The sequence below is a fragment of the Pseudorasbora parva genome, chromosome 17 (assembly GCF_024679245.1).
Source record: "Pseudorasbora parva isolate DD20220531a chromosome 17, ASM2467924v1, whole genome shotgun sequence".
NCBI classification, from domain to species: domain Eukaryota; kingdom Metazoa; phylum Chordata; class Actinopteri; order Cypriniformes; family Gobionidae; genus Pseudorasbora; species Pseudorasbora parva.
The window spans coordinates 44148890-44220978 of record NC_090188.1 but is presented as its reverse complement, the minus strand read 5'-3'; the positions used below and the strand labels follow the sequence as shown (position 1 = coordinate 44220978).

At 40.6% G+C, this 72089-nt stretch overlaps 1 protein-coding gene across 7 annotated transcripts; it reads right to left on the bottom strand.

Moving 5' to 3' along the window:
* Positions 1 to 29260: 29260 nt before the first annotated feature.
* vit (vitrin) lies at positions 29261 to 58296 on the bottom strand. 7 transcript variants are annotated; one of them, XM_067421463.1, is made up of 22 exons: positions 58167 to 58296; positions 57083 to 57142; positions 55205 to 55361; positions 51523 to 51656; positions 51274 to 51351; positions 49597 to 49770; positions 49343 to 49375; positions 47663 to 47701; positions 47527 to 47580; positions 46669 to 46722; positions 46491 to 46553; positions 44778 to 44852; positions 44523 to 44588; positions 44026 to 44088; positions 41243 to 41293; positions 40524 to 40556; positions 39865 to 39936; positions 39617 to 39764; positions 38788 to 38891; positions 37397 to 37623; positions 33185 to 33698; positions 29261 to 30129 (listed from the first exon to the last, which is right to left on the bottom strand). In XM_067421463.1, exons 1-22 carry the CDS (start codon positions 58198 to 58200, stop codon positions 29951 to 29953), a joined length of 2412 nt encoding a protein of 803 aa, XP_067277564.1. In that variant the 5' UTR covers positions 58201 to 58296; the 3' UTR covers positions 29261 to 29950. The 7 variants fall into 7 exon arrangements, with proteins under 7 accessions (XP_067277564.1, XP_067277565.1, XP_067277566.1 ...); XM_067421464.1 differs by having other exon boundaries at positions 46491 to 46550; XM_067421465.1 differs by lacking the exon at positions 46491 to 46553.
* Positions 58297 to 72089: the final 13793 nt, after the last annotated feature.

Below are 72089 nucleotides of genomic sequence, written 5' to 3'. Positions count from 1 at the left end.
GACCCTAACATAGAGGGGAATATTACAAACCCAATTCCAAACAAGTTGGGACACTGTACAAATTGTAATAAAACCAGAATGCAATGATGTGGAAGTTTCAAATTTCAATATTTTTTATTCAGAATGCAGAATGCACATAGATGACATATCAAATGTTTAAAATGAGAAAATGTATCAGTTTAGAGGAAAAATAAGTTGATTTTAAATTTCATGGCATCAACACATCTCAAAAAAGTTTGGAAAAGGCCATGTTTCCCCCTGTGTGGCATCCCCTCTTCTTTTAATAACACTATGCAAACGTCTGGGGACTGAGGAGACAAGTTGCTCAAGTTTAGGAATAGGAATGTTGTCCCATTCTTGTCTAATACAGGCTTCTAGTTGCTCAACTGTCTTAGGTCTTCTTTGTTGCATCTTCCTGTTTATGATGCGCCAAATGTTTTCTGTGGGTGAAAGATCTGGACTGCAGGCTGGCCATTTCAGTGCCGGATCCTTCTTCTACGCAGCCATGATGTTGTAATTGATGCAGTATGTGGTCTAGCATTGTCATGTTGGTGAATGCAAGGTCTTCCCTGAAAGTATAGAGCATATGTTGTTCTAGAACTTGGATATACCTTTCAGCATTGATGGTGCCTTTCCAGATGTGTAAGCTGCCAATGCCACACACACTCATGAACCCCATACCATCAGAGATGCAGCTTCTGAACTGAGCGCTGAGAACAACTTGGGTTGTCCTTGTCCTCTTTAGTCCGGATGACATGGCGACCCAGTTTTCCGAAAAGAATTTCAAATTTTGATTCGTCTGACAACAGAACAGTTTTCCGCTTTGCCACAGTCCATTTTAAATGAGCCTTGGCCCAAAGGAAATGCCTGCGCTTCTGGATCATGTTTAGATATGGCTTCTTTTTTGACCTATAGAGTTTTAGCCGGCGACGGTGAATGGCACGGTGGATTGTGTTCACCAATGTTTTCTGGAAGTATTCCTGAGCCCATGTTGTGATGTCCATTACAGTATCATTCCTGTATGTGATGCAGTGCCGTCTAAGGCTGAACCTCACAGGCATCCAGTTTGATTTTCCGGCCTTGACCCTTACGCACAGAGATTGTTCCAGATTCTCTGAATCTTTGGATGATATTATGCACTGTAGATGATGATAACTTCAAACTCTTTGCAGTGTTTCTCTGAGAAACTCCTTTCTGATATCGCTCCACTATTGTTCGCCGCAGCATTGGGGGAATTGGTGATCCTCTGCCCATCTTGACTTCTGAGAGACACTGCCACTCTGAGAGGCCTTTTTTATACCCAATCATGTTGTCAATTGACCTAATAAGTTGCAAATTGGTCCTCCAGCTGTTCCTTATGTGTACATTTAACTTTTCCGGCCTCTTATTGCGACCTGTCCCAACTTTTTTGGAATGTGTAGCTCTCATGAAATCCATATTGAGCCAATATTTGGCATGACATTTCAAAATGTCTCACTTTCAACATTTGATATGTTATCTATATTCTATTGTGAATAAAATCTAAGTTTATGAGATTTAATAAATATATTGCCTTCCTCTTTTATTCACAATTTGTACAGTGTCCCAACTTTTTTGGAATCGGGTTTATAGTAGTCCTTTGGGAGATTTGGAAAAAAAAGTTGTTACTGATAAGCTTATAGTGAACTACCTATTCTGCTGAGTGCTATTACTTAAGTTACTAATCATTAGTTAATAGCAGTAAGTGTTAATATAGTGTTATTATGTGGATTAACTATCCTGTGTAGATAATCCTTATTAACAGAGCATTATTCTAAAGTGTTACCAAATAAATGAATAAAAGCTCTCACTAATAATTGATCAAAGTGACGTATCTCCTCCGTTGAGTTCGGATCTCTCCTGTTTTTACCCATATGATACAACTTGATCTCAAAGATGGATTCGCCGAGTTGCACACAAGCACAGATCGCTGCAATGGTTGAGATGATACTCAAAGCAAGGCTGGCTGTGATCTGTGAGCAATAATAGTACACTTTAAATGCATATAGAAAATTGTGTAGTTAGGATGCATGCATTCTCCAAATTATTAATGAGAACAAATAGTGAAACTCAAAGGCTAAGCAGACACTTACAATCTTTTTGGAGGGGTTGCATTCAGACAGGATATATAAAAGGCCACACATACAGAACTGCAAAAAAAGGAATTGTTGTGAGCAAAACTATAATTTTGTCAACTTAAATGATATGCCATTTCAGTTAAATTGTAAAATGGACTAAAATGAATGAATAGGGCATGATATGTACCAACTAAAGGTAAAGGTTTAAAGGGCCCCAAAAAAGTGGTTTGATGCAGATTTGCATTTGGTCAGTTTGAAAAAAAAAATATTACGATTAGAACATTGAGTTGAATAATCTCATATATGTGACCCTGCCTGAGAAAACCCTCCTAAAGTCATTTTTTGTGATTCACTGTTTTCTACATAAAATCATTCTACATAATGTAAAGAACATTCTGTTAAAATATTACCTTGATATCTCTAATATTAACTGAGTATGGCTATGTTAAAGATTTGCTGAATTTCGGGCTCAGAAAATCATGTTTTGAGAAATTCCAATGTAAACACAAGCTTATTTTTAAAACTGCAACACATTTGATACATAATTATCCTGCATATGAGCCATATACCACATTAAAGCTAAGATTCTCCCATTTTCAGTGATATATGACACATTTATGGGAAAATTCTTAAAGGTTTGTAAAACAGGCTTATTTATTATGATGCATGTCCAAAAAGCTCAAAAACATTCAAACGAATTGGGGGTACAAGAGTTTGATTGTAGCAACAATTACCAAGTCAATTAATTGAAATTATTTGTATAACTTTGTTAATAAAATTGGCCTCACTTTATATTAGGTGGCCTTAAGTACTATGTACTTACATCAAAAAATAAGTACAATGTAATTACTGCGTTCAAATTGTATTGCAAAACACTTTTGCTGATATTGAGGTGGGATACGGGTAGAGTTAGGGACAGGTGTGGTGGTGTGGGTCAGTTTAAGGGTAGAGTTAGGGACAGGTGTGGTGGTGTGGGTCAGTTTAAGGGTAGAGTTAGGGACAGTTGTGGTGGTGTGGGTCAGTTTAAGGGTAGAGTTAGAGACAGGTGTGGTGGTGTGGGTCAGTTTAAGGGTAGAGTTAGGGACAAGTGTGGTGGTGTGGGTCAGTTTAAGGGTAGAGTTAGGGTCAGGTGTGGTTGTGTGGGTCAGTTTAAGGGTAGAGTTAGGGTCAGGTGTGGTGGTGTGGGTCAGTTTAAGGGTAGAGTTAGGGTCAGGTGTGGTGGTGTGGGTCAGTTTAAGGGTAGAGTTAGGGTCTGGTGTGGTGGTGTGGGTCAGTTTAAGGGTAGAGTTAGGGTCAGGTGTGGTGGTGTGGGTCAGTTTAAGGGTAGAGTTAGGGTCTGGTGTGGTGCTGTGGGTCAGTTTAAGGGTAGAGTTAGGGACAGGTGTGGTGGTGTGGGTCATTTTAAGGGTAGAGTCAGGGACAGGTGTGGTGGTGTGGGTCAGTTTAAGGGTAGAGTTAGGGACAGGTGTGGTGGTGTGGGTCAGTTTAAGGGTAGAGTTAGGGTCTGGTGTGGTGGTGTGGGTCAGTTTAAGGGTAGAGTTAGGGTCAGGTGTGGTGGTGTGGGTCAGTTTAAGGGTAGAGTTAGGGTCTGGTGTGGTGCTGTGGGTCAGTTTAAGGGTAGAGTTAGGGTCAGGTGTGGTGGTGTGGGTCAGTTTAAGGGTAAAGTTAGGGACAGGTGTGGTGGTGTGGGTCAGTTTAGGGTTGAGTTAGGGACAGGTGTGGTGGTGTGGGTCAGTTTAAGGGTAGAGTTAGGGACAGGTGTGGTGGTGTGGTTCAGTTTAAGGGTAGAGTTAGGGACAGGTGTGGTGGTGTGGGTCAGTTTAAGGGTAGAGTTAGGGACAGGTGTGGTGGTGTGGGTCAGTTTAAGGGTAGAGTTAGGGACAGGTTTGGTGGTGTGGGTCAGTTTAAGGGTAGAGTTAGGGACAGGTGTGGTGGTGTAGGTCAGTGTAGGGTTAGGGGTAAGGGAAGTACAAACTGCCAGACATCTGAACCCGGCTAAAGTCGCAATGACCTGTTTGCAGCTCGTGCCGTTTGAAATTAATGTCTCTCTCTTCCTAATGGTAAAAAAATAAGTTCCTGAACCGATCTATCATACGAATCAGCTGGTGTTGTTGTGATGAAAACCCCCTGAGATGATTAAAATCGATGTTTAGGGAGCCGGTATTTTTTTTATGCAAAAGTATAAAGTGTAGTGTCAATAAAATCACTAATTTCAGTATTTATAATGTTATTAATTAAAAATTTAGTATTGTATCTCAAACCCCTTGGTATAATTGATCATTTACATCAATAAACACAAATTACCTATTTTCGTCATTTTTATGGCTATGGCACTTTGACGATCAAAATCTCATAATTAAATTTTGCGATTTTAGCCGGGGTTTCACAGACGGGGTCATATATAATCTGTAGACCAATGGTTTTCAAATGTGACGATCCAATCCAGTGATTTTGTTGTCAGGAAACATTAGGCTAGTTCTGTAGAGGCGTAGTTCAATAGTGTAGTTTGTTGTGGCTTAGATGTTTCCTCCGAAGTAGTTAAAGATCTTTCAATGCAAAACATGCTAATATCAGTCACAAGAGTAAAAGTCACAAGAGAACATACCAGGGTCCCGAGCCAGAAGGGGGTCAACCTTTCTTCAAAGGTGAGGAGGTTTACTTGCCCGTTTATGGCCATTCCAAACATGACCAGACATACGCCCATCATCACCAGCACAATCTTGGACACATGGAAACAGACAAACACATATGAGACGCGTCTCAGGAGACTAATGTTGCTCATCTTCACCAGTAATGGAAGGGACACATACTTTCGAATGCAGAAGTTTTTTTGTATATGTGAGATGCAATTAAATAGCTGTTAATCTGTTGATTCCTGAATGATCTTGATTAGTTTTGTTAATCTGAAAGGAAGGTGTTGTGTGTCTCACTCCGATGCACTTGGGTTGTCCTTTGAGGAAGTGGTGCAGAGGTTTACTGTCGCCCATCACCATGCTGATCGGCTCTGAAGCATCTGCTGTGGCTGCTCGATCCTCCAACATCACTGCAGAATAATTATATTAACATCTTTACTCAAGGCCTTTTTAAGAAGCTCTTAATGGAGAAAACATTAGGCCGTATCTCAAGATATCGCCAGAGGGGGTGAAAGACTGAACCGACTGAATCTAACAAAATATGAGAAAAAATTATAATTCTGCTGTAAGGTGTTCTGATCCAGCTGGGGATTGGACTCATGTCTCCGCTGTGTGTGTGTGTGTGTGTGTGTGTGTGAGTGAGTGAGTCCTTGATGCTAACCACTCCACCACTGATGGAGGTTGAACCCGAATGCAGAGGAATAAGGAACAGTAAATCCCCAAAAGTCTGAGTTTTATCGTTAGCTCTTTACTTCAGTGGGAAAACAACTAAACATTCGTAACAGTCTTGGTTAGCATTTTAGGTGAATGTGCTACAAGGAAACTCAAACACTCATTGATGGGCATTACAAAAAGGGTAATCCAGACAGAAAAGATCTTCTTAAACTTCAGTCTAGAAAGATACATCCAGAAATTTACAAAAAGGTAACAAAAACACACAATCCATGAACAAAACAGACGGCAGGAAACATCTCAAACCCAAAAAATCCAGAGGAGTGACAACACTTAGGCCAACATCAGGACTGAACAAGAACAAAAGGCAGTGAGGCCTTGAACAGGGTTCTTCATTAGGAGTGAGTCGACACCATAACAACCATTTAACAAAGGAGAATTAATCTGGGGAGAAATAACACCATCTAGTGATGAAATCAATGAGCCTCAGGCAAACCATTACAGTAAGACAGCTCTAAACAGACAATTGTGTCATAATTCAACAGTTCAATAACAGAGTAAAATTAATAAATTATGAAGTTAGGTTAATTCAGAACTCATTAATGTCATCGTCCACCTCAATTCAGCTCAAGAAGTGCTGATGTTTCAAAATTGGTCAATTTTGAAAGAAAGTGTAATTAGTTACAAACCCGATTTCAAGAAAGTTGGAACACTGTACAAACTGTGAATAAAAACAGAATGCAGTGATGTGGAAGTTTCAATTTTCAATAGTTTGAATACAACATAGATGACATATCAAATGTTTAAAACTTATAATTTTCTTATCAAGAAAAAATATCATTTTAAGAGAAAAATAAGTTGATTTTAAATTTCATGGCATCAATACATCTCAGAAAAGTTGTGCCAAGGCCATGTTTCCCCCTGTGTGTCACCCCTCTTCTTTTTATATCAGTCTGCAAACGTCTGGAGACTGAGGAGACGAGCTGCTCAAGTTTAGGAATAGGAATGTTGGCCCATTCTTGTCTAATACAGGCTTCTAGTTGCTCAACTGTCTTAGGTCTTCTTTATCGCATCTTCCTCTTTATGATGTGCCAAATGTTTTCTAATGGTGAAAGATCTGGACTGCAGGCATTTCAGTGCCGGATCCTTCTTCTGCGCAGCCATGATGTTGTAATTGATGCAGTATGGGTAGGGTTGGGAACCGAGAACTGGTTCTTATGCAGAACCGATACTGATTTTTGAAAAATACCGGAACCGCGCAAAATTCCTGAGTGTCAGTTCCGAAAACGGTTCTGATGCAATGTGTATGCGAAGCGCTGGGAGCATAGCCGCGAGCCACGCTCCCGCTCTCTCTCTCTCTCTCTCTCTCTGTCACACACACACACACACACACACACACACACACACACACACACACACACACACACACACACACACACACACACACACTCACACTCACACACTGTCCTAGCGCTGCCGCCTCCTTTCCCCTAATGTCACTTTTTTTAAATCCCCCACAGCGCGAGTCCCGCAGCGCGGCACCGAGGAGCTTGTTTGTAATCCGAGGACAATGGCTCATTAGTTTCGAAATGGTTTGGGTACATGGTGATCGCGTTGAAAATAAAGGCATTTGTCTAGCGTTATGAGCTCATTTGAAACATTGCCGCGGCTCATTTAAGAAAATGACAGCTCTGAAGAGACGCCGCTTTAGTTCGAGGTAAGTTAGTGCTAACAATAATAAAGAAAGACGATCAATACCTTATGTGTTACCACTGAAATGTATATATATATATATATATATATATATATATATATATATTAGGGGTGTAACGATACGCGTATTCGTATTGAACCGTTCGGTACGAGGCTTTCGGTTCGGTACGCGGTACGCATTATGTACCGAACGGTTCTTGGACTAATTAATTAGATTTGGAAAATAAAAAAGTGTGTGAAATATAATAATATGCGTTCAACAAGGTAGCCCAATTACCAAAACGACATAACAGGCAATGCCCCTGACACCGCCGAAGTGAAAGAAAAAAAAAACACCAAATATGTTTTAGACTGCTCAGTCAGGTGCTCGCTTACTCAGTAGGCTACGCGCTGAATGCTCGTGGCAAAATGGCTAATGCGTTTAACAAACCAGAAATAGAAGATCCTCCAATAACCAACAGGTCTGGTGTTTGGGTGAACTTTGGATTCTTGGTAAGCTATGATGGTGTTGGCAAGATTGATGGATTAAAAAACAACGGTATGTCGCATTTGCTGATGGTACAGCAGCGGGAATAATTCATGTCATGTCAATCAAAGCCGACAACAAGACGATAAAAAGGAGAAACAGCCACAAACTATCCCACAAACTATCCCCGCAGCATTTAGACAGACATTTCCAACTTATTCAAATGGCAAAAGACATCTCCGCGGCGAGTGGTCCATTTATAGCCGCGGATATGAGACCTAACGCCCGTTTCACACATACTCCGTCTGCAGTGCGTGTGCGGTGCGTATTTTTTTCCGTACCCATGTTAACGGATGACAGCTTTCACACTGCACGCGGGTGCGGTCCGTCAGTCCGTTCCAGGAGCGTTGCGTCTGCAGCAGTGCACGGATCGTTTTCGTACCGAGTCTATTTTTTGCTGCGCTGCGTTGCTGCATTAAAGTGGTAGAACATTGTTCGCATTAAAATAAACATGTACTGACGCGAAAATCTAGTAATTTCACCACAGATGCATCTCATTTAAAATATACTCTTGTTTCAAAGTCAACACATGGCTTTTTTTTTCTCAAGTAAAGCAACAAAACGACACCTTACCTGGCATTTAGGTAAAAAAAAAGTGCCATAATGGAGAGCACTCATACTTTCTCTGAGGTGAAAAGCAAAGTTCTTTTTGACCTGCAGGATTTCTTTTAAAAGGGTGTAAAAACGAAAGTAAAGACTAGAGTCGGCTGTTTTTGAATAGACTATTGTAAGTTTCTAATTTAAAATGTTTGTGATTTAAGGCTATAAACTATGTTTAAATGTTTTGCCACTTGTGTGAGCTAAATCTAAAGTATATAAATATGAATAAATGAATTTAATAAAATGTTCTTTAAATGTAATAGGCTACGTAACCTGACTTCTATTAAAGAGTAAACAAAGAAAGTTGGAATTCTGACGAGGCATGTTCAGTAAAAACTTTTGGATTTTAAATAAAAAATAATGAATCAATGCTGTGTTTGTGATATGCAACAGCGGATCAGTTGCGGACTGCAAACGCAGCATATGTAAAGCACTACAGGGTGTGGGGCTCCTGAAACACGCAACGCACACGCTAATGTAAAGAGCTAATGTCTTATTCCTGTAACTACATAGAAGATGGGTAAAATCATACAACAACAAAAAATCATACTTTGTTAGTTTTAATAAAATAATAATAAAAAAGGTAATTTCTGCCAATTTTTTCTTTTTGCTGTATCTAAAACATACCGAACCGAACCGTGACACCAGTGTATCGTATCGAACCGAACCGTGAATTTTGTGAACCGTTACACCCCTAATATATATATATATATTTTCAAATGTAAGCCCATCTTATGCGGAATGCACGCTTCATACTATCGTCTGCTCTGGCTCTAACTGTTTACTTTTTGCAAACCTTGTGAGCGCGCAAACGCTGCGACCTCGCGCCAAATGTTTTTATTGGTTTATTAAGTACAAACAGGAGAGTTATGAAAAATTGAGCGCGAGGGATTTGTTCACTTCACACAAAAAGATTTTGGAATGAGACGGCTAACTGTAGAACCGTTTAGCCCACTGTCTATAATAGACTAATTTAGAAATCACTTTTTTTTTTAACCGACAACTTTGATCGGTTAACGTTGACGGTCAACCATTAGTCAAACGGTCATCGGTTAACATCCCTAAAACAGAGAGAGAAAATGTAATAAGACAATTTCAGAGGTGTAAATTTGAACATGTTTATTTTAATTTCCATAAATTCCATATGGCTCGATTAATCCTGTAATATATAGTACAGGACTTTTTTTTTTTTGACATTGCCAACCTGTAAATTCATTTGAGAGCAAGTAATAAACCCAAAAAAGTATTGTTTAAAGTTGCGTATTGTGCCTTTTTCCTTTACCACTATTTGTTTAATAATTTTAATGGAACCGGAATCGGAACCGGAATCGTGAGGCGGAATCGGAATCGGAACCGGAACCGGAACCGGAAAATTTCTCACGATTCCCAACCCTAAGTATGGGTCACATGCCTGTCCTGTCTTGTGTGCACATGTGGGTTTTGTTATGTTGAGCATGTGCTCGTGTCATTGTCAGATCCCTCCCCCTTGTTTTCTGATTAGTGTTTATTGGCCCCACCTGTGTTCCCTGATTCCCCTCTTGATTTCTTCCCTTTATAGCTCCTTGTGTTTGTCAGTCTGTTGTTGGATCCTTGTATGTGATGTCTGCGTCTTCCGGGTCCCCGTGATTTCTCTTTTGGTATGTTTTTGAGTTATGTTACAGTTCTGATTATGTGTTTTTCCCCCTTGTGGGTTTTTATTTTGTATTTATGTTTATTTCATAATAAATCACATTTTTGCACATCTGAGTCTTCACCTTTTTTTCTTATGTTGTGACGTGACAGAATGTGGTCTGGCATTGTCATGTTGGAGAATGCAAGGTCTTCCCTGAAAGAGACGACGTCTGGATGGAGCATATGTTGTTCTAGAACTTGGATATACCTTTCAGCATTGATGGCCTTTCCAGATGTGTAAGCTGCCCATGTCACACACACTCATGAACCCCAGACCATCAGAGATCAGCTTCTGAACTGAGCACTGAGAACAGCTTGGGTTGTCTTTGTCCTCTTTAGTCCGGATGACATGGCGTCCAAGTTTTTTAAGAAGAACTTCAAATTTTTATTCGTCTGACCCCAGAACAGTTTTCCACTTTGCCACAGTCCATTTTAAATGAGCCTTGGCCCAAAGGAAACGCCTGCGCTTCTGGATCATGTTTAGATATGGGTTCTTCTTTGACCTATAGAGTTCTAGCCGGCGACGGCGAATGGCACGGTGGATTGTGTTCACCAATGTTTTCTGGAAGTATTCCTGAGCCCATGTTGTGATGTCCATTACAGTAGCATTCCTGTATGTGATGCAGTGCCGTCTAAGGCTGAAGATCACAGGCATCCAGTTTGGTTTTGACCCTTGACCCTTACACACAGAGATTGTTCCAGATTCTCTGAATCTTTGGATGATATTATGCACTGCAGATGATGATAACTTTAAACTCTTTGCAATTTTTCTCAGAGAAACTCCTTTCTGATATTGCTCCACTATTGTCCGCCGCAGCATTGGGGGAATTGGTGATCCTCTGCCCATCTTACCTTCTGAGAGACACTGCCACTCTGAGAGGCTCTTTTTATACCCAATTATGTTGTCAATTGACCTAATAAGTTGCAAATTGGTCCTCCAGCTGTTCCTTATATGTACATTTAACTTTTCCGGCCTCTTACCTGTCCAAATATTTTGTAATGTGTAGCTCTCCTGAAATCCAAAATGAGCCAATATTTGGCATTACATTTCAAAATGTCTAACTTTCAACATTTGATATGTTATCTATATTCTATTGTGAAGAAAATATACGTTTATGAGATTTGTAAATTATTGCATTCCTTTTTTATTCACAATTTGTACAGTGTCCCAACTTTTTAGTAATAGGGTTTGTAGCTGTGCGATGAAGTTCATGAGTCCTTGCCCTCACATGGTAAGTAAGATGACAGAGGTTGAAAACACCACATGTGTAGTAGACAAAACTGCAGTGCTCATTCACAGAGATGTGCAGAACAGCTGTAAATAGCAGTCTTTTTGAGCTTTAATATCCACTGGGACTAGTAGTCCATATCCAGATTTGATTTATTGTATTGCCTACTTCTAATGTATTAAATCAGAAAATGGCTTTATACGGTAAGTTCCATTTGTAAATGGATTCTGTGATTTGATCCCCGTCGCTTTTCAACACAGACTGTGTGAATTTATGAATGAATATGTGAAAGTTTTTTTTTAAAGTGGTTGTACAGAAAAACTTGACCTTTCCTAGTGGGTATACGGCGTATAACTGCATATCACGTAGACTACACCATTGATTTACACCAAACTTGGCACACATAGTGTATGTAAGAGCTTATTCTGTGGTCTTGTGGAAAAGCATGCAGCGACTGGCCACTTGGTGGCGCAATAACAAGGAAAAAATATATAAATGGCTATAAGAACGCAACCTTAAGTCTGATTGACTTGAAAATTGGCATGCAGTGTCTTTCCCAGTTCTATTTCCTTATCTGGAAAAACACAGCTGGCAATGGCAAATTAAGTTTAAGCAGTTGTCGGACAAGGTTAACAGCCACCCACGACCTTCATACCATATGGTAGAACTCCTCATTCTGAGCAATTTTGCCTCTAGGACCACCACTGTGAATCGAAACTTTCATTAAATATTGGAGATCAAAAACCAACTTTTACAAACTAGTCCTATGGTTTTGCCTCAAACTCAAAAAAAAAAAAAAAAAACACTGCTGAAATATTCCCTTAGACTTTCTAGGTCAATAATTATCAAAAAATAAAATAAAAATAATAATCTTTGGCATTTGGATAGCTATAATGGGGCCACTAAGAAAATGGGTCTGGCAAACCACAAAAAGAGTATAAATCCTAAACAAAAACTTCACAATATTAGGTGAGCACATGGGAATTATGACTCTAAATACAGATGTCAGATGGGACATCTGAAGCGAGGCTCCGGAGCTTGTGTTGAGCAAAAAGGGGCGCTCCAGATGAAGCCCCGATTCGAGGCTTGTATCGTTTCCGTGAAAATCACGTGACGATGACAAACGAGGCCTCGTTTTCTGTTGAATGCGTGCGTCATTGCTTCATTCTTAGTATCGCTTTCAGGATAAAAGTGGTTCAAAACCTCGCGGCTGTTGTGGGCTTTGCAGTAGGCACGGTTTGGTACAGTTCGGTATGTTTTAGATACAGCAAAAAGAAAAAATTGGCAGATAAATTACCTTTTTTAATTATTTTTTTATTAAAACTAAGAAAGTATTATTTTTTTTACATTGAACAATGATGGAGCTATACTTTACCCATCTTATGTAGTTACAGGAATAAGACATTAGCTCTTTACATTAGCGTGTGCGGTGCGTGTTTCAGGAGCCCCACACCCTGTAGTGCTTTACATATGCTGCGTTTGCAGTCCGCAACTGATCCGCTGTTGCATATCACAAACACAGCATTGATTCATTATTTTTTATTTAAAATCCAAAAGTTTTTACTGAACATGCCTCGTCAGAATTCCAATTCTCTTTGTTTACTCTTTAATAGAAGTCAGGTTACGTAGCCTACTACATTTAAAGAACATTTTATTAAATTCATTTATTCATATTTATATACTTTAGATTTAGCTCACACAAGTGGCAAAACATTTAAACATAGTTTATAGCCTTAAATCACAAACATTTTAAATTAGAAACTTACAATAGTCTATTCAAAAACAGCCGACTCTCGTCTTTTCTTTCGTTTTTACACCCTTTTAAAAGAAATCCTGCAGGTCAAAAAGAACTTTGCTTTTCACCTCAGAGAAAGTACGAGTGCTCTCCATTATGGCACTTTTTTTTTTAAACCTAAATGCCAGGTAAGGTGTCGTTTTGTTGCTTTACTTGAGAAAAAAAAGGCATGTGTTGACTTTGAAACGAGTGTATTTTAAATGATACGCATCTGTGATGAAATTACTAGATTTTCGCGTCAGTACATGTTTATTTTAATGCGAACAATGTTCTATCCCTTTAATGCAGCAACGCAGCGCAGCAAAAAATAGACTCGGTACGAAAACGATCCGTGCACTGCTGCAGACGCAACGCTCCTGGAACGGACTGACGGACCGCATCCGCGTGCAGTGTGAAAGCTGTCATCCGTTAACATGGGTACGGGAAAAATACGCACCGCACACGCACTGCAGACGGAGTATGTGTGAAACGGGCGTTAGGTCTCATATCTGCGGCTATAAATGGACCACTCGCCGCGGTGATGTCTTTTGCCATTTGAATAAGTTGGATGTCAGACCTGTTGGTTATTGGAGGATCTTCTATTTCTGGTTTGTTAAACGCAATAGCCATTTTGCCACGAGCATTCAGCGCGTAGCCTACTGAGTAAGCGAGCACCTGACTGAGCAGTCTAAAACATATTTGGTGTTTTTTTTTTCTTTCACTTCGGCGGTGTCAGGGGCATTGCCTGTTATGTCGTTTTGGTAATTGGGCTACCTTGTTGAACGCATATTATTATATTTCACACACATTTTTTATTTTCCAAATCTAATTAATTAGTCCAAGAACCGTTAGGTACATAATGCGTACCGCGTACCGAACCGAAAGCCTCGTACCGAACGGTTCAATACAAATACGCGTATCGTTACACCCCTAATATATGTATGTGAATGAGAGTACCAGAATGAATTATGGCTTGTATGGCCCCTCATATTTTAGTAGTAGGCCTAGTGTTATTATTATATATATTATTGCTATTATTATTATTATTATTATTAATATTATTATAAGACTAGACTGTATTAGGGAAAGCTTTTCCCATCCCTGTTGCAGTTTGCTGTTCAACAATTCCAGTCCCATAAGCACTGCACTCACAATAATTTGTTTACAATCATTCTGGGCATTCACTCATCACTAACCAAAGAACTACTGAATAGTTTTTTTTTTAACTTATTGGCTTAAAGGCTTTAAAACTCTCGAACCCCTGTTAATTCCTGCTTGTAGCTATATTTGTTTTTATTGCTGAGTTCTGAACTTTCTTCTTCCGTGTGCTATTCTTCTGCGATCCAGGAAAGGTTTTTTTAAGCATCGCCCTCTACTGGACAGAAGTGAATTCGCATTTCTTTCAGCCTGAGGCTTATTCATTTCATTTCTGATGTGAAAGGGCCTTACCATGTACACAACATATTTTTTTTAATTAAAAAAAACAAGCAAGCCCTTCCCAGATGAGGAAAAAGTAACACAAAAGTAATCTAACACATTACTTTCAATAAAAGTAACTAACGCAATAAGTTACATTGTTTAGGTTGTAATGCAATATTGTAACGCATTACTTTTAAAATTAACTTACCCCAACACTGACAATAGTATTGACAACAAACCTGAACACTATAACATCTTAATAATCATTAATGATGCACAAGCACTGAAGTATTCTAATGCTTAAACCCTTCAAACTTCAAGAGATTATCAAAAACAAGCAACTCTGTATGACATTCATTCAGATAGATCTACATTTCAGCAATCTGTGACTGAAGTTCATGAGCATGCTGAATCAAAAATTAGAAAACTAATCAAACAGTGAAAGTGAGAGCTTGTTAAATACCTGCATGTGTCTGAGATGAACCACCACGATGAAAACAAGGCAGTTGTGCAAGAGCACAGGAAAGAGAAACCCGAGAGAGGGAAGAAAACAGAGGGAGGGAAGAACGGGCGTCATGACAGGATGTTTGGGAAAAGACATCAAATCTCTGCCGAATGCTCAGAAAACAGAAACAATGGCCAACTTCTTGAAGAGAAAGGAAGAGCAGAGATTTCAGTGCTGTAATGCATTCTTCAACTACTCATGTAATACTGGCAAGAACGAAGGATTAGGAGAGAGAACGAGAGATTGTAAGGCAATGAGTGTGAAAGCAGCTCCCAAAAGATAACAGCTGCTTCATATGACAAACTAACTGGATCCAGATGCACCAGATGCAGTCCAGTTCGTGGCTTCCCATTTACGTTTTCCATAAACAGTCTTTTTGTCCATTTTTGTTTTCCTCATAGTCATCCAAAGATATATGTTTTTATTGAGAAACTACTGTGCTGCAAATAAAACACTCTGTTTTAATAAAAATATCTTTAATACAAAGTGATACGGCTGAATGAAAATCCTGTCCTTTACTCAAACTACAAACCCATGTAACTCTGTTTGTTAATCAGCCGGTGAGAAGCAGGGAAGTTTTTCTTTTGGAGCCCAGTTAATGGTCATTCATGAGGAGCAGTGGCTGTGCGGATCATTTAATTATGGTCTGATTGCTCAGTAGCATCTTTCTCGGCTGCCATAGCTGCCAGTTTATGGACCCTGCTGGGACCCGTGTTCATTGAAGGTTGTTTGGTCAACGTTAGGACGATTCTAAGGGTCCATGGACATTTGGCCCCCAGAGATAGTAAATTAGAGATGTCTTCGAGTATAAGTATACTGTGCATCCAGTAAGTATTCACAGCATTTCACTTTGTCCACATTTTGTAATGTTACAGCTAGGGCTGTCACAGCACAGTAATTGTGGCCAAAGGAATTCACATTATCAATATATCGGGATATCTACAGAACCCTTGGGGGGAAAAGTTATCAAAATCATTTTTACTTTATGTAGTTTTTCTTTTTTACCCAACTGTTAAGTTGTGCCTATAAGATGTAAACGGGATGATGATGCAACATTTGCGTGAGATGTGACTGTTGAGGTGTAAACAGCCGAAACAACTACAAACAAAATGTAGTGAAGCTTACATGATTGATTAAATAAAGTCTAATATGTTCAAAAGAACCAATAAACGTGAACATATGGCATAATCACGAAACCAAAAGCAATAAACAAGAGACTTTCATTGATATTATATCAATGAAATAATCAAAACAAAAACCCAACTATTACTAACCCAAACCTCCAAATTAACTAACAAAGAAAAATGTAGAAACAAAACCAAGATCTTCAGCTTATATGACGCCTTAAATAAACTACGCTGACTGCCAAACCAAAATACAATTAAGGGCAATCTCTCTCTTTAACTAACTAACTAACTAACTAACTAACTAACTAACTAACTAACTAACTAACTAACTAACATAGGAAAAAGCTAACTATCTAAATAAGACAAACGCATAACCTCAAATCAATAACTGAAAGTAATCGAAGGACTCAATACCTGGCAGAGTGAAAACACTGTGTATGTCTCTAAACATCAGCGTGTAACACGTTGATCTCAAAACACCTGTACGCAATCAAACTCTGGCGTATGCACTTATTCTCTCAGACATGACTAGTATAAAAATAATACAAATACTCGGAACCAAGTAATCAAGCGTCTAACAGATAATCATGGCACTTTACAAGCCGACAGAAAGTACAGAAAATGAGTGAGAGCTGGCGCTGATCAGCCCTCACTGCCAATTCATGAATATCGGGGCCTTTTAATGTGCCGGCACATCAGCGGATTGGTCGAACGTCAATCATCACTCATTGCGTCGAATGTCCTCCTTACGTATAGTGTAACGAAACTATAATGAACATCCTTGTTTTCCAATGGTTCCAGGAATAACTAATAAAACAGAACAAAGAGAGAAAGAGAGAAAGAGAAAGAGGAAACAATACAAAACACACATGGAATGTAACACCAACAAACATAATTCGATATTGATAAACACAGGGCACATGCATCTTCTTCAGTGACTGAGATTCACCATCAAAAGACCGAAGGAGAGTAGTGTCCACACCTCTTCTAAAACAAAGTGGCTGATGAATGATAACCAGGGGCGCTTCATTCACCCAACTACGGGTAACGACCACCCATATGCAGGACCCCAAGGGTGTCAAAGCACATACCGACAGCAAAACACCTCGAGATCTCCTGGAATCCAGCGAGGATCAGCATACGGGAACAAGGTCTTTAAGGTCTTCACTTTCACCAACAGACCACCTTGTTTACCATGCCGTTTGAATCGCTTCTTTCTCCCAAGAAAGCCTGAGGTTCAGCAGAGATAGGCAGGTATTCCATGCAGGAACAGTTGAGGGAGCAAATAGTTTTTTTCCACCCTGATTAATATTATCGATTGACATATTATCCATAGTTGATCTAATGCCAAGAAGTGTTTCATGACCATAGCCTAGAAGAGAGCACTCAAAAAAATGGTTCAGGCCCTTCATAGATATGACACATTGAAATAATGTTCACTTTAGTTAAACATATCTAATTTTAATACAATTTAATTTAATTGTGTTCAGTAAACCTAATATATTTAAAAATGAAATTTACTTAGTGTTAAAACTACATGAAATATTTGTGTTGACATAACTAAATTGTCAGGAAAATGTGTGGATTCAGTTGCAGGTAACAGAAGAATTTATTAAGCTCAAGACAGACACAGGGGAAAAAAGAGAGGCAGAAACACAAAAGTAATGTAGACTGTCCAAATCAAATGTCAACTGGTCCGGTGAGCCACATTAACCAATGGCAGGTCCCAAGCGTCACCAGTGACGCAACGTCAAAAACCCGCTGCGTTTACGGATGCACGTGGTGGGCGCTCAGTAAGGGAATTCGCCAAAGAGAGTGGGGATGCCACAAAGAGGGGGATCCCCGATGAGAGTGATGAGTGTGCAGAGAGGGACTGGAGTGAAGCCTCTGAACTTCAATGGAACGAGCACCACCAGGCCCCGTGGCAAGCAGAAAAGTTCTAGCGGAGGAGAGACAGAAAGAGAACAAATAGTACAAAAATAAAACAGCACTGAGAGACTGAGAAAGCACGACACGGCAGGATAGCACAAAAGTGTTGCTCCACATACCAAAACTGTCTGATAAAAGACTGAGAACAAGAGGATCTAATATAGGGGAAAATAACGAGGGAGAATCAGCAACCGGTGAACGGCCCTCTTCCAGGTGCGGCGACACCGACGAACAAAGGCTAAGGCAGACAGGGCCGTGACATCAGGTTCCTGTGCAGAAAAAAGAGGTGGTTGATAACCCATAGAACATTGAAATGGAGACATACCCATAGACGCTACCGGCAGGGAGTTGTGGGAATATTCAACCCACGGTAGCTGCTGGCTCCAGGAGCTCGGATTACATGATGTCAGGCAGCGGAGCGCTCGTTCGAGATCCTGGCTGGTTCGCTCAGCCTGCCCATTGGTCTGAGGGTGAAAACCTGGAGACAGACTCGTTGAGGCCCCGATCAGTCTACAGAACTCTTTCCAAAACCGAGAGACAAACTGGGGTCCTCTGTCGGAGACCACATCTACCGGAAGACCATGGATCCGGAAGACATGGTCCACCACCACCTGTGGTGTCTCTTTGGCGGAAGGGAGCTTGGGTAAGGGGATAAAATGGGCCGCCTTAGAGAAGCGATCCACCACCGTTAAAATCACGTTGTTACCTCTCGATGGGGGAAGACCAGTGACAAAATCAAGGGCCATGTGCAACCAAGGACGAGAAGGAATAGGTAAAGGCTGCAACAGACCAACAGGAGGATGGTTAGACGTCTTGTTTTGAGCGCACACTGAGCAAGCCAACACAAACTGCCTGACATCTTGGGCCATAGACGGCCACCAAAATCGCTGATGGATGGCAGCCAGCGAACTCCGAACCCCCGGATGACAGGTGACTCTGGCCTCATGACCCCATCGGAGGACCTCAGGATGCAGCACTACTGGCACAAACAACCAACCCCCTGGACACCCCCCCCGGGACCTCATCCCCCTGCAAGGCCTCCTTCACCCGTCGCTCGATTTCCCAGGAAAGGGACCCCACCACCACCTCTTTGGAGAGAATGGTTTTGGGTGTCAACTCCTCCCCAGGACCCTCGAAGAGACGAGAGAGGGCGTCAGGCTTAACATTTTTGGAACCTGGCCGATACGAGAGGGAAAAGTCAAAACGCCCAAATAAGAGTTCCCAGCGAGCCTGGCGGGCATTCAACCTCTTGGCTGAACGGACATACTCTAAATTTTTGTGATCCGTCCATACCAAGAAGGGCTTCGCTGCTCCCTCCAGCCAGTGGCGTCACTCCCCCAGAGCCAGCCTGACTGCCAGAAGCTCCCTGTTGCCTATGTCGTAATTTCGCTCAGCAGGGCTCGAACGGTGAGAGAAGAAGGCACACGGGTGCACCTTCCCATCTCCAGAAAACCGCTGGGACAGGACCGCGCCTACCCCGACATCCGAGGCATCCACCTCAACAATAAATTGCCGTTCGGGATCTGGAAGACAGAGAACCGGAGCAGAGATGAACTGGGACTTAAGAACATCAAAGGCCTCCTGGGCCTGGGAATTCCATCTGAATGGTACCTTAGGAGAGGTGAGTGCTGTTAAGGGTGCAGCGACCAGGCTAAAGTTCCGGATGAATCGCCTAAAGAAGTTGGCGAACCCCAGGAACCGCTACAGAGCCTTCCGAGAGTCAGTTGGCCACTCGACCACGGCCCTTACCTTAGCAGGATCGGCCTTAATTCCTTCCGTAGAAATTATGTGCCCCAAGAACGAAACCGACTTAACATTGAACACGTACTTCTCCGCCTTAACATAAAGCTGGTTCTCAAGTAGCCGTTGTAGCACCTGACGAATGTGTTGGGTGTGTACCTGCAAAGAGGGAGAGAAGATAAGAATATCATCAAGGTACACAAAGACAAATCTGTTTACCATGTCCCTCAACACGTCGTTCACCAGGGCCTGGAAGACAGCTGGGGCGTTGGTGAGCCTGAAGGGTAGGACCCGGTATTCAAAATGTCCCGTGGGGGTGTTAAAGGCTGTCTTCCACTTATCCCCCTTGCGTATACGGACTAAATGGTAGGCATTACGGAGGTCTAGCTTAGTAAAGACCCTAGCTCCCTGTAACAACTCAAAAACTGATGACATCAAAGGCAGAGGATACCTATTTCTTATTGTGATGTCATTGAGACTCCTGTAGTCAATGCAGGGTCGCAGGGAGCCATCCTTTTTCTTAACAAAGAAGAACCCAGCCCCAGCCGGTGAGGAAGAGGGACGGACGGATGAGACCGGCATTTAAAGATTCCTGAATATACTTGTCCATGGCCTCTCTCTCCGGACCAGACAGTGAGTACAGACGACCCTTGGGTGGAGAAGTGCCTGGGAGGAGAGCGATGGCACAGTCATACGACCAATGAGGTGGTAAGGATGTGGCCTGGGACTTACTGAAGACCCGACAAAGATCGGGGTACTCCACCAGGACCCCGCTGAGATCCGCCTGAAAAACAGAAAGCACAGAACCAGGAGACAAAGCAGCACCCAAACATGACGCAAGACAAGACTGACTCCCTGACCAATCCACGTGAGGGTTGTGCTGTTCCAGCCACGGGTGCCCCAAGACAATAGGGGCACTCGGGGAATCTAGAAGATACAGCTCAATTATCTCACGGTGATTGCCCGAGACTATAACACTTACGGAAGGTGTAGAATGGGTAATGGAAGAGATGAGGAGGCCATTAAGGGAACGGACAGAGATAGGAGAAGGATGAGGAATGGCAGGAATACCCCACAGTGCAGCAATGGAGACATCCAGGAAGTTGCCTTCGGAACCTGAGTCAATCAATGCTGAACAGGAGTGAACTGTGTCCTTATATTGCACAGAGACATTCAGCGTGCGTGAGACGGGGGAGTTGAAACAAGGAGAAGCGCCCACCAGGATTCCCCGGACTACTGGTGGGCTTCGGCTTTTAAAGGACAGAGAATAGCCTGATGTCCTGGCTTCCCAGAGTACAAGCAAAGGCCTCTAGCCAACCGATCCTGTTTCTCCTTCGGGGTGAGACGAAGTCGGCCCACCTGCATGGGCTCAGGGTCTGTTGAAGGAGGGGAAGATGATGGAGCAGCACTGGATCCATACTCATCCAGGGTCTGGAAGGATCGAGCTGTCTACCGCTGGCGTCGATGTTGCAGACGTCCCTCCATATGAAGTGCCAGCTCCACTAGGGCGTCAAAATCGCGAGGCAGCTCATGTGTCACGATCTCATCCAGGATATCACCATCCAGCCCCTCTCGGAACCTGGCACGTAATGCCGCCTCATTCTAATCACAAGCAGCTGCCAGAGTTCTGAACTGGATTGAGTACTCTGTAACAGAATGCCTGCCCTGAGTCAGTCGCACCAACTGGGAAGCCGCCTCATCCACCTGAGTATAGCGGTCAAACAGCTTTAACATCTCTGCTGTGAAATCTTCAAATGTGGAACAAAAAGGGGCACGAGCATCCCACACAGCGGTAGCCCAGTCGCGGGCCTGTCCTTTCAGGAGGGTGATCACAAAGGCTACCTGAGACTCCTCTGTTGGATAGCGGCGGGGCTGGAGAGCGAAGACAAGAGAGCACTGTGACAGGAAGGCCCGACACGAACTGGGATCACCATCATAGGGCGGCGGACTATTAGCATGAGGTTCTGGCTCTGCATGAGATGGAGAATGGCCGTATGCAGAGACTGACCTGCTGGTCAAGGCCTCCCACTGAAGCTCCTGTACCTGGAGGCTTAGATCCGCTACCTGGGCTGACAGGCACTCAACATCCCGTGACGTGGCTGTAAACTGGCTGGAATGCTGACCCAGAAGAATGCCCTGTTGACTGACTGCAGTTGTGACCTGGTCCGCACCGGCTGAATCCATCTTATGGTCAGACCGTTCTGTCAGGGAAAACTGTGTATTCGGGACGGCTCAAGACGGACACAGGGAAAAAATAGCAGAAACACAAAAGGAATGTAGACTGTCCAAATCAAATGTCAACTGGTCCGGTGAGCAACATTAACCAATGACAGGTCCCAAGCGTCACCAGTGACGCAACGTCGAAAACCCGCTGAGTTCACGGATGCACGTGGTGGGCGCTCAGTAAGGGAATTCGCCAAAGAGAGCGGGGATGCCGCAAAGAGGGGGATCCCCGATGAGAGTGACGAGTGTGCAGAGAGGGACTGGAGCGAAGCCTCCGAAACTTCAATGGAATAAGCACCACCAAGGGCCTGTGGCAAGCAGAAAAGTTCTGGCAGAGGAGAGACAGAGAGAGCAAATAGTACAAAAAATAAAACAGCACTGAGAGACTGAGAAAGCATGACACGGCAGGACAGGACAATAAAGAGTCGGTCACGAGCGAAAGTGTTGCTCCGCATTACATTTACATTTATGCATTTAGCAGACACTTTTATCCAAAGCGACTTACAACTCAGGAGAACAGGAAGCGATCCGTCAAAAGAGGCAACGAAACACAAAAAGTGCCCTAAATACCAAGATTTGTACACTGCTCAGAGTAGCAAAGACCAGAAAAGTAAAGAAGAAAGGAGAAATAGAGGGGGAAAGAGTTTTTTTTATGTAAGATTAAGTGCTCATGGAAATTATGAGTTTTTACCTGTCTTTTGAATGAAGCGAGTGATTCTGTTGTGCGTATGGAGGACGGAAGATCATTCCACCAACCAGGAACAATGAAAGAAAAAGTTCTAGAGAGGGATTTCATGCCTCTCTGTGATGGTACCACAAGCCTTCGCTCATTAGTTGAGCGAAGGCTTCTGGTGGGTGTGTAGACTCGTAGGAGTGAGTCGAAGTATGCGGGTGCTGCGCTTGTGGAAGATCCATGAGCAAGAGTCAGGGCTTTGAATTTGATCCGGGCAGCGAGTGGTAGCCAATGCAGAGAGATGAATAGAGGTGTGACATGAGCCCTTTTGGGCTCATTGAATTCAAGACGTGCTGCAGCGTTCTGGGTCATTTGCAGCGGTTTGATTGCACAAGATGGAAGTCCAGCCAGAAGCGCATCGCAATAGTCAAGTCTAGAAATGACCAGGGCTTGGACAAGAAGCTGTGTTGCATGCTCCGTGAGGAACGGTCTGATTTTCCTGATGTTGTGCAATGCAAACCTGCATGACCGAGCTGTCTTCGAGATGTGGTCTTTGAAGGACAGCTGGTCATCAAAGATTACTCCAAGATTTCTGACCGACCCTGAAGGAGTAATCAAAGATGAACCTAGCTTGATGGTAAAATCATGTTGTATGGTGGGGTTAGCAGGGAAAACAAGCAGCTCAGTCTTTGCTAGATTGAGCTGCAGGTGATGTTTTTTCATCCATGCCGAGATGTCCGCCAGACAGCTTGAGATTCGTGCAGCTACTGTAGGATTATCTGGTTGAAATGAGAGGTAGAGCTGTGTATCATCAGCATAGCAATGATATGAGAGACCATGTGCCTGAATGATGGGTCCCAATGATGTGGTGTAAATGGAGAAGAGGAGAGGTCCAAGCACTGAGCCCTGAGGAACCCCCGTGGTCAGTTGACGTGTTTTGGATACCTCTCCTCTCCAGGCAACCTTAAAACATACCACAACGGTCTGATAAAAGACTGAGAACAAGAGGATCTAATATAGGGGAAAATAACGAGGGAGAATCAGCAACTGGTGAACGAAGAGCCCAACCGGGAATTAAGGATAATGAAGGGGAGGGGGAAATACCACAAAGATAGTGATCACCTGGCACTCGTCAATAACCCCATGAGCTCAAGACAAACAAAACATGCAAACAATGAGGAGGAAAACAGATCAGACTGAAGTCATTACATAAATGGTCAGTGCATATGTAGTTCTCAGCATGCTTTTTAAGGGACTAAATTATAAGAGTAAATTTAGGGATTAATTTTTTTTTAATGGTTTTCTGTAAAGGGAAAGATGTTGTTAGTTTATGTTAGTGTTTAATGTTTATTTATGTTGGACATTTAGAGGAGTTTCTGTAATGTTTTTGAATTCTGTGGTTCCCATTATGCTGAAGAGTGGCTGTGTTTAGGCACCCAGTGAGCTATGCTAATATCAGCCATTACACCAGCCTTTTCTTAATTTTTTACTATATACATTGTGTATGATGATAAAAGTCTGACACATTCAAAAAAAAAGTCATGATCTAAGAATAAAAATATAATTTAAACTGTTTTAGATCAAATTGAGTTTGACCAACTCAATTACATTTCATTGTATAAATTAGATTTTTATAAGTTGGGGCTACACATATTTATTGGATGGAGCACCTGCCCTCAATTAAATTGAGTTTGTCCAATGTGTTATTTTTTTTGAGTGAGTCTGCAGTATTTAAAACAGTCAATAAAAACAGAACAAACGTTCAAATAACTGGGAGCAACAGATGGTCGGCCACAAACATTGGCGCCATCTTGAGTTACACCTGTGGTGAGGCTGTTCCTGCAGGCTGATTGATGCTCAGATTTGAAAATGTAGATAATGTTTAATAGCAAACCAGTGCAGTGTTGACAGTACCGGGCTTATATAGTCATTCTTTCTGGTTCTAGTAAGAATTTGAGCTGCTGTGTTTTGGACCAGCTGGAGTTTCTTTATTAAGCAAGCAGGGCATCCACCCAATAGAGCATTACAATAATCTAGCCTTGAGGTCATGAACGCAGGAACGAATTGTTTAGCATTTGGCACTGAAAGCATGTGCCATACTTTAGATATATTTTTAAGATGGATGAATGTAGTTCTACAGATGCTAGAAACTTGGCTTTCAAATGAGAGATTGGTATCAAAAAGCACACCAAGGTTCCTCACTGACAACAAGGAGTTGACAGAGCAGTCATCAAGTGTTAGACAGTATTCTAAATTACTGCGTGCAGAGGTTTTTGGTCCAATAATTAGAAATTCCATTTTTTTCAGAATTAAGTTGCAGGAAATTACTAATCATCCAATGTTTTATATCAGCTATGCATTCTGTCAATATTGTGAATTGGTAAGTTTCATCAGGGCATGAAGAAACATAGAGCTGTGTATCGTCAGCATAACAATGACAACTAACGCCATGCTTCCAGCATGTACAGGGTGAAAAGCAATGGTCCTAGCACTGAGCCCTGGGGTACGCCTTACTGAACTTTTTTTTACTATCACGAAATAGGAAAAACCTCCAGTTTTGTTTTCTTCCAGCTGTGCTCCATTTTTCTGGTGATTCAAGGGCCAGGGTGTAATCGTTTTACCACGGCGTTGCACTTTTTTCTTTTATCTTCTTTAAGCGCCGGGGAGCAACTGTGACTAAAGTACTGGAAAAGAGAGAGATTTTTTTTGTATTTACTAATTCTGGGAACAGACAGTCTCTATGTGCTGGGATTTAGCTGACTTCTGTGATGTGTGACAGCTAGCAGACGGTCTGTTACGCCAGTCTGGCTGCTTCCTGACCTGGGCCCCAGTTAGTCAACGTTCAACTCTAAGACTATGTGCCAAATTACTAGAGAGAAGAGCAGCACCAGCCCAGGAGGAGTGTAAGTATCTCATCACTCCGACAAACCGGGAGGAGGCCAGAGCAAATAACGTTAGCTGCCATTGTACTTGCGAGTTAACACACCTGAAAAATAATCTTAATTATTACAATTAGCTTTAGCCAGCACTTTTAAATTTGCTTTGATGTCAGGCGCTCTGGCTCCCAGTAAACATGTGACTATGGTGGCTGGTGTCTCTATTTTCTTGTAATAGATGTAATAGAATTACCAATAACTAGGGCACTTTCAACAGAATCCTCAGTGGGTGCATCACTTAGTGGGGAGAACCAGTTTGATGTCCTAATCGGAACGGAAGAGCGTTTTTTAAATCCATGACTATGCCATCTCACAGTCACCCAGCCCTGCTCCAAGGGCTCTACAGCTGAATGTCTATATATTTAGGAATATTGGAAAAAAATACAGGAGGCTCTGGAAAAACACATTTTTAGAAGAGACATACACTGTAAACATTTTTTTTTTATTGGTTTAACTTAAAAAAGTAAGTAAACTGGTTGCCTTAAAATTTTGAGTTTATTGAAATTAAAAATTTGAATTGATACAATGAAGGAAATTTTTTAATAAATTGAAACTCAAAATATTATTGTATCTGAACCACATAAAAAAATTGATAAATCATGAATATAGCACTATTTGGCATGTTTCATTTTGCAAATATGCTTACAAAATCTTTTAATAATATTTTAATAAAGGTTGTCGAATCTCAAAAATGTTCATTGTATTAACTAAAATTTTTAATTTCAATGAACTCAAAATTAAGGCAACCAGGTAACTTTTTTTCAAAATAATTTTTTACAGTGTACCACTAGAAAGCCGATTACTTCCTTGCAGATCCTCTCCAGTTCTGTCAGGTCGTCAAGTCTCTCCAGGGATGCTCAACTGGGTTTAAGTCAGGGCTCTGGCTGGGCCATTCAAGATCAGTCATTAAGGCCAAAAAATATCTAACTTTTGTCTCATCAGACAAGAGGATTTTATTTCTCACCATCTTGGAGTCCTTCAGGCGTTTTTAAATTTTTTTTTTTTAGCAAACTTCATGCGGGCTTTCCTGTGTCTTGCACTGAGGAGAGGCTTCTGTCAGGCCACTCTGCCATAAAGTTGACTTTCTACAACTTTGTCGGTTCTCGTTTGTATGTCGCAAATGAGTAAAGCAAGCCAACGCAAATGGCCGTAAACGAAACTTAAAATAAGTCTTAGATGCTCAAAAACACAATCATCTTCAATAAAAATGAATGAGACTAAATGATCTTACCAGTGCTTAGGTCGCTCTCTCTTATATTGTGGTTTTTGAATTTGAAATGAGCTGCTGAATAAAATGCATCTTGAATCGTTTGCTTTCGTTGCTGTAAACTCTGTTAAATGAGCATATACCACGGGAATTGAAGATCGGATTTATATTAATTTTGCGTAGGTGTAAGGTATAAGACAACCTGCTGTTCCTTTTTTATTTTTATTTGTTTTTAGATTGTTTAGTTTCGTTTGCGAGAGCCGCGAACAGAATCAGCCTGCCTCAGCTCGTCAAAAATGCCTTTTGCTGTGGTGGTAATAAGTAAGCGAAATAACTAACATTGGGATGTTTGAAGTGTTTTATATCTGTGTATTTTATTATAGGCAAGACAAGTCAAGAGTTGATTTGAGAGGCTAAATCGATTAAACGTGGTTAACTCACTGGCAGCCACTGGCACGTCACTAAATTTTTTTTTTAACTTTAATTTAACAAACAAAAAAATGCTCTAAACATTTATCTAAATTAACTTAATAAAGAAACTAAACGAAATATAACTACTTTGACATAAAAAAAAAAAACTGAACTACTTTAATGGCTACAACAATGTAAAAAAAAAAAAAAAAAAAAAACGGGCTCCAGTTGGACTCGGGCCAAGAATTTTGATAAGCTGTCGAACACGGGCCGGGCTAGGGCCTCAGCGTCTCGGGGCAGGGCCTCAGCGTCTCGGGGCAGGGCCGGGCTAGGGCCTCAGCGTCTCGGGGCAGGGCCGGGCTAGGGCCTCAGCGTCTCGGGGCAGGGCCGGGCTAGGGCCCCAGCGTCTCGGGGCAGGGCCGGGCTAGGGCCTCAGCGTCTCGGGGCAGGGCCGGGCCGGGCTAGGGCCTCAGCGTCTCGGGGCAGGGCCGGGCTAGGGCCTCAGCGTCTCGGGGCAGGGCCGGGCTAGGGCCTCAGCATCTTGGGGCAGGGCCGGGCTAGGGCCTCAGCGTCTCGGGGCAGGGCCGGGCCGGGCTAGGGCCTCAGCGTCTCGGGGCAGGGCCGGACCGGGCTAGGGCCTCAGTGTCTCGGGGCAGGGCCGGGCTAGGGCCTCAGCATCTCGGCGCAGGGCCGGGCTAGGGCCTCAGCGTCTCGGGGCAGGGCCGGGCTAGGGCCTCAGCGTCTCGGGGCAGGGCCGGGCTAGGGCCTCAGCGTCTCGGGGCAGGGCCGGGCTAGGGCCTCAGCGTCTCGGGGCAGGGCCGGGCTAGGGCCTCAGCGTCCCGGGGCAGGGCCGGGCTAGGGCCTCAGCGTCTCGGGGCAGGGCCGGGCCGGGCTAGGGCCTCAGCGTCTCGGGGCAGGGCCGGGCTAGGGCCTCAGCATCTTGGGGCAGGGCCGGGCTAGGGCCTCAGCGTCTCGGGGCAGGGCCGGACCGGGCTAGGGCCTCAGTGTCTCGGGGCAGGGCCGGGCTAGGGCCTCAGCATCTCGGCGCAGGGCCGGGCTAGGGCCTCAGCGTCTCGGGGCAGGGCCGGGCTAGGGCCTCAGCATCTCGGGGCAGGGCCGGGCTAGGGCCTCAGCATCTCGGGGCAGGGCCGGGCTAGGGCCTCAGCTTCTCGGGGCAGGGCCGGGCTAGGGCCTCAGCGTCTCGGGGCAGGGCTGGGTTACGGCCTTAGCATCTCGGGGCCGGGCCGGGCTAGCATAATTACAATTTAAAATAATCAAGTTATTTTTAATTGTAATTGTTTTACAACATTACTGTTTTACTGTGTTTTTGTTCGAATAAATACATAGTTGGCACTGAATGTCCAAATTTCACTCACTCGTCACCATCTAGTCGCATATTTATGTTTTCCCATTGTCCTTAAAACCCTCACCATCAGAAATATTCAGTTTTACCAACAGTGATATGAATCATGTGCTGCTCACAAATGACCATTCACTGGATTCCTCTTTCGTCTAATGCTCCCACGTGAATTATACAGGGCTCCAGTGAATGTACTAGTTGAATATGGGCATTTATCAGTCTCTAAGGGTCAGACTCAGAGCAGTTCAGCTTCAGGCCACCAGAGGGCTGTCGCGTCCTCAAATTAACACAGCCTGATCTTTACATGCTTTCTGGGAAATGGGGTTTGCTTTCTTCTGGAGTTATAAGCAGTATAGCATTTATATTGCACAACTATTCTATTGTATTCGGCTCTGCTCTATTCTGTTCTATTCTATAATCTCAATAGCACAGATAATTTAAGGGCCTTAAACTGATTTGCATTACAGTTTTGACTTTATTTTTTGTAATAAATCTCAGTATCTATCAGTCATGTGTGCCTGTAAGTAAAGAACAGCAGAGTTTAGCAGAGTCTAAGCTCCAACTGCAGAGTTTAGCTCCAACCCCAATCAAACACTCCTGAACCAGCTAATCAATGCCTTTATATGACCTAGTAAAACATTGATTAGATGTTTCAGGAGTGTTTGATTGGGGTTGGAGCTAAACTCTGCAGGACAGTGGCCCTCCAGGACTGAGTCTGGGGACCCCTGCCCTAAATAATCATCAAGATTTTGGCAGAGATTAAATATATTTTTCTTCCAGACACAAAACATCTCAAAATCCATGAATTTGCTGGTTTTCAATAATTATTTTTATTAAAAATTGCATTCAAATATTGGATCAATTTTGTAATCTTAAACAAAAATACAAGCATTTTTATATACAAATACAAAAATTACAATATATGAATTCAAAATTTGAAGAAAAAAACGTTTCATGTTTATGATCAACACATAAAACCACACAACAGCAGCTTCTGAATGTTGCCTTTCTTGTATTTTCTGTAACTTGGTTTAAAAACCCTCATAATACTCCAGTACTGATGAGCTTAGTGTCTTATCTCGTCCATTACAGTAACATCAGTCAGTTCATGCATGCATTAACAGTCCTGTCCTCTGAACATAAGCAAAATCCCATTCGTTTAGCACGTCATTTTAAAAGATTTCTCATTTACAAATCGACACCTTTATCTTGTGCAGACAATTAGCAATAAGCTTTCATATGAAAAATACATTATTATTATTATTATTGTGAAATGTTTCATATTATTATGGTCAGCATGTAAAATATAAATAATCTTTAACTGAAACAATGCAAAAGCTGTGAGCGTGGTCTCTCATACCTCTATAAGTCCGTCACACTTTAGTACTGAACACACACTCACTGGCATCATATGAGATATGAAAGCTGCCCTCTCCTAAGACTGGGATCCTGAGAGTAGGGCTCTGACTGCATAAACCTGTGTGTGCTCCTAGGATTTCTGATGGTTCAGTTGCGTGGTTGGGAGTTGAACTCGTTGCAGATGTTGTGAATAATCTTTGACACATACTTGTAGAGGTTGTCGAACTCATCCACAAAGAACGAGTGCTCTCTGTCGGGGTCGGTGGCGATGTATTCCAGCTCGTCCTGCGCTGCCCAGGCGATGCCGATGGAGTACGCGATCACACCTGGTGTGTGAGACACAGAAGAGTAAATACCTGCTCTGACAGAGACACTTTAATCATTCAGGCCCAGAAGCTCTAGCTACAGCCCTGACTGGCAATCATGACGTAAAACCCTCATCATCCCCTTGCTGTGACCCAAAATGACCTGAAGCCTTAAAATTATACTATTATACACTGTCGCCTTTGACTTGGCTTGCTCAGCTGGGGACACTAAAATTACGATTTTATTAAACTAAATAGCCAAGTAAAATTAACGTATTAGGTCTTATTTAATTCTATAAACTATAATACTGATCTGCCAACATTGTCTCTCTCTGATAAATTAAAATAAGCTGATAACATCACTGTTTACTCCAGAACGACTGTACAGCCAAATCTAATTCTGTTGCAGTATTGTCCTGTTTAACACTGAAGCTGCTCTGACACAATCGGCGTTGTAAAAGCATTTTATATATAAATAAAGTTGACTTCACTATATTTGTCAAAAATGCCTTTTTTAATGCATGTTTTATTTTATTTACCTTTAAATTACTAGATTTGATCAATAAATAATAATCTTAGCACATTCTTTTAACTTAAATTCAAAATAAGTCATTTTCATGTATAACCCTGTTGATTCAGCTCAGAATGTCTTCCATTGGGTGTCTTTGCCGACCTCTTGTGGAAAAATAAAAACATAAGTGCTATTTCATGACTCTCTCCACTAGATGGCCTTTTAGCTCTATATGGAGCTAATGAGCAATTTTAGGTTTATCTACACTACAGATGCTGTTCATATAATTAGAATATCATTAAAACGAATTATTTTACTAATTCCATTCAAAAAGTGAAACTTGTATATTATATTCAGTAATTACACACAGACTGAGATTATATATATATATATATATATATATATATATATATATATGTGTGTGTGTGTGTGTGTGTGTGTGTGTGTGTGTCAAATATTTATTTCTTTTAATTTTAATGATTATAATTGACAACTAAGGAAAATCCTAAATTCAGTATCTCAGAAAAGTAGAATATTGTGAAAAGGTTGAATATTGAAGACAGCTGGAGCCACACTCTAATCAGCTCATGAACTTAAACACCTGCAGGCCTTTAATGGCCTCTCAGTCTAGTTCTGTCGGCTACACTATCATGGTGAAGACTGCAGACTCGACAGTTCTCCAAAAGACGACCATTGACACCTTACACAAGGAGGGCAAGACACAAAAGGTCATTGCAAAAGAGGCTGGCTGTTCTCAGAGCTCTGTGTCCAAGCACATTAATAGAGAGGCGAAGGGAAGGAAAAAATGTGGTAGAAAAGTGTGCAAGCAATAGGGATAACCGCACCCTGGATGGGATTGTGAAACAAAACCCATTCAAAAATGTGGGGGAGATTCACAAAGCGTGGACTGCAGCTGGAGTCAGTGCTTCAAGGACCACTGCGCACAGACATAGGGATGTGTTGGTCTTAAATAATATAATTTTTTTCTAGGATACTGTATTTGGGATTTTCCTTAGTTTTCAGTTAAAATCAAAATTTAAATAAATAAACATTTGAAATATATCAGTCTGTGTGTAAGGAAGGAATATAATACACAATTTTCCGTTTTTGAATTGAATTAGTGAAATAAATCAACTTTTGATGATATTCTAATTATATGACCAGAACCTGTATATTGCCAGAAGTATTGGGCCGCCCCTCCAGAACCCTGAGCTCAGATGTTCAGTCCCTTCATGTCCACAGGTGTATAACTCCAGCTCTCGGCCTGCAGACACTTCTACACACATTAGTGAAAGAATGGATCGCTCTCAGGAGCTCAGTGAACTCAAGCGTGGGGCCGTGATAGGCTGACACCTGTGCAATAAGTCCATTCCTGACATTTCCTCACTACTAAATATTCCACGCTCAACTGTTAGTGGAAAACATTCCAGGATTTTTCTTCACATTATGGACTTCAATGGGAACCAACGGTTGAAGGTCCAAATTGATGCAGTTTCGATGTGTGTGTAAGGAGGACCATACACACATATTCAGATGTCTTTGTGTCAGTTTATCGTTTAAAACGTTTTTACGAACACTCGTAAACACTGATTCAGTACTTCCACCTATGTCAAGCATGACCTTTTCAAGCGTAACGAATGAACGCACATCACAGAACAGAGCAAGGCCAGCATTTGTGCTTATAAAACTTCAACTCTTTTATTTTTTGTTTAAATGACAATGGTTTGGCTAGATAAGACCCTTATTAATCATCTGGTGTCGTTTAGAAGCTGCACTGAAACTATCATTTGGACCTTGAGCCGTTTGAGGCCCACTGAAGTCCATTATATGGAGAAAAATCCTGAAATGTTTTCATCAAAAACCTTCAATAATAAAGAAAGACATAGACATCTGGGATGACTTGGGGGTGAGGAAACTATCAGCAAGAGTTTATTTAAAAGTCAACTAATCATTTAAGGTGGTAAAACAAGTTTGTGGTATTACCCAGTTTTGGTCGGGACGACGGTCTTGCATAATTTGCAGACGACATTGGTTTGACTATGGTCAGATTTATAAAATCCCAAAAACTGCCGTACTGGCAAGCTGACTTGTTTTCCTGATTTATCTACTATTTCCTCGTTCGCCGCACCTCTCCTTTTCCACGCCGGTTCTGTTACTGAACCAAAAAATAAACTGTTACATGATTGGCTGCTAGCGCGTCACTCCCTACGTTGCTAGGTTACCAGAGAGTGAGTGCCTTTGTTCCCTTTGTTCATGCCTCCAAACTTGCAATGAAAAAAAGTTTTTCGAATACATTTTTTATTAATGTTCGAATCAAAAACCTTAATTTCTTTTCCACTGAAGAAAGACATGGACATCTTAGATGACATGGGGGTGAGGAAATGTCAGCATAAGTTTATTTAAAGGTGAACTAATCCTTTGAAGTATGATAAAGCAATAGTATATTTAATAATTTTACTGGTAAAAATATCATAAATGCACAAGAAAATTGGCTCTTTGTAAACCAAATTTGATATATGACTTCTATTAATATGTATCTGGCGTTTGGCTTTCCGTCACACTCACCTTTCCGGTGTACGGCCAGCGCCGGGGCCCTGACGTCATCATAGGAGCGTCCGTCCGTGATGACGATCATGATCTTGCGCTTGTTGGGTTTGGATTTGCTGAAGAGCTGGTCCGCGGCGTACGTGATGGCGGCTCCTGTACTGGTTCCTCCGCTCCAGTAGTTTATGCGTTTGATAGCGTTCAGCAGGTCGGCTTTGTTGTTGTGCTGTCCGAAGGCGAACTCCAGCCTCTGCTCATACGTGTACTGTACGATTCCCACACGCGTGTCCGTGTCTGAGATCTCAAACTCGCGTGTGACGTTTGCGACGAACTGGAGCACGGTGCGGAAGTTCCCGGTGCCGACGCTGCTGGATCCGTCGATGACGAAGGCGATGTCGTTGGCGTTCAGGCAGGTCTTGCTGCACACCAGGCGGTCGGTGTCACACACACGCTTAACCAGAGGCTGCACGGCTTTACGCAGAGCGAACCAGCTCGAGATGGGGAGCGAGAAGAAGCCGTTGGTTCTGCACACAGCCTACGGACAAAAACAAGAAATCAACTTCCCTCTGTGTTCCTTAACCCGCTGGTACTAAACTTTAGCCTGCCATCGTCATACTCAATTCTAGTCAGAATATAGCCCCGTTTCCACCAAAATTATCCAGAACAAATTGTACCAGGAACTTTTTTACAGTTCGATTAGTCCGGTGATGTCGGACTGCGTGACTGCTCCTTCTAGTCAGCGGTGGACAGTAATCATTTTTGCGCGACACTGTCTATAACAATAACAAGTATGGAGGAGAATCAAGCTGTGCTGCTTTTGCTGGTTATGTATTGTTTTTCTAAAGAGGTAATTAACAAAATGGCGGAAAAGAGCACTGATACTAAAGCATATTCTGAAAGCTTGTAAAGCTAGATTTAAAATGACAATGTACGTTATTATCAGCTATTACAGAACACAGAATGAACCTCGCAAAGGCTTTTAAATATGACGATGAAATAAAATGCTGCATGAGCTTAACCAATAAGCTTGTTCAGCGCCCAAGTCCCGCCCCTGAAACTTCCTGAACTTTGAAAAGGTACTACCTCGCAAGCAGGGTCATTTAGATCCTGTGGTCGAAACACACCAAGTACCACCCTAAAGTTTCTAGTTCCTGGGGAAAGATCCTGCGGTGGAAACTGATTCTGCTGCATTGGGCTGTGATTATGGGGCGTGTTTCAACCGAACCAGGAAAGACCTCGATTGTATAGACCTACAACCAATCAGAGCAGCGGAGCGACGCATAACGTTAGTTGTCAAATGTCAACAGAACTCAACTGCACTGTGTTACCAAGTCTGCAAATTTCACACCGGTTGTTTTTCATGTCCGCAGGTTGAAGTGACCTAAATTATTCGATATATAGACCCAGAATGCTAATTTTAGTAAGCAATCTTTCCAAAATAACAAATTTTATGAGATGTGACATTTCTTTTGGGGAGCGAGAAGAAGCCGTTGGCCGTTTCTGCACACAGCCATTCCGACTTCTGAAGTCGTGATCAAGAGATCATTGCATTCACGTTTCAAAATGTGAGGCATGTGCAATTTTTACCGAGGAAACTTGTATTTACGATAATTCCTAGAGCACGTGAAGGCAGCATTAACCCGGAGGTACTAAACTTGGTGTGTGAACACAAATACAAACACTGCAAAAAATGCTCTTCTTATTTCTAAATATCTAACTTCTCAAATCAAGATGCATTTACTAGATCAGTAAAATTACATTAGATATTTTTTCTTGTTTTGTTGATATAAAATCTAAATGAAGTGAGTTTTTGCCTAAAACAGGCAAAATGATCTGCTAATGGTGTGAGAAAAATATTCTTATTTCTGATTGAAATCGTATTTCTTGTTTCCGTCCCAAACAGAAATAAGATTTTTTTTTGTTGTTGTTGTAGTGTATCTCGCAATTCAGAATTTATTCAAACTTACAAATGGGATTTTCTGTCACGATTCTGACTCTTTTTTTATTCTCCTCATTGTGAAATATAAACACTCATCGTGAGTTATACAATTATTTTTTTATTCTGTGGCTTCCACACTAATCTCCCCTCATTCAACAGATGTTAAAGAATTTTGCTCCTTTTCTAACATAAATGCATTTATTAAAAATCAGTAGCAAAAGTAAAAAAAAATATTTTTTACATTTTAAATAGGGGTGTAACGGTTCACAAAATTCACGGTTCGGTTCGATACGATACACTGGTGTCACGGTTCGGTTCGGTACGGTTCGGTTCGATACGATACACTGGTGTCACGGTTCGGTTCGGTACGGTTCGGTATGTTTTAGATACAGCAAAAAGAAAAAATTGGCAGAAATTACCTTTTTTTATTATTATTTTATTAAAACTAACAAAGTATGATTTTTTGTTGTTGTATGATTTTACCCATCTTCTATGTAGTTACAGGAATAAGACATTAGCTCTTTACATTAGCGTGTGCGGTGCGTGTTTCAGGAGCCCCACACCCTGTAGTGCTTTATGCTGCGTTTGCAGTCCGCAACTGATCCGCTGTTGCATATCACAAACACAGCATTTATTCATTATTTTTTATTTAAAATCCAAAAGTTTTTACTGAACATGCCTCGTCAGAATTCCAATTTTCTTTGTTTACTCTTTAATAGAAGTCAGGTTACGTAGCCTACTACATTTAAACAACATTTTATTAAATTCATTTATTCATATTTATATACTTTAGATTTAGCTCACACAAGTGGCAAAACATTTAAACATAGTTTATAGCCTTAAATCACAAACATTTTAAATTAGAAACTTACAATAATCTATTCAAAAACAGCCGACTCTAGTCTTTACTTTCGTTTTTACACCCTTTTAAAAGAAATCCTGCAGGTCAAAAAGAACTTTGCTTTTCACCTCAGAGAAAGTATGAGTGCTCTCCATTATGGCACATTTTTTTTTACCTAAATGCCAGGTAAGGTGTCGTTTTGTTGCATTACTTGAGGAAAAAAAAAGCCATGTGTTGACTTTGAAACAAGAGTATATTTTAAATGAGATGCATCTTTGGTGAAATTATTAGATTTTCGCGTCAGTACATGTTTATTTTAATGCGAAAAGTCTTCTGTCGCTTTAATGCAGCAACGCAGCGCAGCAAAAAATAAACTCGGTACGCAAACGATCCGTGCACTGCTGCAGACGCAACGCTCCTGGAACGGACTGACGGACAGCATCCGCGTGCAGTTTGAAAGCTGTCATCCGTTAACATGGGTACGGGAAAAAATATGCACCGCACACGCACTGCAGACGGAGTATGTGTGAAACAGGCGTTAGGTCTCATATCCGCGGCTATAATTGGACCACTCGCCGCGGTGATGTCTTTTGCCATTTGAATAAGTTGGAAATGTCTGTCTTAATGCTGCGGGGATAGTTTGTGGGATAGTTTGTGGCTGTTTCTCCTTTTTATCGTCTTGTTGTCAACGTAAAGACAACAAGATCGTCTTGTTGTCGGCTTTGATTGACATGACATGAATTATTCCCGCTGCTGTACCATCAGCAAATGCGACATACCGTTGTTTTTTAATCCATCAATCTTGCCAACACCATCATAGCTTACCAAGAATCCAAAGTTCACCCAAACACCAGACCTGTCGGTTATTGGAGGATCTTCTATTTCTGGTTTGTTAAACGCAATAGCCATTTTGCCACGAGCATTCAGCGCGTAGCCTACTGAGTAAGCGAGCACCTGACTGAGCAGTCTAAAACATATTTGGTGTTTTTTTTTTCTTTCACTTCGGCGGTGTCAGGGGCATTGCCTGTTATGTCGTTTTGGTTATTGGGCTACCTTGTTGAACGCATATTATTATATTTCACACAATTTTTTATTTTCCAAATCTAATTAATTAGTCCAAGAACCGTTCGGTACATAATGCGTACCGCGTACCGAACCGAAAGCCTCGTACCGAACGGTTCAATACGAATACGCGTATCGTTACACCCCTAATTTTAAATATATATCTTTAAAAATATATATATATAATTTGAAAACATGCAATCTCCTTAAAATACAAAATATTAAAGAAAAAACTAAATTAAATATTAATGAAAATAAAAGTATTATATGATTATGGTCTCCGATGTGTTTTGATCATGAACACTAACCCTAGCATAACGTAATTATGTTCATTTCTCACAGCACTTCCACACAATGAAACCGGACACTCCAACGTAATCGATATTGATACCTTGTCAACAAAGTTGGCCTCCACCACGTTCTGCTTTTCATTCTCATCAGGGCCCTCGATGGTGACAAAGAAGATGTTGATGCCGGACTCTCGGGCCAGCCGCGAGGCCTCCTCCACCCTGTCAGTGGGCCAGCCGTCCACCAGAACCACGGCCACGTTGGGCGCGCCACCTCGATTCCCATTAGCATCACTGAAGAAGTGCTTGTTGATGTAGGAGAGGGCCTTCCCTTAAAGGAGCACAGAGCCAGAGTCAGCACAAAACAGCTACAGTTCTTTAGGGAACGCTCTCTGCTGGGTTTCAATCGCAGCTCTGTTTCGCCTCCAGTCTCGGCCCTCAGACGCTTTCCTTAAATGCTTCCAGGACTCAGGAAAAGACTGGGTGTTGCACGCCACTGCTGAAAACTATATCAATGCAGCAGTTAGTAAAACCTTAAAGTTTAACTGAATTTTCCAAATTTGAGCTCATCGACTTAATAAGAAAGTATTTTAGAAATGCTGCACTTAGTGGATACTAAAAGCATTTAGGCACGTCAAGCACAAAGTCACCATGAAATCACAATGGATTATTGCAGTTTATTCTAAATGATTTATCATGATTGTTTTAAATTCATGTTCCTGGTAATCTTGAGTCAGAATGACTTCCCTCTCTCTCACAGAGACATCTCTTCTCTGATGATGAGGGCGGGGCCACCTGTCACTCACATGAGATCCACCAATAGCAAACCACAGCCATCCAATCAATTCCCCTCAGACAAAATCAAGCCCCGCCCACTACATTTGTTCTTGTTTGAGAGGCGTTTAACTCAATATATGGCACAATAAAGAAGAAAAGTCCAGCACAACTTCCAGGGGTGATTCATGTATTTCAGTATTAGTGGGGCTCAGAGGATTGAATCAACAACAACAAACCTTAAATATATTGTTTGTGTACTAAGATAATCACATACAGTAGGTTCTAAACTACCGAGTTTATGGGGTCACTGCAGTCCAAACAAGCATGTTTGTGTAAATTATATACAGAAGATGAAGGACTATGGCTCTGATTAAACCTCTTCCAACCAGATTCATCACAGCAGATAATGCTGTGTCCTCAGGCTATCTTTGACTTTATATGCAGCTGCTGTTTCCTCTGTTTTATTAAAGTGAGACACTATCTATAACACAAACCATGCAACCAAATCTCTAGGTTGGATAAACCTCAGGCATTTGGTCAGCTTACACAGAAACACCACAGAGTGGCACCAGCCCTGTAATTTCGCCACAGTTCCCAGCTCAGATTTAGATCTTATTTGGACCTGAGATCAGAATCAGAAAGAGCTTTTATTTTGTGAAACCATGTGACAGCTCCTGCTGTTTGGCCTGCTCGGTGCGCTCCGGCATTATTCACTCACCTACATGCGAAAGGCCGCCCTTCTGCGTGATTTTGTTGATGGCTGGTTTCACGTCACTGGAGCTGGAGAACTGTTTCAGACTGAATTCTGTGACCACATCATCCCTGGATCAGAAATGGAATGCTGATGAAATGCCATGCCAGTTATATTTTGGTATGACATTACATTATGTAACTTCATTTAGAGATATACACATCTCCTGATTACTCGACAGATCTGAAATTCCAAGAACCATTGACATCAATGAATCACTCGACTCTTATAATCACCTAGAATATTATATATATATATATATATATATATATATATATATATATATATATATATATATATATATATATATATATATATATATATATATATATATACACACACACACACACACATATATATATATATATATATATATATATATATATATATATTTTTTTTTTTTTTAGGTGATTATAAGAGGTAATCCTACAGACTCCAAACATTTGAACACTATTGCATATAAACAATCAATATTCTACAATCACCCTTAAGATTCAGACACATCTCTGAAATTCTTGTAATGTAAATTACATGTTTTCATGTTAGACAATGTAAGTATATTGATATTGTATGTTTTAGTGGCTATCCAAAAGAGTGTGTAAACATTCTGTAAATATTTCTATTATGAAATAAACATATTCTGATTCTGAGGGAAAAATGAATGTTTGCTAAAACCAAATTGTATTTATTATACTGTGAATGCTATTGGGAGCATGTTTCTCGACAGTCCCTCACTGGTTTTCATTAATAATACTCAAGTGTTTGTCTGTTTTCTGGCTCAGGGACGTATTATTACCCGTATTGGATGATGCCCATCATGGGTCCGGCTGATCCCACGCGAAGAGCCTGAGAAACCTCCGCAAGGAAGTCTTTCTGAATCTTAAAACGTCTTTTCCCAATGCTCCAGCTGCCATCCATGAGGAACGCAATATCAACTTTACAATCTACAAAGACAGGATGAGAATCGGATGAGAGATAGGAAAGGAAGTGAGTGATAGACTGTTATAATCAGTGTCAGTTTTGAAGGAACATGGAGGAATGTACTTGGATCTCCTTGTGTCCGATCACTGAGTTCAGGATTTCTGGCTGGTGGTTCGGGTCCTCGAGCGATGAATCCTGGGAGATGAGAGGATGTTGCCATTATCAATCCTGTATCTATCTACAGTACTGTGAGGAACTGTGTATTATACAGTAAGTCCACATTTAAAATAAAATACATAACTGCACAACCTGCTAAAGAGCTTTGCTGAGAAAAAAGGCTACTAGAACCTGGTACTGCTTTTTCATGATAAAAGACCCCTAAATTGAAACCTTACTGATAGTGTTAACAAAAGCAAACATGAGATAAAAACACATCTGTGCCACTTTAAAGCCTCTTTGAGCTCTTTTACCCAAGTGTCTTTACTTCGTTAAAAATGCCACACAAATGGATCCAATGTCTTCCAAACAACAAAATGTATTAGTTTACAAAGCATGCACTATGTTTGAGCTCATAATATAACAGCTTGAAAATAAGTCTCTATTAATCAATAATCTTTCCCTGTAATCACAATTTGTTGGTGTTTTAGAGCATCTAGTGTTTATTTCAGCTGGAAACTGCTGTCAGTTGTATGTACAGGTACGTTTGTGGAGTTTGAGCTTTTGTTGCGTTCATAAATCTGCCTCCATAAAGCTCACACACTATAGTCAGTAGATTTCCTCACCTGACTCGAATGGGTTTGACTCGGCAGGCGCCTCTGTGAGAGTAATTACACACTAATTAATAATTAATCACACAATCATTAAAAAAATCAATATCTAATCACAATTTCTTAAAGTGCCTCTATTAAGCTTTTCCAGATGTTCCCTTTCATGTATTATGTAATACAGCAGCTGTTTCTGAATGTAAAACCTCTGTAAAGTTTCAGAGTTTCAGATACATAAAGTTTTATCTCCTAAAAGAAAGAAGTGCTTCTGAACTGAAACGAGTCGTCAGTAATTAAGTTTAGGTTAGTAACTGTTTAGGTTCGCAACTAATTTGCATAATGCCTGCCTTTGGTCTTGATTGTCTGAGCAGTGTCTCCTAGCCCCGCCCTCACTCACTATAGTCGTCACTGAGGCTGGAAGAGTTTGGTTAGGGGTTGATAATGAGCGCTTGCTTTCTGACCAATCACGGAAGAGGAGCGCTCAGAGAGGTGGGGCTTAGAGAGACTGAATCCTTGATGGAAGCGTTTCAGAGTCTGAGAGAAAAGAGCTGAAGCTGCGGTGGAGATTAGGAGAGAATTAGAGTCTTTTCGAGCATTAATGCGTGTAGACTCAAAACAAAATTAGGAGCCTTTAAAATAGCATAATAGGTGCACTTTAAGCAGACACTGGACTTCATTGTTCATTGTGAGAGACCTCTGGGCTTTTTTATACAAATGTGCTTGTGTTTTTGACGCACCTCTGGGGTGGCTCGTCTCAGGCGGAGGCTTGGGGTCTTCTGGATCCGGAGCTGAACACAGAAATCATGTACACATCAATCAGGACTCCAGTTTCACAAAGACACAGTGACTCACAGGCACTACACTTACACGATCACCATAACAGACTTCAGCCCTGTAGATTTAAAAATCAACAGTAAAGCTGAGGGGCATATGCTTTTTCTCATCAATCCAGACAGCTTACAAACATGATTCTAAAAGAGCTGGGACACTGTACAAATTGTGAATAAAAAAGGAATGCAATAATTTACAACTGGGCCAAGGCTCATTTAAAATGGACTGTGGCAAAGTGGAAAACTGTTCTGTGGTCAGACGAATCTAAATTTTAAGTTCTTTTTGGAAAACTGGGACACCATGTCATCTGGACTAAAGAGGACAAGGACAACCCAAGTTGTTATCAGCGCATCTCAGTTTAACATTTGATATGTCATCTATGTTGTATTCTGAATTGTTTTTAATCACAATTTGTACAATGTCCCAACTTTTTTGGAATCTGGTTTGTAAATGCATTTTTAAAATGAGTAGAGATACTTTCTCTTTGGTACTTGCTGCCGCATGATCCCAATACCTCTATTGTCAGTAATGCAGCAAATTCAAGTAAAGTTAACTTATCACATCATGAAATGTAAATAAAATATTGTACACAAAGCTTCGCAAATATGACTGTAGCTTTACAAGAAACAGAAACCCGCTCGCTCCATACATCATCATCGTTCTAAACACATCTGAGTTTATTTGCTGCATGAAGCAGATAAATGAGTTACCCGGCAGAATGTTCAGGCTGCTTTTCATATGCAATGAAAGTGGATGCAGACCAGAGACAGTAGCAGTAGTTCTGTTCTTGAGGGAACTGTAAAACCTGCACCCTATAAAGTATAAACCCAGAATCCAGCAACAGACGACTGAGGCTCCCAACAAAGACTCTTCTGGATCCAGACACGGGGTTATAGGGCCCAACCCTGTGCCATCACACACTTCCGACCATTTCTGCACTCAGTTGTTGTATTCTTGAAGATGCATTTATTTGTTCTGTTCTTACTACACTATTTTATTTTGCTTTATTGTGTGTAAAAAATGTCTCAGTCCTGTCAAGTCAGTCTTGTTTTACAGACGCAGTAAAACAAGCGATGGTATGTAAGCAGATGCATATATAAAATAATGTGATCATCAACATTAAAACATCATATAAATCAAAATGATCTAATGTTAGTGAATGAGAGGTGGACACAGGACGAGCTACAGGTCTGTGAAGCATTAGAGGTGTTGATGGACTCAATCCCCTTCACTTGTGTTTGATCATCTCTAAATCTGATCTAAATAGTCTTTCACAAACACGATTTTCTCAGCTTTTTGATCAAAAAGTTACTTTTTTATGAAGTAAAATAAGCCTCCCTGGGCCCCCAGAGGGCCAGGTCTGGACAGGACTCCTCGCGACAGCCCCTCCCTGGCAGATTCCCCTGAGGAAGGACCTGCTTTCTCAGGGATGGGGCACTCTATGGTACCCACGTCCAGAACTCTGGAAACTTCATGTTTGGTCCCTGGACGGGATGCTGAGGTTCTAGGTGGGCTACCACAGGCAGTGGTAGACACCATCATGTATGCTACAGCATCCTCTACGAGACGCCTCTATGCTTTAAAGTGGAAACTGTACATCCAGTTGTGCTATTCCCACAGGCAAGACCCACGAAGGTGTTTGATTACTTTTGTCCCTTCCTTCCTACAGGATGGGCTGGAGCGAAGGCTGTCTCACTCCACCCTTAAAAATGTACGTTGCAGCAATAGCGGCTATCCCATATGTGTATTCTCCAGGGTATCAGCTACCATACTTGGCTAGCCCCTTGTCTTTCCCTGCACAGAGCCCACTCTGTCATCTCTGGGCATGTTCTCTCCTCCCTGGGACCAGGTTGGATCCACCCCAGAGACTACCATAGGTAGTACTACCTGATAGGTTAGTCCTTATTCGTATTTGCCACCTCTCCTTCCACTGAAGGACGTGGCTCCTTCCCCAGCATTATCCAATAGTCATTTTGAATGGGTCTTGCAGGAACAGCAGTGACTGACATTTCCTGCTGGAGTGGTCCAGTGAGCTCTGTCAGGGCGCTGGAAGGGCCAGCATCCCTGGCATGTTGGTAGGGATCCCAATTTGTCAGTCAGTTCTGACGTACGTCGAAAGTGACCAACTGAAAGAGAACTTCTCGGTTATGTATGTAACCCTCGTTCCCTGAAGTAGAGAATGGAGACGTACATCCCGTCGCCAGGTGCTGTGCTTCAGCTGAAGGCTGGGTCACTATCTCGTCTCCTCAGTTGAAAAAGTGATATGCAGTACTTTCGCTTCCGTATTTATACCCGCGCTGCAGGTGGAGTGGCGACCACATGCCAATGTTTATTGGCTCGTTTATATACACTCAAAGTAGATTGGTCTTCGAAAATAGATCCCTACTTGTCTGTCAGTTCCGACGTACGGGGTTACATACATAACCGAGACAATATATTGTATGCTCAGATATTCATAAAACAAAAAATTATATGGGCTATTACATTTTTGTGAAAATGGTCAAAAACCCTGGCGGTGGCTGGCAACTTTTAAAATGCAAGTACTTTTAAGTACTTGATTTTTGGAATATGATTACATAATCTAGATCATACACTACCCAGCACTAATTATAACACATTTATAACATATACTCTTCACACAGATTACATTATTTTGTATTACTCAAAAATAAAAAGAGAGAATACTTACAAAACTGTCCAAAGTTATACGGCCAGTGCTCATACTCTGTGTTATCAGGCCTTGGGTCAAGAACTGCAGGGAAGAGGCAGCATTTGCAGGAACTGTTAGTTCAGCGTAAAGCATTATAGAAAACATACCCATAATGCCTGTGTGAATGTTAGCAAAAAAAGCCAGACAATCAAAAGCTGTAAAGAAAACCGTAGCTTACCACCTGTTCTCTGACATGGATGATAAAGCTAAAGTCATATAGCAGAAACACATGCTCCTCTGAATGTTTGATATCATGTGGGCCGCACATTGGCACTTATTAAACCTAGTGCCATGGCATATTTGAACAGCATGAATGAAGTGAATAAAATGAGTAGCAGATATTGTAGGAACCTGCGTACATAGATATGATTCTACGGTGATCAAAACAGACATGTGCTATGCACACTATGAAGCCGTAATGCAGATTTATGCGTATTTTCCTCTGGTACTGCATTAGAAGAATATGAACTCCTTACCTGCGGGGTCAGCAGTGCTCATCTTGCTCCATTTATTGCCTGTGTTTGGCACTGAGTGGCTACTATCTGAACACAGAAAGTGAGGGTTGGGCCTCATGTCAGATTTAGACATGATGGTGTAGGGATTATCATGAATTATTATGTGTTTATAGATAGTTTAAAAGCATGTTTAGCTTTCGTTTATGTCTTCTTTTATGTTTGCTTATGGAGGGTTACTTTATTGAACTTGATGGACCGGCATAATGTTTCTGATACCTGTTGGCCTTCTGGTGCCAGAGAACCAATCAGGTCGTGCATACGCAGGGTGCGTCCAATCGCGTCGTGCCAATGCTAAACAGGGAGATTTAGAAACTGCTTAAAATACATTACAACATCAAATGGACCTCTCTCGGGACAAGAGACAAAACAAGCTAAAGTTGATAAAGCGTGGAAAAATGTATTAAATTACAGATGAAATGTGAAAAGATGCCACAGAGCAAGAAAAACCTTTGATTTTGCTTTTATACTTTTGATTACTTTTATAGACAAAAAAGTGGGTTTAAAGTAATGAACTGGTACTTTGGGGTTAAGAACATTTTAGTGTTTAATTAAATTGATTACAGAACAGTTAGTTCAAGATATTTTCACAGTTTGTATCTCTTTTAGGAATTTTACAGTGACTCTTTCTACAGGAGTCATTGGACCATTCACTCAACCGATTTGCTCAAAAACACAGATTTATTCAGTAATGTTGCTCAGAGACACAATAGTACAGTAACCGGGGGGGGGGGGGGGTGGGGGGCATGTTCGGTACACTTAGTTTTGTCGTGACCATGTCATATTAACTCGTAGGAATGTGATAATATGTTGTGATCATTTTTTTCAGGGTAACCATCCTTATGTGGTGGCCTTGAGATCCTATGTTGAAGGAATGATATCTATTTCTCATGGCCACAAGTTAAATGCATAAACAACCAACAACAAATGCCTGATCATAGCAGCCTGGAATTAATAGAAATAAATAGGCCTATAATAATATTTATTTTTAATTATGATAAAAAATGGAATTAATGTACATTTTTTATATAACATATTGCTTATTATATTGTATTGTGCGTAATTATGCGCATCATTCATATGATGTTTGTTATCAATAATTGTTAAAAGAATATGCCTTGTATGTTTTTATCTATCCCACCCAACATTCTTTTAAATCCAATTTACTGATGTTTTTTTTTCTTTTTCATTTCTTAAAATATTATTATTATTGGTAAAAAAAAAAATCATTGTCATATATTTGCTTTATTTTCCTAACTAACACCTGTAACCTATGTGATGATAAATGAGCATCTGTTGACAGCATTCAAATTAAGTTTGAATTATTGGTTATTATTAATAGGCTATATGTTAAAACAATATTTAAGCTACAAAAATGATTAATATAAACCCAAAGTCTTTTAAATCCATTTGCTGATAGTTAATATGACATTCCCACGGATTAATATCACATGAACACAACAAGTGAAGCGAACATGTCCCCTCCCATTCACTGTACAAAAGTGTTGATTCAGGTTTGACCGAAATATTATCTTATTTGAGAAGGAAGCAAAACTAGAGGCAATCTTGTGTCTGAAATCATTATATTTTGTGTCCGAGATAAGTCTCAAGAATCAGTGAGGGGCATCAATTGAAAGATCCTTGTTCAGGCTAGAACATGATGTTGTCACTCATCCGAGTTGACTTACATTTATAACAGGTCTTTACCTGATATCAATGACACTGGAGTAGAAAGCTCAGTACTTGTTTACTGGCATGTATGATTTGTATGCATGTTTATTGGGGTGCCTTACAAATGTCTGAATGTGCTTTACCTGATCCCTCTATAGATGGGAAAAACACATTGTATTTTGGTAATTGCGTTGTTTGATGTGTATCAGCACACATGCGAAGACACGCACATGCTATTAGACGGCATCTGCACATACTTACTGGGATTAGACTGCGGCGTGTGCTGCTTTCGCTCAGACTGTGGCTGCACCCGACTGAAAGCTGCTTAACAATGTGAAACAGATGGAACAATATCCAGGAGAGAAGAAAGCAAGAGTTCATGCCTGCGCCGAAGCTGCTACTGAGTGATGTCTGAACTGAAGGAATGAGTCATGCGAACCTGAAGCTGAGGGAACATGCGGCTGTCTTCGGATGATCTCTGTCCTGTGCACACCTGCCCACAAAACACAAACATGTTTAAGACAAGCCACATCTAAAGCCCCATCTCACTGAAAGAATACCGAACATTTATATTAACAATGGAAGTCAAAGCCAACTAGACCAAGACAACCTGGATAATGGCTGGAATGGGGGCTCTATAGTGCCCCCATTTGACAACAGTGGTGGTATTGGTGGTGCTGTCACCAAACTCCATACATATATTTATTTTTCATAAAGCTTGACCCTTTTCATTGGCTCTGACCAACAGGAAGGCAGCCATCCTGGAATTAAATTAGAATCTTGTGAAAATTGCAGAATTCTATTTTATTAATAGAGCTGCATTTTCAAGGGGATTCATGTTATTCTCACCAAACTTGGTAAAGATGAAGCCAAGACATTAAAGATGATAAGCTGCAAATGAAATTTTGATATCTTTAACAATGTTGATATGCCAAGAGAATTAATGATAAAAAAGTCTCATACAATTTCTGGTTTATCCATTTTCTGATTTAGATCGAATTTAATGTTTGCTCATGTAGGCTAATCAAATGAATCCAGCAATTTTGGTTCACAGTCATAGCGCCACCAGCTGGCAGCAGGAAGTAACATACAACAGATTTTAAAGCAGTTTTGCATTTGAATTAAAGAGACATAATGTACAAGAGAGAAAACAGCAAGATCAACACAACTCATCTAGCTCAGGACAATCAATTACCAAAAACGCTGTTTACTTTGAGAACAAATTAGAGTACAAAGCACAACAGGAAGGCATCACAATAAAAGGAAACACAGTCAGAGTAATAGGAGTGTGGTTTACCTGTGTTTGTGCGGGGTGAAAACCTATTGGCATAGACGGAGCTGCCTCTAAATGCTTTAGACAAATGTTATGGTTAGAGTTTAAGGCTTGTGTTACTGACAGGAAGTGAGGACTACAGACAGTGTCAAAGACATACCTTGTGTAGGACCCTTCCCTTGGACGCTCTGTGATTGCCCTACATGCAGCATTTAGAGAGAACACAGATATAGGAATACACTCTGCCTTTGGCACAACTGTTGCTCCAACCAGTGTCGGGGTAAAGCATTACAAGTATCATGCAATAGAAAATCAGATTTTCTTCTTTATGGAATGAGTTATTTATTACAAGCAATATGTATTATGTTATCTTTGATATAACAAGTAATGTGCATTATTTATTCAGATTACTTTTTTAATGTAATGAGCAAAGTAATGCATTACAAGGAACATGTATTACGTAATCAGATTTCTTTTTTAAAATAACAAGTAAAGTATAGCATTAAAAGTAATGTGCATTGCATAATAAGATTACTTTTTAATATAAAGAGTAAAGTAACGCATTACAAGAAACGTGTAATAAGTAATCTTTTTTTTTTTTTATGTAATGAGTAAAGTAACCTATTACAAGTAACCAGTAAGGTAAAAAAATCTAGTCAGACATTTATATCAAACACATTTATACTGTGACTTTAGGCAAAACGTTTTGCTGCAGCTGATTTCTATTAAAGAAAGCCTTTGTGATTCCTCTGTTGGTATTGAGAATTTAACTTGCAAACTTTGGGTTCCCAGTCTGACTATCTAAACTATCAAAACAAAAGTGTGTGCGTTCAAGCACAAGAAGACACGCACGAGAACTCAATACATTAATCACACACTATATGAGCTGGACATGTTTTTGCAAAGAAAACTGTGCGGTGTGAGTGAATTGAGTTCTCTTTTGCGTCTTATTGTACTTGAAAATGGTTTGAAATTACATTATAATGTGCACACAGGAATCAATAAGCAGACTCAAAACTACAATTTTTATAACAAGTTTCAGATTCCTGACCTTAAGTATCCGATTCCAGAATTGGAATTGATTTTCGATTCTCAACCCTAGTAATAAGTACAGTAACGCATTGCAAGTAATGTGCATTCCATGATCAGATTTCTTTTTCTTTTCTTGTTGTTGATGAAATGAGTAAATGCAACTTTCAATAAAATGTGTAGTACAGTAGGCAATACAACCTGTAATGTTAAAAGATCTATTGTCTGGCATATGTTGCTCTAGTGGCCAAAATGTAATAAAACTCTTAATGTGTGCTATGTAGGCTGTTGTTGTTGAATGCATTACTTTCATACAAAAAAGTCATGCAAAATTAGCGCAATGCATTACTCTGCATAAAATGTTACTTAGAATTAAGTTTCTTTTATGTACAATAATTTAATTAGTTAATTTTTAGAGTATAATGCAATATTCAAACATTACTTTAAAAAGTAACTTTTCAAAATAATGTGTTTCAATATTGCATATTGAACAATTGTCAGTGGTATGGCAATCAATTCTTAGTGGATAAAATAAAGCTCCACTTTACAATTTTCTTCTCATTAAATAACTTTGTCACTCATCATGATGTGGAAGTCAAATGCTGTTTCATGTGTACTTCAAAAGTGGATTAGATAAAAAAAGGATTCACAAGCCAACACCATCTACACCCACAAAAGTCACAGATCATTAGTTCTATAAATCACCAATAAGACTAACCGCACAGATATCTCTGGATACAATTATACTACAGCAGCTACAAAGAACACAAGTGCCACGTGATCGAAGCTTCAACATGCCTGCTTGACTTACGTGCAACAGCGCTGAAATACGGGTGACTGCTGCCTAGATCAGAAAGAAACAGGCTGCTTTAGAAACAGAGAGAGGAAAGATGACGGATTGAGAGGAAACCTGATCCATATCGTCCAGTCAGGATGTTCATTTCAATAGGGTACTGAAAAACTGACCCAAGAACAAATGGATAAAAGCATGGGATTGATTTTACAATAAGGGACTATGATTGATTTAATTAATTAAGGCATTAAATCTATACGAGATTGGCTCACCTGCCTCGCGGACTTTATGAACGGTGGCTCGAGGCTTGGCTGATGTGGTGGATGGAGTGGTGGTGGGTGTGGTCATATGTGTGGTTGTGGGCGGAGCTGTGGTGGTAATCAGCTCCGGCTCAGGAGTCTCTGTAACTGGGGACACTGTGGAGTACGGCAAGTCTTTGGGTTCACCTTAGGAAATATGAATGGATGATGAGCTGCTACTGGACAGCGACATTCATCATCAAAGAGCTTCTGTGAAACAGATTCTGGCCACAGATCCACACTCTATCAGGTTCTGCCAAAGGGCAATTTGCTAGGAGTTTGGCAAACTGCACTCTAAAAATGGCTGGGTTAAAAACAACCCAATTGGCAACTCAGTGCTGGGTAAATATTGGACAGAACACATGCTGGGTTAAATTAACCCAGTGGCATTTTAACCCAGCAGGCTGAGCAGTTGAGAAAACCCAAAATGGAGTCAATTTTACCATTAATGGATTTGCTATTCAGGGTTATTCCTGCTGGGCTGTTCTTAAAAAATCTCCTGTGCATTAGCCTACTGTAAAACTAGACATTCATGAAAGAACAAATGAAGAATGCATGTTTAGACTGTTAAAACAATCATTTTTATTGCTTGACAAATGGTACAACACACAAATGTGTTAAAATGTGGCAACAATGACAACTACAAACCTATTATATTCTGTCAGTTTATTCAGTTATTATTATGTATTAACTTTTCTTTTGATGGGTTACCGTGACCTTTGAGTGTCTGTGTTCATATGGCAGTTTTCTCAAATGAAACAGTAAATTCTCATGTCCTCAGTGACATGGCAGAGTCTAAAAAGTCAGCAAGCGTGTGTGGCGCCCCGTCATTCACACGGAGAAGCAAAACATGGAAGAGTAATATTTAAATAGTATTTAATATACACAGACACTGGTATATTCGGCTTCAGTCTGGAGCCCTGTGTGATGCGACTGAACGCAGCTGCCGGACCGAGTATAGGCTACTTGTGAGTCGATGCTATACAGATACATTTTTTAAATTTCAGTACGTAGTACCGAAGTACCGGTACTTGTGACATCCCTACATAAAACCATGGTTAATTTTCGTAAGGGGATCATGTTTCCGTGTAATCACAAGCTGTATGAATCTATCGTCTCACAAAGGCCTAAACCAACACGAGTCAGTACATTGCATCGGATTCTGAGGTAAAACTTTTGTCGTCTTAACGTCATGTAATATAAATTGTTGCTGCGAAGAAGAAAAAAAACTATAAATATGCTAATTAAAATGATTATTGTTGAAAACATATGAAACATCTGCAACCGGTGGCTTCCTTTTGCATTGTCCTTTCAAAATGACAGTTTGGAAGCGAATTTAAACGAATCAAGCGGAAAGCACGTGAAACAACCAAGCACTGGGTAGAATCAACCAAACATTGCAACCCAGCAGGTTTAACCCAACGACTGGAAATTTGAACTACACAAAGGTGTTTAAAATGTGATCAAATAAACCAGCAAAAATTACCCAACAGTCTTAACCCAGCATTTTGGGTTAAAAAACAACCCAGCATTATTTAGAGTGTGGGCATTGTTAGCACCATGCATTATTGTTTGAGCTAAAGGGAAAGGCTTAAAGACATAGAAATATGACAAAATAGCATTACTAGCTAGCTAAGACACCACACTTACCTGTTTTCACTATGGTGGGTTTTGAGGGTACAAAGACCAGAGTGGATGGATAGATCACCCCCTTCTTTGGCTTCCCAACTGACACAAAACCAAAGGTCATAAATCCAAAATAAAAGTTAGGCAATGTGAGAAAATCGTTTTTTATTAAATAAGTTTGTCTTAATACTTTCTTTGCATGTTTCTCGTTTCATTTTGATTGCTATATTCTTACATGTAGGAGTGGTTTTCTCAGAGTAAATTCCACTCTACCTGAGACAGAAAACGATTCTCTCCAGTTGGGCAAGGACAGAGAGCGAACACCATTGGCAAAGCTGCCCTTGTAGGTCGCCTGTCCTGCCATCTTCATCACAATTACCTTTCCTCCAGAGTTACTGATGACTCCACTGAAAACAACATAAACAGCAGAACACCATGCATGTGAGAGTGAATATCGAGGAAAAACATACAATTGAATGTACAGCTTATGCTATGCAAATGCTGTGCATTTACTGAATTAGAAATGCAATTCAACTGAGATTTTGTAACTTCAATTTGACTGAGAACCAATGGCAAAGGGGGTTTGATCACTTCTGGAGATAATCCAAACTCTATGTATAATATATTGCCAAAAGTATTGGGACATCCCCCCAATTACTGAATTCAGGTGTTCAATCCCTTCATGGCCACAGGTGTATAAATAAAGCTCTCTGCCTGCAGACGCTTCTACACACATTAGTGAAAGAATGGGTCGCTCTCAGGAGCTCAGTGAACTCAAGCGTGGGGCTGTGATAGGTTGCCACCTGTGCAATAAGTCCATTCCTGACATTTCCTCACTACTAAATATTCCACGCTCAACTGTAAATTGGATTATAACAAAGAGGAAGCCATTGGGAACAACAGCAACTCAGCCACGAAGTGTTAGGCCACGTAAAATCACAGAGCGGGGTCAGTGCATGCTGAGGGTCACAGTGCGCAGAAGTCTCCAACTTTCTGCAGAGTCAACAGCTCCAGACTTCTGTGGCCTTCAGATGAGCTTCAGAACAGCGTAGAGAGCTTCATGGAATGGGTTTCCATGGCCGAGCAGCTCATCCAAGCCTTACATCACCAAGAGCAATGCAAAGCGTGAGATGCAGTGGAGTAAAGCAGCCGCCACTGGACTCTAGAGCAGTGAGATGTGTTCTCTGAGCGACCAATCACGCTTCAGGCTGACAATCCCATGGTAGAGTCTGGGTTTGGCCGTCACCAGGAGAAGGGGACTTGCCTGACTGCATTGTGCCGAGTGTAAAGTTTGGCATAAAAGGGGATTATGGGGTGGGTTTGTTTTTCAGGGAATGGGATTGGCCCATAGTTCCAGGGAAAGGAAATCTTAATGCTTCAGCATTCCAAGACATTTTAGACAATTTCATGCTCCCAACTTTGTAGGAACAGTTTGTGGACGGCCCCTTCCTGTCCTAGCATGACTGCGCTCCGGTGCACAAAGCGTCGAGTCCTGACCTCAACCTGACAGAATACCTTTGGGATGAATTAGGCCAAGAGTGGGCCAACTCCATATTAAACCCTACGGATTAAGAATAGGATGGCATTAAAGATAACGTGCATGTAAAGGCTGACATCACACAACTTTTGCCAATATAGTGTCTGCCTTTTACTGGCTGCATAGTGCTGTATTGTAAAATGTTGTTAAATTTTGAGAAAATTATAACATGAACAGGAGATCAATGAGAGAGAAGGGAATGAGTTTAGGACATAATGAGGACCAGAAGCCCACATGTGCACTAAACAATACACCACAGAAACTGATAAGAAACTAACACAACCTCACCAGACAACATTATTCATTGAAGAAGCACAAACTAAATTTTGTGTAACCTGAGCCACCTTTGCAATTATGCTCATTTATCAAGTTTCATAGTAATGCTTTTTCCACTGAGGCATAATCTAAATTATTGTTCTCTCTAAACCTCTCAGCATGTTGTGACTGGACTCAACAACCATGAGCCCCTCTAAGCAGGATCAGATGCTACCAGATTCTCACAAAGCAGGGAAAGCATTACGCAATCTCTAAAGATGTCTTTCCGCTTGAGGTAGAGCCTTAGCTTAATATACAGAGCTCCCACACATTTTTGACCAAAGAAAGATAACAAGATAAAACTGCTTTGTCATGTTCTGCAGGTGAGAAAAGATGTATTTCCCATATGCCACAACAACTACTAAGGATAACTGAGCTTTGTCAAGAACTTCAGCAGGTGATGAGCTGCTTTCATGTGGAGTAAAAAATGAAAGAGGACATATTATGCCCTTTAACAGAGACTAAATCAGAGGTCTTCAACCCTGCTCCTGGGGACCCACTATCCTGCAGAGTTTGCTCCATTCCTAATCAAAGACAGCTGAAGCTAGTCAAGCTCTTCAGGATCACGTGTTGAAAATACACAGGCAGGTTCGCTGAAGCAGGTTGGAAAAAAACTTTGCAGGACAGTGGGTCCCCAGCAGCAGGGTTGAAGACCTCTGGTCTAGATGTTTTTTGAGCTCTACTAGAGCAGGTTTTCCTGCTTTAATGTTGATTATTTCCTCATATTATCCATTGATTTGTTATTTTCATGTCTCCTGTCTATTATCTAACCCCGCCCTTCTTATTATCCTGATCATTGATTGATTTGTCCCACCTGTTCCTCCTTGTTTCCTGCCTTTTATCGTATCATATTTTTACCTGCTCGTTTGTTCCTTTTATCTTCTCTTAAGCCTAGTTCACACTGCCCGATTTTTGCCCCGATTTTGAGTCGCCGACAGGTTTTGCGAAATCGCCGACAAATGCCCGAGATCACAGGCAAATCGGTGCTCGTGCACGCGAGTGACAATCACGCAGTGTGAATAATCAAAGACGCGATCAGAGAGAATCGCCGACGAGTCGCCGACGCCGGTGAGATATTTGGCATGCTAAATATCTGGAGCTGTCGGCGTTTGAAACTCCTGCTGTGTGAACAGCGTTCTGACTAAAAATTACACCGACAGCCAATGAGAGAGTGAGATACAGGGCAGCAGGACGTTCAGGGAGGAGTTATAGAGCAGAATTTCAGTATTTTAATAGATATATTTACAATTCTATCAAAGAGAAACAAAGGCCAAACATTTGCACATCCAGCAACAGCAGCAGCGCATTACAAAATTGTTTATTTACCTCAAACTGTCTTTGCAGAACACAATCCTGGCTCCCTCTGTCTCTCCAACAATTTCTTCCGCCATAATCTTTTTTTTCTTTTTCTCCACAAATCAGCGCACATACAGTTTGAAGCAAACGTTGTGCAGTTTATCATTTTAAATAACAATTCAAAGTCTCGCGCGAGAACTCCGGTCTGACGCATGTGTGATCTCGCGTTGTTTACTCGGCACATCGCACGTGTGTTTGGGAAACGTAGTTTGCGCACCGGAGAGAGAGAGAGTTGTCGGCGATTCTTCCTCTTGTTCAGTCATGCAGTGTGAACTCCTCTGTCGTCAAACCATCGTGCAGTGTGAACACAGCAGTGACTGAATGATACCCCAGATAGTCATGCAGTGTGAATAGAGCAGTGACCCGACGAGTTTGAAAATCGTGCAGTCTGAACTAGGCTTTAGTGTCTTCAGTCCTGGGCTGGCTCATTAACGTGGATATGTCTGTTCCTGTTTGGTTGCTCCATGCATCACATTTGTTTTCTCATGGTAACTTGTATGTATTATGTTCTGTTTAAATTCACCCTCATGGGTATATTGTTTGTCTATTTTTTAATAAATCCATTCTTTATTGCATTGAGTATTTGCTCCCTTTGTATTGTATCAGACCCCAACAAGACTAAAATGGAGTTCAGAAACACTGACACGGATATAGAGAAGAACTCCTACTTAAACAACATCACACACTAAAGACAGATGAACACGGAATAGAGCACCATAGGACTTCTTTAAAGCACCTCTTACTTACCTGTGAACCGCAGCATTGCAGATACTGGATATGGAGGCGAATACACCCGTCCCATAGACCTTCTCCTTGGTCTCCCTGCAGTTAGCTGGACACTTAACAATAAACTCTGGGAGATGGATCTTCCCAGCCCGCATATCACATTCAATTGCTGGCACGACTGGAAAAGCAGAAGCAATGTCAGAAGATCATGTTTAGAGGCAAATGTAACAAACTTGCATTTAACTATTAGCATAAACTCTCAACAAAAAAAACTAACGAAAAAATCAAAAGTTGTCCCTGTCATCCTTTTAAAAGCTACACATCTGATTTCAAAACAGTTTGGACGCTATACAAATTGTGAATAAAAAAAAGGAATGCAATAATTTACACATCTCATAAACTTATATTTTCTTCACAATAGAATATAGATAACATATCAAATGTTGAAAGTGAGACATTTTGAAATGTCATGCCAAATATTGGCTCATTTTGGATTTCATGAGAGCTACACATTCCAAAAAGTTGGGACAGGTCGCAATAAGAGGCCGGAAAAGTTAAATGTACCTATAAGGAACAGCTGGAGGACCAGTTTGCAACTTATTAGGTCAATTGGCAACATGATTGGGTATAAAAGAGCCTCTCAGAGTGGCAGTGTCTCTCAGAAGGCAAGATGGGCAGAGGATCACCAATTCCCTCAACAACTCCACTTCTTCACATACAGTATTGCTACTGCAATGCAAATCACAACATGGGCTCAGGAATACTTCCAGAAAACATTGTCTGTGAACACAATCCACCATGTCATTCACTGTTTCTGGCTTAAATGCTATAGGTCAAAAAAAGAACCCATATCTAAACATGATCCAGAAGCGAAGGTGTTTTCTCTGGGCCAAGGCTCATTTAAAATGAACTGAGGCAAAGTAGAAAACTGTTCTGTGGTCAGATGAATCAAAATTTGAAGTTCTTTTTGGAAAACTGGGACATCATGTCATCTGGACTAAAGCGGACAAGGACAACCCAAGTTGTTCTCAGCGCTCAGTTCAGAAGCTGATCTCTGATGGTCTGGGGTTCATGAGTGTGTGTGGCATGGGCAGCTTACACATCTGGAAAGGCCATCAATGCTGAAAGGTATATCCAAGTTCTAGAACAACATATGCTCCATCCAGACGGCGTCTCTTTCAGGGAAGACCTTGCATTTTCCAACATGACAATGCCAGAGCACACACTGCATCAATTACAGCATCATGGCTGCGTAGAAGAAGGATCCGGCACTGAAAAGGCCAGCCTGCAGTCCAGATCTTTCACCACTAGAAAACATTTGGTGCATCATAAAGAGGAAGATGCGATAAAGAAGACCTGAGACACTTGAGCAACTAGAAGCCTGTATTAGACAAGAATGGGCCAACATTCCTATTCCTAAACTTGAGCAGCTCGTCTCCTCAGTCCCCAGACGTTTGCAGACTGATATAAAAAGAAGAGGGGATGACACACAGGGGGAAACATGGCCTTGGCCCAACTTTTTTTAGATGTGTTGATGCCATGAAATTTTAAATAAAATTATTTTCCACTTAAAATGATACATTTTCTAAGTTTAAACATTTGATATGTCATCTATGTTGTATTCTGAATAAAATACTGAAATTTGAAACTTCCACATAATTGCATTCTGTTTTTATTCACAATTTGTACAGTGTCCCAACTTTCTTGGAATCGGGTTTGTAATATATACCATTTTAGGCACTGAGGTGTACATTTAAGATACTAATATGCACAGTTTAGGTGTAAATAAGGTACAATGTACTTTTTGAAAGGTTACCAGCCTAGTGACACCTTTTGTGTACATATATTTTTTTATATGCTATGTTTTTTGTTTGAAGCTTTTTATTTTATTTAAACTACCTTGTTTTGGCTTTTTGTTCTTTCCATTTGGCTTTGCTCCACTGGAAGTTAGCAGAAATGCTAGAAACATAAAAAAACATAATCCAACGCAAATTATGAGACAACATAATCCAAGTTATTACAGTCTCTGAAAGCAAATAAGACCATCATAAGACTATACCTGGAGTAGATCCACAACACAAAGTACCAGTAAAACCGTAAACCAAAATAGAGTGTAAGGGCTTTATCTTCCAAACACTCGTTCCTTCCATCTCTCTGATGTTGAATTGATGTAAGATATTAGCTGGCGTTCTGGCTTGTGGACGTAAACATGTGAAATAGCTTATAGCAGCAAAGAACCAAACGTGAATGACCGGATCATTACAGAGCTGATGTAAGTCTCTAAAATTACTGTTTATGAAAGTATATAAATACATAAAGCCTGTGTCAGATATATATTTAAGAGTGAAATCAGTGACAATAACAAAATGTAAGCACAGACTTTAACCATAATCTTGAATGACACCAGGTCTGCTTTTTATGCTGTGCATATTGTATAAGTTCAAAATGTAATGTACAAATTATTTTCAATATTCATTTTTTTTTCCAATTAACACAGAAAGAGAAACAGAGGAAAGAAACTTTTTCTTTACAAAACTTGATTTAAAGCATTTGCAAGCAACCAGATGAATCATGATGCAAATGTATCCTTCACAATGACTCCAGCAAAGTATTTTTCCGCTTTGATCACAGGAATACATCACACTTTACTATATATTACATAGAGAAAAGATGATTTAAACTGGAGGAATATTTCACTGCTTTACTGGATTTTGAGAAATAAATGCAGCAAATTAATAAAATGCAAATCAAATAAATGCAGCTTTGGTGAGCAGAAGAGACTCTTTCAAAAACATTTAAAAATCATAACTATTCCAAAGTGTTGACTGGTAGTATAGGCAAAAATAAGACATACAAATGAACCTCAAGAAACATACAAAATATAATAATAAAAGGTCACGTCATTACTTTCATCTCATATCAAGTAAAAATACCTGTTTTCAGAAGTACAGTTATATTTATATATAAAAAGAAGAGCACCTACCGATAAAGACAGCAGTGAGTGTTGGTTTACTCATCTTGAGCTCCCCCGCAGGAGTGTAAATCCACTCAGATGTCTTCGTCAGCCTCCGTATTGCTTCCTGTAATCGAACTGAGGAAAGGCTTGGGAAACTTTAAAGACAAATACAAAAATGACATGTGAATGAGCGCAAAGAAATCTGGCTATATGGGCAAGTGGAATGATATGAAGTTTTGGTAAACGGATGAGATGTAGAATGGTAGTAGAATAACAACCGTCACAGATTTTATGGTAAGAATGTGTCGAAAAATATGGCCTACTATCTGTAAGAGGTTAAAGCCTTAGCAGAATGTTAAGATGGCTTTCTCTAAACCAGTAAACCAGTCTGGTTACAGGAAAAACAGTGAACGATAACTCATCAAGACCATGTCATTTTGAGTTGGTCATTTCAGGGATCTGTGCTGCATTCATGGTGTATTTTTGTGCACTGGTTTTGGATACAACTGGTTTTTTAATGGCAGCCCTGCCAAAAACCCCGGCTTTATGAAGCCCTGTGGATGTTTTGCGGCTGACAGCTGCTCAACACACATGCTGCCAACCTCATCAGGGCAACAAACACTGCAAAATCAACGCCAGCATGGCAGATCAGTCATTTCTCATCTCAAAGATGGCATTATCTCTGAACTCGACCCCACTGCCAGAAACATAGATTTACTAAAGGTTAGATTGGGATTGGGTCATGTCTTGTGGTTTCCTTGAATGAAACTGTAATTTAAAAGCATGCATCAAATAAAGGGTGGCCAAATGGGTTAATTATATATATATATATATATATATATATATATTGAACCTGCTGATCAGGGATGTGTTTCCGGTACAATGACGTAAAACTGCTGACTACCATACAATGCATTGTTGAAGACTTCAACTGTAAATCAATATAAATCAATATATATATATATATATATATATATATATATATATATATATATATATATATATATATATATATATATATATATATATGCGACTATAGTTGGCTAGCAATGCTTTTGGGAAACACCCCAGTTAAGATGTCCTCAAAAGGAAGCCTCAGTTATACAGATAAAACTTTACTGTCATTGCACAGTACAACTACCCAGCAACCAAATGTAGTTTAGCATTTACCATAAGTGCAAATAGCAGCATTGTGCAAATAGGCAAACAATTTAAAAATAGACAAAGAGATAAAGTTGGAAATTAGTTTAGATACTAGATGGTACTATAACCCTTGGATAGATTACATAATGTATAGTTTAGGGTGATAGTTGAAGGGAAGACGCTGGCCTTGAGCCTGTTAGCACAAAGGCCAGCGTATGGTATGGCCTGTTGCATTGTATGGGAGTCAGCATGAGCTCAAGGCTAGATTATTGTAATGCTCTACTGGGTGGTTGCCCTGCTCGCCTAATAAACAAACTCCAGCTGGTCCAAAACGCAGCAGCTCGAGTTCTTACTAGACCCAGGAAGTACGATCATATTAGTCCAGTTCTGTCAAAATCGTACTTATTACTTACAAAGCACTAAATGGTTTAGCTCCAGTACTTAAGCGAGCTCTTAACACATTATACTCCATCACGTCTATTGCGGTCTCTAAACTCTGGCCAGTTGATAATACCTAGAATATCTAAATCAACTACACACACAGACACACACACACACACACACACACACACACACACACACACACAAACACACACACACACACACACACACACACACACACACACACACACACACACACACACACACACACACACACACACACACACACACACACACACACACACACACACACACACACACACACACACACACACACACACACACACACACTCATATATATATATATAAACTCTGGAACAGTCTTCCTAGCATTGTTCAGGAAGCAGACACACTCTGACTAACTAACACATGTTAGTTTCTCTGTTTATCCCGAGGTTTACTGCAGTCAGCCAGACCTAGGCGGTATTCAGATCTGCGCTTGGACATGACCTACACATCCCTGAAGCGTCTGCAAAGAGTGCTGTCAACTAGAATCTCTCCTGTTGTAGGACATCACAGCCTGCTCTCCCGACTGAGTCTGGTTTCTCCCAAGTTTTTTTTTCCCCCATTCTGTCACCTGATGGAGTTTTGGTTCTTGCCACCTTCGCCTCTGGCTTGCTTAGTTGGGGAAATTGAAAGGCAGTAGTCAAGTCACGTCCCCTTCATTTATATTTCATTTATATAGCGCTTATACAATGCAGATTGTTTCAATGCAACTTCACAGTGATAACAGGAAAAAAAATGGAACAGAGATTTTTTTGACTGTACAGCAGATCTAAAAGAAAGTCAGCTTAAGACAGCTTAAGTACATTCAATGATGGTTCATTTGGTTGACCTGTGGGACATCGGTGTTCAGAATGAGAGTTGAGGACGTGTAACTGCCCAACCTCACAGACTGGGGTTCGATTAGTACGAAAATCCATCTTCATTCAACTGCATGAAGGTGTAGATACCCAAGTCCTTGAGCTTGATGTTCAGTTTAGTAGGGGTGACAGTGTTAAATCCGGAACTAAAATCAATGAACAGCATCTGTAAGTATGTATTATTATTATCCAGTGTGTGAGGGCTGAATGTAGAGCACATCCTCTGTCGACCTATCCAGGCGATATGGTATGGGTAGATGGTAAACCTGATATGCAAAGACTCAAAGCACTTCATAATAATGGGGGTAAGTGCAACAGGGCGGAAATCGTTCAGGCACTCTGCCATAGAGTGCTTAGGGACAGGTATGAGGATAGTTGCTTTCAGACATGTGGGAACAGTGGCCTGTGCCAGTTATAGGCTGAAGATATTAGTAAAGACCTGAGTCAGTTGTTCAACACATGCCTTACACGCATCCACTCTGCTTAGTGCTGAGTACACATCTGTTGAGGAGAGTAAGAAGGGATGGTCAACAGTGGAGAAGTCAGCTTTTTTAGAAGTGTAGAGTCCACTACCTTGATCAAAGCAAACATAAAAATGGTTGAGCTCATCAGGCAAGAACACATTGCTAGTTAGATGAGTCCATTTTGTTTGTTTGTAATCATAAGGGTCTGGATGAAATCGTTGTGGAAGTGCTCCTCAGTCAGTGGCTTGAAATCGGAGCTGTAATGAAGAAATGGCCAGGCCTTCACTGTTCTCAGTGATGATAGTTTCACACATATGATGAGTAGCATGAACAAAGAAAGGTGGTCAGACTGACCCAAATGGAGAAGGGCATGGGCTTGTGTTCCTCAGCAATGTATACCTGGTCCAGTGTGTTGTCACCTCTGGTAGAACAGGAGACATGCTGGTAAAATTTCGGAAGTACCATTTTTAAGCTGGAGCGATTGAAGTCTCTAGCAACAATTAAAATTAAAGCTCCTTTATGATGTGCAGAGTGTTTCCTAATGACTGCATGCAATTTTCCCAAAGCTATTTTAGCATTAGCGTCTAGAGGAATGTAAACTGCAATTGCAACAGTAACTGAGAAATCTCTCTGTATGTAGAAGGGCCTGATCATCACTCTTGATCACTATACTTTAAAAGGCTATATGTTCAGCTTTACAATATGACCTATATATAACAATATGTGCCTGCCCATCCAATTCAACGTGAGGATTTCATCACAATTCAATTATAATCATTTAATTTCCCTTTTTTAATATTTTCTTTATTTTTATTTGAAATAAATGCCTCTTCAAGCTGATATGCTATGGGGTAAGGGAGAATATGGGGTTCTAAAAGGTGGATTTGATCTTGCAAGTTAGCAAATTAGTACCCTTTCTTTTGCATGAAACCATGGGAGTATGTGTGGATGGGACAAATGAGAAGAAGCAACTGAAATCTATTGTCCGTCATCATTTAATTAATGCATTAGGGAATGTATAAACCTTATCATATCAGGATGTATAATGTATGCAGTGTTCAAGTCACCTTTATTTATATAATGTTTTTTACAATGCCAGTTGTTTCAAAGCAGCTTCACAGTATTAACAGGAAAATAATGCAATATAACAAGCAAAAGGTCAAACACACAGGCAAACAATCCAAACGAGCAACAGGGCAGAACACACAGGCAAAAGGGTCATCCAGAATTCAGCCAGAGAACCAAAAAACCAAGACACAGGAGACCAGATACCGCTCAGAAATGCAGTGTAACACAGAAAGGACTTTGCAAAGAAAGACTGAAAACGGAAAAGGGTTATGGGAAATGCAGTTCATGACAAAAGCAAAAGCAAAGGAGTCAAGAAGAGTGCTCTCTGATGGAGATGATGGGAACTCCAATTGGGGGTTGTGACATCCCTTTATAGAGTTGAATTGGCGCTGCATGCAGTAGCTTAAAAACATCAACTTTTCATTCAGCCTTTGTTATATAAAATTTCGAATATCCTGTATGTTTCAGAGCTGAAAACGTCCTTGCCAGTCAAAGAAAAGCTTTTATTGACACCAGGCCCAGCAAAAGACCGATCTCAGAATGTGCCAGCTTTTGACGTCAGAGTTCAGTGAAACGTCCCTTAACAGAAGAAAAACCTGATTCTGTAGCCCTGCCCACCGACTCGCACCTAACATAACATGTGTCAAGCTAAACTGGATCCAACTTCTAAGCCATAAACATGCTGCATAAGTTTAATTTGGATTCCAGTATTATGAATGCATGGATGAACTTTATTTTTAATGAATATCCAGCTCAAGTGGGGAAGACATTGCGTGTTTGTTCTTCATTTCAATATGGATTTGTTTGCGAACAAGAGACTGGATTCGCAGACAGGATAAGATTACATAAATGAATGAAGCAACACACTTATGTGAGTAAAAATGTTTTAATATGTGATAGTATTGCATTGTGACAGATTGTTTGATATCTATTGATTATGTGTATGTGTCTAACTGAACATACCCTAGCTCGCTGTCACAGGCTGGAGAATCCTTTATTGAGGTGTTGTTGGTCATTGTGTTGTGATTCGGGATCAGACTCAGACATGTATTGGCCAGGGCACGGAGAGCCCAATGTCCCGGGGCTATGTGTTTTCCAGATGGGCTACCAAAACGTATCACCGGCCTGCCCAACGGGCTATCTTAAATAGTGAAATAACATTCCTTTCTTGATGTGCATTGTTCACTCTCTTGACTTGATATTTGAAGGAAAAATACAATCGCAGAAGTTTTGATCATGTTGATTTGTCTGAATCTGCAGTGAGTCTTGTGCGTGTGTGTGTGTGTGTGTGTGTGTGTGTGTGTGTGTGTGTTAGTAATAATAATAATAATAATAAACTTTATTTTATATAGCGCCTTTAAATGTTACATCTCAAAGCACTTTACATAGAAATACACATAACATTACAGGCATTAAAAAAATAAAAAATAAAAAGACAGCAACAAAGTAGACAAATGAATCACATAAAAGCTATCCTAAAATAATATGTTTTGAGTGATGATTTAAAAACACTAAGGGATTCTGCATTCCTAATCTCAGAGGGCAGGGAATTCCTCAACTTAGGAGCCAAAGTAGAAAAAGCCCGATCAGCCATAGTTTTCAACCGTGTTGTTTGGACAGTTAAAAGACCAGCTTCAGAGGAGCGTAGAGCACGTGTTGGTGTATAGAGGGTTAAAAGCTCACACAAATAATGAGGGGCCAAATTATTCAAGGCCTTATACGTGAGCATTAAAATTTTAAAATCAATACGAAAACTAACAGGAAGCCAGTGCAATTTTTGCAGGATTGGAGTGATGTGCTCCCTTGCACTGGTCCCAGTTAGAATTCTAGCAGCTGAATTTTGTACCAACTGTAATTTATTCAGTGTAACTTTAGAAACTCCAGCCAGCAATGCGTTACAGTAATCAATGCGTGAAAAAACAAAAGTGTTGATTAACTTTTCTGCCACAGAGAAGGTCAACATGGGACGTAATTTTGCAATGTTTTTTAGATGAAAAAATGATGTTTTGACTGTGTTACGAACCTGATGGTCAAATGTTAAGTTGGCATCAAATATCACCCCCAGATTTTTCAGTTTAGTTTGAAATTGTAAAGCAGAGCCATCCACACTTAAGGTTATGGACTCTGCTTTACGGAACTGATGAGGTGAACCAATAAGCATTACTTCAGTTTTGTCACTGTTTAGACAGAGAAAATTTTCAGACATCCATTGTCTAATCTCAGTAAAACATTGAGAAAGAAAAGACACAGGCATATTGACATCAGGTTTTGAATGTATATAAATCTGAGTGTCATCGGCATAAAAGTGAAAGTTAAGACCAAGAGTTCGTAAAAGTTGGCCAAGTGGAAAGATGTAAATATTAAAAAGTAAAGGGCCCAAAACTGATCCCTGGGGAACACCAGAGTGCACTACACCGACCTCAGACCTGCAATCACCCATCACAACAAACTGCCTGCGATCAGAAAGATAGGACCTAAACCACTGTAATGCAGTTTCAGAAACTCCAAAGACAGTCTGTAAACGGGTGATTAAAATGGAATGATCTATAGTGTCAAAAGCGGCACTAAGATCAAGAAGAATCAGTAAAGACAGACGACCAGAATCAGAAGCCATTAACAAGTCATTAGTGACCTTAACTAACGCTGTTTCAGTTCTGTGGAGTTTGCGGAATCCAGACTGTAGTGGCTCAAAAAGGTCATTGGAGGAAAGATGAGAAAGCAGTTGAGAAGCCACGGTTTGTTCTAAAATTTTGGCGAGGAATGGAAGATTTGAGATGGGACGCAAATTATTCAGATTATCAGAATCCATGTTGTTTGTTTTTGGTATAGGGGTGACAGCAGCAGTTTTAAGTGCTGTTGGCACGACACCAGTACACAGAGTTATTAATGATTCTCAAAACAACAGGAGAGAGGGAATCAAAACATGATTTAAAAAGACAAGATGGTATAGGATCAACTCTGGAAGTTGAGGCTTTCAGTTTGGAAACCAAAGTAGAAAGAGACTGGGAGTCGTGAATAACAAAGTTAGAGAGAGAAATACCAGAAAATGCAGAAATTTTTAAGGAGGAGGCAGCAGAAGTATTAGTGGAAACAATGTGGTTACGTATATTATCAATTTTTGTGCTAAAAAACTCCAAAAACATATTACAACGGTGAGTTGAAGCAGGAACATTAGAGACAGTGTGATTTTTGAGCAGCTTGTTGATTGAGTGAAACAGTTGTTTAGGATTTCTCTGCTTGCTGACAATTAATTGAGAAAAATGAACAGATCTAGCTGACTCAATTTCAGCCTTATATTCAAGTAAGCTGTATTTCCAGGCCTGGTGATGAACAGTTAAACCTGATATGCGCCATCTACGCTCCATTTTGCGACACAAAGCCTTCATAGCACGCAGATCATCATTGTACCAAGGAGCAGAGCGTGCAAAAGAGATGGATCGTGATTTCAATGGAGCCAGCGTGTCAAAGCCAGAGAACAGAATTCAGCACAGAAACGTTATCATCCTGATCATCAGAAAAAGAAACACAACTTAAAGAAGAGTCAATAAAGTCTGAAAAATCAGTGGGCTCAATAGATCTCCACTTGCGATAGTTAATGATACGAGAAGCATTGGTGTTTGTGACAGGTAATTCCATGTTATCAAAATTAGTGATGCATGGTTTGCGGTTATATCCACCGATTGGACGGGTAATAAAAAATAACATTACAATTAATCGCGGGTGGATGAGAGATAAATCATTGTTTGTTTGATAAAGACATTTTGTGAACCCTGTTGGCTAATCATTCCGGTTGCCGTTTTCCCACATGCTCATTATAATAATCAAAGCTTATCCAATCATAGTAGTGAGTATTTACTTCTAAGTCTTCAATGTGCCACGCCCATATAAACTGGGCATTCAGGAGAGAGCCTCCAAACCAGTGTAGAAAATAGCCTGTTACTTTTTCATGATGTTTTTGAACGTAAAAACCATATGAACGTCATGAGTTGACCTCAGACAACAATATAAAACAAATAAAAGAGTTTCCAGCAGCTATATCACCCTGTAGCCAAAGACTGGTTACCCACTGAAGCTAAGCAGGGTTGATCCTGGTCAGTACCTGGATGGCAGACCAACTGGGAAAACCAGGAGCTGCTGGTAGAGGTGTTAGCAGGGGGTGCTCACCCTGTGGTCTGTGTGGGTCCTAACGCCCCAGTATAGTGATGGTGTTAGTGAGGCCAGCAGGGGGCGCTCACCCTGTGGTCTGTGTGGGTCCTAACACCCCAGTATAGTGATGGGGACACTGTACTGTCAAGGAGCATTGCCTTCGGATGAGACGTTAAACCGAGGTCCTGACTCTCTGTGGTCATTAAAATGGCACTAAAATCCCATGGCACTTCTCTTAAAGAGTAGGGGTGTAACCCCGGTGTCCTGGACAAATTCCCTTGATTGGCCCTTACCAATCATTGCCTCCTAATAATCCCCATCCACTGAATGTGCTCTATCACCCTCTCTCCTCTCCACCTATCGCTGGTGTGTGGTGAGCGCACTGGCGCCGTTGTACTGTGGCTGCCGTCACATCATCCCAGTGGAGCTGCCCACTGGTGGAGGATGAGGAGAGACCTCTGTCATGAGTGTAAAGCACTTTGGGTGTACAGTAGTAAGTATGAAATCGCAATATAAATGCCTTATTCATTCATTCATTCATTCATTCAGGACACCTTTAAAGACCAGGGGTTTATATGTATTTGCTTACCCTGTAAAAAACCCTGCTTAACCAGCTGAGAATGAATGCTTGAGGATATCCTAAAAATGACGCTTCTACTTATAACCTACAGTATATTTCTGCTCTTCTTGAAGGGACCCAGCTGCACCACTGTCCCCACCACTGTTGACCTCCAAAAGCCTATCTAGCTCCAAAACAGACCAAGTCTGGCTCCATTAACCACCCCAATGCATTCCTCACTGGAACAGTTGCATTTACAGTTGTGATTTAAGTATTTGTTGAACTCAAGTTGAACTTGTGTTTCATGCTGTGTTTTAGTCCACCCCAGGCGCTTCAGCACATATAACTTTATTTTTTCTGTAGCTGTAATCATTCAGTGCAATCATAACACACGGATTAGGGAGGAATTTGGAGATCAATGAGCTTCAGCTCTTCTTCTTAAAGCCCAGTCCAAACCAATGACCGTATGGAGTCCACACATGAAAGAAAAGCTGTGACACATGCAAGCATCATAAAAGGAAACTATACACATTATTCATCCATCCATTCTCAGAAGCGTTTGTCCTCTGTATGGACGCTGGAGTCTATCCCAGCACCTCACCTGCACTAAACATCCCAAACTGTGGGAATAAAAGAGCTCATCATCATGACACCAGCTGAATTACACCACCACAGAAAAGACAGAAAAACCTCCAAGGAAAATGGTCAAATGTGTCCTTTTGTGATCACAAGACTAAACACGGCTAATGTTCAGATCAGTGGCAGCCGGTACCTAGAGCTGAACAATCTCCTGAACAATCATGTGTTGGTCTAAGAAACAGACTAATATCCCATAATCCCCATCTAACTAAAACTAATTCGCTAAGCATTACTGCAGGAAAAGCAGACCGCACAAAGATTAAAAATACACTGAACCCCCTTCATGTTATGAACATTTAAATTAATCATTTGATACAGTTAGCCAACTATGCTCAGCTCCATCATAGTTCAACAATTCTGATAACCGACAAAACAGTTTAAGTCATTACTCTTCCACCTGCGCGTGACATCATTAATGGACCGTCCTCTATTGTTGAACCATTGTCACATGTCTGTCCAGTCTTGTGTAGCACATTGGTGTTTTGTTATTCTGAGAGATGTGCTCTTATCTCCGGTCTGACCCCACCCCTCTTTATTGTATTATTTGCCACACCTGTTCTCCCTCATCACCCGCCTGATCTCGCCCTTTATAGTCAGCTTGTGTTTTGCTGTCCTTGTCGGTTCATTGTCTTTCGTCTCCTGTTGCCTGTGATCCTGTTCTTGGTATGTTTAAAGTTGGCTTTGTTATTTTTGGTTGTATGCTTTCCCCCCTGTGTTTTGCTATTATGTTTGTTTTCTTATTAATAAATCATCGTACCCACATTTGAATCTGCAACACAGTTTTTCCTTTGTTTAAATGTAACACAATGTGGTTCAAATTATGAGGTGCGACCGTCTCACACTTGTTGGCTAGTTTCTCCAACGATGCATCGCACTATGGTAGTTATCAGCGGATTACATTATTGTACAGTTAACACTAGGGCTGAATGATATTCTGTTTTAACATCCACATGTGAAGGGTGGTATCCCACGGTGTATTAAGAAAATGGTAGCACCATGGCTAACACACAGTAAACATGAGTGTGTTGTATGGTTTGTTGGGTGACATGGATGTTCCACGTGCCTGCACAGTGATTGGTTCACTCATCTCTCACAGCCAAAAGAGGTACTTTGTATGGTGGAAAGTACACAAACTAAGCTTTCCTCGTCTCACCAGACATGCCCTCAAATACCTGTGTATTCCTGCGAAAGCTCACCGTCAGAGGGACTTTTCAGTTCTAGTGGCAACATCGTCACTTGCCAACGAACCTGTCTGAAGCCTGCAAAGGTTGATAGACTTGTGTTCTAAAAACCTTGAGTAAGCAAAGCATACCGCATGCTAAAGAATACTCAGTTTAAAAGTTTTATTTCATTTTGTTTAGCCATGATTATGATAATGTATCTAAGTACCTTTCCTTGCCACTGTCGCCTTTGGCTTGGCTTGCTCAGTTGGGGACACTAAAATTATGATTAAAGTTATTCAACTAAATATACAAATAAAATTTATGAATTAGGTCTTATTTAATTCTATAAACTATAATACTGATCTGCCAACATTGTCGCTCTATAATAAATTAAAATAAACTGATAACATCACTGTTTTCTCCGGTACGACTGTACAGCCAAATCTAATTCTGCTGCAGTATTGTCCTGTTTGACACTGAAGCTGCTCTGACACAATCGTGATTGTAAAAGCACTATATAAATAAAGTTGATTGATTGAATGACCAACACTACTTTACTTCAGCACTTTTGCTAAGAAAAGTTGACTCAAAAACAAAAGATTGTGAACCAAAATGCTTATAAGTTGTTTTATAAAAATATATTTAAGTTCTGTTATGAACATGAACCATTAAGGGGAGTTGGTGTTGTAAAGCTGCTGTTTAAATGTGTTCGGCTTTTCTGTTTAAAGGAATATGTTCTCTAATCTGTTCAGAAGATTTAATACAAAATATATTCAAGTTTTATTTAATTTTGTTTATTTCATATATTTAGCCATGATTATGATGACCAACACTGTTTTACTTTGGCTTAGAAAAGTTGACTTAAATAAATTAAATATATATTTTTTCACAGTCTTTTAAGTTATATTGTTGTAAACCAATCGGGGCGGCTGGTGTAAAGCTGCTGTTTCATTTAGAAATGTTCTACTTTTGTGTTTACAGAAATGTCCTAATTTTGGAATTAGATATTAAGTGACCTTTTTGTCACTTGTTAGGAAGTTATTCATGAAATTATGAATATCATGGAATGGTAATTATTGACTTTAGCCTGGATTGATGGCTCTCAATAATCGCAATATATATCGTTGGGAATAAAAATATCGCAATGTAATTTTTGTCCAATATCGTGCAGCCCTGGTTACCAGACCTCTGACCGTTGCTTGACAAAAGTCACCTTTACAAATCTAGGTGTGCTAAGGAGTTGCTATGAGGTTGCTCTGCACATCCTGAAGTTCTTTAGATCTTACTTATGGATGTCAAATTAAATTAGGGGATGGTCATTCTCATTCCAGGCAACATTTGATTGGACAAAAAAATCTTTAGACCTAAGTATAAGTAGGGCTGGGCGATAAAACAATAACGATAATAATCACGATATAATTTCTGGGCGATAAAACGATGACGACGGTTTGATAAATTCTCGATATAATGCTTATGCGTGATGCGTGATGCTGGCATGCGTATTGCAGACGGGCTTCTGGGCGCCGCACGTGCTGCTGTTTACAGTCAGTGACTGACAGGATTGGAGGATAGGAGTGAAGTGGAGCGAGAAAAATGAACAATAGTGAAGAAAACTCAGAGCTCACGACCAGCTCGGATGACATGGATATCGTTGACAAGTTAGTTCAATCACCTTCAGTGGTTTCAGATATGTCGATCCCAGCCGACATAAAACAGAGCGACGTACGTGGGCTGCTTATCATAGGTTTACCACAGGGAATTTAATTATTATATTATCGTGCTTCTTCGAAGTTCTTCCATATAACATTGAGCCCAGCACAGCGGTAAATCTACATTAACTTCATTCACGCACAGCCGGCTTATCACCTGTTAGTTGTAGTGTGTGACTTGCAAGCTAACGCTACCAAACTATAATCACTAAAACATCAGACTTGTACATCGCTATCATAATTGTTTGTCTTTGGTGATGTATTAATTTATGGAATCTTTGGTGATGCATTTATGCATTTGGCAGACGCTTTTATCCAAAGCGACTTACATTGCATTCATAGTACATATTTTACATTTTGTCAATTCTTGCTTTCCCTGGGAATCGAACCCATGACCTTGGCATTGCTAGCGCCATGCTCTATTGTTTGAGCTACAGGAAAGACATTAGTTATATTAATCCACAGCCCAAGCAAATGCTCCACTCTTCTCCACAATGGTAACCCACTGTAATTTAAATTGTTATAATAATTCCAACATATTTGAATATTAAACATTATTAAACACAATCAAGTCTCCCCCTTTCTTATCTTGCTCAAAAATACATAACACCTTTACATATAAAATAACACCATTTCCTCTTCCTTGATTGAGCCATATTATGCCAATATATTATGCAAAGCATGCTGGGAACTAACAAGCCCCGCCCAGTTTCAGTTAATGCAACACAAATCATTCATGTAATCTCAACACAAATGGATTAAGTGTGACTTCAATTTGACATATATTTAAGTAGATTGAACACAATCAAATTAAGTTAGGACAAAATGTTTAGCAATTGTGTTGCTTTCACTTATTTCAATCAAGCAATTTGAACAAGCAGTAAACATATATATTTTTTCAGTGTACTATTGGAAGACTTCGTTTTAAATCAAGCTAAAATATTATTTTAATGAACTTTTTAGGAGTTCACTACCACACACACACACACACACACACACACACACACACACACACACACACACACACACACACACACACACACACACACACACACACACAGCCCAGCCAAAAGAAACTGTTTGGATATAAATAGGCAAATGTTTAAGAATCAATAATTGCATCATTATTGCAGTGATTATTATGTTTCTTGAATGTTTGGCGACTCTTCTAACCTTGATTGATGGAGTGTGCAACTTCCCAGGACACAATTTAACATTTAATGACCGCTGAAAGACGTCCCTCAGACACACCCCGTTAAGGTTGAGAAGGTTCATCCAAAATGAAAGATGAATGGCTGTATCTGAAGGCATTTTTAGGAAATGTTCTGTGTCACACATTTTTACCAATTATGCCGTCCTACCATGACTATTTTTGGCCAGGGAAACGATGTTGCCGTCAGACTGATGTTTGCTGGGGTTTCATTACCTAAACATGAATCTCTGGATGGAAATAAAGATGTTGTGATGTTCTTTCCATCCAGAGGTGCATCAATGTTTTGGTCAAGCTCTTGTATGGCCAATGCACTCTGTAAAGTCTCCTCCAGAACATCCAAAAAACTTTCAGTCAATTTAAGCTCTAAGAAACTCTGGACTTCATGCTCCATCACAACCAATCTTTCACATTTTGAGCTGATGAATCTTGACATGGACATCCTGGAAAATGGCCATGATGTGTCTTCCATGATTGTTTAAGAAATGAAAAGCTACACACTCCATCAGTTAGGATGAGAAGAAACAGTAATCACTGAAATAATG

Excerpts from the sequence above, each read along its gene's own strand:
- vit (XM_067421463.1), bottom strand. The coding sequence starts at position 58,200 with ATGAGTAAACCAACACTCACTGCTGTCTTTATCG. Across the intron at positions 55,362-57,082 it reads GAACAAAAAGCCAAAACAAG|TCGTGCCAGCAATTGAATGT; the intron begins GTAGTTTAAATA and ends CTGCTTTTCCAG. Across the intron at positions 49,771-51,273 it reads ACCCACCATAGTGAAAACAG|GTGAACCCAAAGACTTGCCG; the intron begins GTAAGTGTGGTG and ends ATATTTCCTAAG.